At 42.5% G+C, this 72,089-nt stretch overlaps 2 protein-coding genes across 3 annotated transcripts; one reads left to right on the plus strand and one right to left on the minus strand.

Moving 5' to 3' along the window:
- The first annotated feature begins 15,437 nt into the window (after positions 1–15,437).
- Positions 15,438–36,460, plus strand: CUNH14orf180 (chromosome unknown C14orf180 homolog). Of its 2 annotated transcripts, XR_001921896.2 has the most exons (7): positions 15,438–15,553; positions 17,074–17,199; positions 25,181–25,281; positions 26,087–26,194; positions 29,925–30,048; positions 31,839–31,865; positions 34,619–36,460. XR_001921896.2 is itself a non-coding variant. In XM_018082255.2 (6 exons), exons 3-6 carry the CDS (start codon positions 26,177–26,179, stop codon positions 34,819–34,821), a joined length of 372 nt encoding a protein of 123 aa, XP_017937744.2. In that variant the 5' UTR covers positions 17,073–17,199; positions 25,181–25,281; positions 26,087–26,176; the 3' UTR covers positions 34,822–36,460. The 2 variants fall into 2 exon arrangements, 1 of the variants encoding a protein (XP_017937744.2); XM_018082255.2 differs by lacking the exon at positions 15,438–15,553 and having other exon boundaries at positions 17,073–17,199.
- A 9,244-nt stretch (positions 36,461–45,704) lies between these two features.
- Positions 45,705–54,451, minus strand: TMEM179 (transmembrane protein 179). The gene is made up of 4 exons (XM_008919505.4): positions 54,009–54,451; positions 50,186–50,323; positions 48,598–48,676; positions 45,705–47,636 (listed from the first exon to the last, which is right to left on the minus strand). Exons 1-4 carry the CDS (start codon positions 54,308–54,310, stop codon positions 47,457–47,459), a joined length of 699 nt encoding a protein of 232 aa, XP_008917753.3. The 5' UTR covers positions 54,311–54,451; the 3' UTR covers positions 45,705–47,456.
- Positions 54,452–72,089: the final 17,638 nt, after the last annotated feature.

The following is a 72,089-nucleotide window of genomic DNA, read 5'->3' on the forward strand; positions in this document are numbered from 1 at the left end:
GAAGAAATTCTTCACTCAGAGAGTGGTGAGGCACTGGCACAGGTTACTCAGAGAAGCTGTGGGTTCCCCATACCTGGAAGTGTTCCAAGGTCAGGTTGGATGGGGCTTTGAACAACCTGATGCTGTAGAAGGTGTCCAAATCCATGGTGGTGGGGGGGTTGGAACTGGGTGATCCTTAAGGGTCACCATCCCAAGCCATTCTGTGATCAGTGTAGGCTGAAATCCTGGCTATTATCCTGAATCCAGCAAGATGAAACAAAGCTAAGACAGCTGCTTTTATCTATATGTGATCATGCCTTTCCTCTCTGCACAGATATGTTTTAACTCTGTCATTTGCTTCATTCCCCAGACAGCACAGAAAAAAAATCTTTATTTATTGGTCTTGCCTCATAATGATTTGTTAATTATAAGGTTCAGCGTTTAGCTGCTATATGACGTTAATTTGTATGAATTGCGTAAAAATATTCTGCAGGAGAAAAGGAGAAAGAAAGGAATGAAAATGTCATTGTTTCAATCCTGCTGCATTTCTAATATGAGCAGTATTTTACCTGGTAAATGACTGTCTATTTTGAACTGCGCTGCATAAGTTTGTACTGTTAGTACCCGTTCAACAAATTAAATACCTTGCTGTGGGTTAAATGCAATGTCAGATCATGCTGTCTCTCAAAAGAAATATATAACTGGGTGGTTATTTCACTGGAAAAAAATGATGTGTGTTCCCAGGCCATTAGGGAAATACCAGTAAAAGTTATATGGTATAAAAAATATAAGAGCTGGGTTTGCAAGCCAGTGTTCAATCACTGTAGCCTTGAACAGCAGGTTAAAGTCAGAGAGGGCAGTAAATCCAGCCATGGCTCTTTAACCAGTAGAGCTAGAAGCATGGATCTTGTGCCAAGAAATAATGTAAAGGTAAGGAAAATCATTTCCAAAGCTTATTCAAAGATAAATAGAAGAAAAATCGACTACATGTAGAGGTTCCAACCCTCGCAGGTTGACAGCTATGAATGTGGCTCTGAACAGGCTCTGGGATCTGTGGGCGTGAAAGAGGACCCAGGCATTGTGCTCAGCATAGCTCTGACTTCTCACATTTGCATGATCCTGGGTAGACAGGCCATGGGAGAGAGAATTTTGGAAAGGGTACATTGCTCCCATTCCCAAAACAACATTTAGCTGAAGTGCATGAGAATAAGCAACAAAAAGGCTCCTTCTTCTGTAAATAAAACTTCTAAACTGAGTAAAAGAAGATCACTGGGAAAAAGAAGAGTAAAGCAAAATTTAGCCCATTAGAATAGCTGACCCACATGTATTCCAGAGCCTTTTGATGGAGGTAAAGAATTAAGTTAGCTCTTTCTCTATGTTTTTTGAGGAGGATTTGCACCTCCCTGTCCTATACAGCACAACACCATGGAGCTTCATTAAAAAAGACCCTTAATCTTAGCTGATCTTAAACTTCAGAACAAAAGTCCACCTTTGATCCCACTCCCATCTCACTTGCTCCTGCAAAGTGATGTACAGCCTGGGGAGCAATATAGGGGGGTAATAAAAGTGTATTTTCCCATAAAGAGCAAATCTAAAAACAAACACAGAAGAAAAGGAGCTGGATAACTGCTTTGCTATCACTGGATTACATATTTACCCCACAGACACCTTTGAAGACCATCCAGTCCAAGTCCCTTGATCAGAGCACAGTCAATGAGAGCAGGTCGCTCAGGGCCATCTAAAGTCAGGTTTTCAAAAACTCCAAGGATGGAGACTGCAACCTCTCTAATCTGAAGTTTGACCATCCTCTTAGGAGTACAATCCTGAAAATTACCTCCTGAATCACTGTATCTGGTGCCTACATCATATAAGATCCTTCATCAACTGGTACAAGCCCAGTTTGAATTTGTACAGCTCCATTTTTATTACCGATCTGTTCCACTTCTTCTGATGGCAAGAAATCTTGCTATTTCCAAGTTGAGTGTATTTTTAGCCCAGTTGTTCCTGTGCCAGCACTGCTGCTAGTTTAGGTAGTTCATCCTGCTCTCTGGCACTAAACTCCATTATGCTGCAGAGAGTTGCCATTTCCCTCCTCCATTCCCTCATGCCTGGCACCCCTTGCTGCCTCCCAGTCCTGGAGACTGCTGGCCTTAGAGCAGTTCCAAGTGGGCAAGTGTTGGTCTTCACATCTTTATATCCTGGCACACAGCCTTGTACCTCAGGGCTCTTGGTCACAGCAACACAAAATTGCCTCATCCAAGATCAGCGCGTGTGGTTTAGGCTTTACTTTCTCCTCATGCTCCCTCCTGCCTCCCAGGTGAGTATCACAATCTATGCAACCCTTGACCACAATGGCCTAAAGATTTTGTATGTAATTAAATCAACATTTTTGCAAGCCTGCTTAAGTTCAAGCATTGGTTGGGGTTTTTTCAATCTTCTTTTTTTAATGATATATTTCCCTTTTGCCCCCAGCAGCTATGGAGCTGCTGGAACTACTTTGCACTAAGTCTGAATGCAGGTGCTAAGTGTGACTGAAGGCCTTTAAGAAAAAAAATCTATTTATTTAGGTAAACCTCATCAAAAGAAGCAAGTTCAATTCCAGGTTCATAAGCATATACCCAGAAAATATAATTCTTTCTGTGGCATTACCTGGAAAATCCTGCAAACCTGCAGCTGGAAGCAGTGCACAATGAGAACAGACACAAAGCCAGGCTGCAATAGCCGCCAAACACCAGCAAGGGGAGATGAGGCTGCTCCAAAGCATTTTCCTACTGCTTTCCAACTACTGACGAGGTCAGGGTTTGCTTGCACTCCTCTCTGAAAAGAAAGCCTATGGTTTGCACAAAGACTCCCTCTTGCACAGGCATTTGACAGCACCTTAATTGTAGCTAATAAGCAGTGAGAGTTCAAGTTTTGTTTCCTGTATTTCTGGGATCCCGGTTCTCTCTCTCTAAGTGGGAAGAAAGCTTGTCAGACCTCATGTTCGGAGGGTGACCACAGGACAACGTCTCACCTCACATCCCCACCACCCCATGCAACTACAGAGGAGAGCTGCTGCTCCTCCTGCATGCTGGAAGCACTCCTAGTACACCCAGTGGGACAGTGGGTCCTATATCTTAAATTCTTCTCTCCAAATGATACAGGGCCTTGGAGGATGTGTACAGCCACACACAGCAGTGCAGGGCTGTGGCATTGAGACACTATCCCTCCACAGAAGCAGCTCCATTGGGAACCCGCAGGGACAGAGCAGACACAAATCCAGGCCCCGGCCTCATAATCCACAGCCTGACCAGGAATGCAGAAAAGGTGCAGCAGGTCGGTAATCCCTTCCCTCACCAGTGCAAAGCCCAGTCCTTCATACGCCTTGGCATGTGAATGAGACAAGCACAATAAGGCAAAGCAATACCCAATGAACCCTTTGTAACATGTCGCAGGCTTCCCTGGGTCAAGAAACACCAAAGATGTGACTGAGTTATTAGTCAGCTTGCACCCTGTGGCTGCACAGTGCTGAGCAAACCAGGTGTAAAGCATCACCTGCTAGTAATGCATCTTCTCATCATTTCTGGCTGAACTAAGGCACATAGGCCAAAACCTCTTACTGGTTCAACCTAGTCACAATCCACACTATTCTGTGTCATCCAACTCTGATACCACAAGAGTTGGATAAGCATAAACAAACCTGCTCTAGACAAGATTGTGACCCCTCCATAGAATTTAATTTGCAATAGTTGAGTAAGTCCTTCAGTATTTTCACCCTCTCTGATCACTTACAAGATCATGCAGGCACAGAGAGGTCTGAATGGCTTGAGGACAGCCATGCAGAAGGCTGGAAGAAGCATAAGTTCTTAAACACAGAGCCTTGACTTTTATGTGCTAATCAAAGGATCCAACTTTAGACCAATCCTTTATATCAAAATTGTGCTGCAAAAATATTGAATTCCATGGCAGCTTCCACAATCTTCGTTATTTGATCAGCACTGATTGTGTGCATTATTGCAAGACAAAAAAAAGCAATCAGTCAATGCTATATCTTTGTTCCCTTGCTCAGAATGGTATCACTTCATCTCCCTCTCAATGCTTTCAGCTCTCTCATAACAACAGCTTGTGAGCATCTCACAGTCTTTAATGTACATGTCTTACAACAGTCCAGTGGGGTGTGACAATATTATTATTGCCATTAGAAGACTAAGCACCAAGCAACAAAGCTTCATATTCACCAAAATTGTTAAAAGCCAGGTCAATGTTTGGGTCACCAAACCATCCTCTGAAAGCAAGGTTAGCAAAATGCTCCAGTGTGAGTGGGAGGAGAGGGTATATGGGACTTGCTATACTTCTGGTGACACACAGAGCTGGAGCAGCATGAACATTGCCAGTGATTTTAGTTAAAGGTGACAATTTCTTTTTGCCCAGTTAGCATTCCCACTTATGTGAAATTTTCAGGGAACAGAGAAAATTTCAGTATTGTCAGCATTTGCCACCACTATTTTAAAAAGTCTCTTCCCATTCTTCCCAGAGCCATACAGTGTCATGCAGCACTTGCCCCTCTTCTAAAGCCATTTGGTTTCAAATGTGAAGCAGTTGTCCAGACTGAACATCAGGCCAGGGTGACACAGGGGACAGGGAACGGGTTCAGCGGGTCAGACCTGAAACAGGAGTCTGGCTCCTTATTCCTATGAATGAAAGGCAGCAGAATGCCCATCTAATGGGACACCAGAGCTGCCTTATCCCCCAGGTAAGCACTGCTGTCATGGTTTGCATACAGTGGCATGGCAGAGCAGCCTGGTGTCTGTCTCAATTATTTGTATGGCATCCATTGCAACAGTAACTGAGAAGCCTCATGATCTTTCACGTATTTGTCCATATAGCAGCCAGGTAAAGAGGTTTTACTATGCCCCTTTTCACAGGAAGAAGTACCAAGGATAAATGAGATTAAAAATATGTCCTCAGCAACTGATTGATTCGATACACAAACAAGTTTGAATTTTCTAAATCAGACAATGATAACCATAATTTCAGGAGTGGGGTGTTTTATTTACTGAAAACCTACCCAGTACTCTAGGTGGAAAATACATTAAGATTTATGCTTGGATGTAATGCCAGTAATGCGAGAAGCATGGAAATACCTCAGTTGGATAGATGTTGGAAGAGTCTCCTTTCCAGCAGGCATGCGATTAGTACAGCCTGTACTGCTGCAGCCATCCAAAACAGGTTAAACCCATTTACACAACCCTAATCCACCTCTGGCTGAATGGAGACAGTAGCTTGCCCAGGATAGAAGCAAAAATTCCAATAAATTGGAGAATTGTTCTCAAGATTTCCAAAATACCTGGACACCTTCTGCACCTCAGCAGAACCAGACAAACTCCTATCCATTTCCAGTCGGAGATAAGTCCAAAAGTGTTGCATCAGGTTTTGAAATCTCCTTGCTGAATGAAGGTAGAATCTTAGTGATTAAATATTTACTAGTTGTCTCATCCAGATCACACATCTGGCCTGAACATTTCCCCTGAATATCACAAAAATACTTTGGTCTCCTTGGTTGAGCTATGTTGTTTAAGGTGATAAAATGAAAGCAAAAGATGCAATTAATGGGCTGATTGGTTACATATATATTCCTTTCTGAACTCTTATGGTGACATTTCTTCTCTTAATGCCTGAGTGATTTAGTTCAAGTAGATAAGTATTGTCTTATGAATTAATTTGAGGTTTGAGGTGGGAAAAGAAATATTAAAAAATGGAATAAATTTCCCATTTGGTCCAAAAAGCTTTCTGTAGCAGCATTACCTCCTCTCTGAGGACTCTACAATATGCTGAGAAAAAAACATTTTGTGGGAGTCTCTGGTTAAAATATAAGCAACACTCCACTGAGATTTAAAAAATTGTATGAGGAACAAAAAAAATTATAAATAGGTACAGCAAAGTTCTGGATGAATTTTCCAGGACTACAGCTAATCAATTCTGCACACATTAGATACAAGCAGTTCACCAAGTTGGTGCATGTATAGAATCCAACCCTAATTAACCGTGTGTGTGAATTTTGGATTGCTGAAAAAACATGTGTTGTTAATTTAATAAATCTTCATTAATGTGGCAGGTAGCAGCAACCACCACAAGAACCATTACAAATTGACCCTTCTCATATCCTCATAATCCTGCACTGGAGACATACACCTAATTGGGCTCATTAAAAGTAAACATTGATTGGCAGGACCACTGGGATCCTTAAAAGGGTTGTGCGGTCGAAAAGAATCACTGCCTTCCTGATCTCTGGAGCAGCATCCGCTTGTTTGTTGCTTCTGGTCCACAAAACCAGCTGGAAAACTGCTGGCAGCAAGTAGTGCATAAGGCAGCAAGGAAGGGGGTGGGGTTGCATTTGCAGATAAAAGGCCTTAAATATGGAACATTACCACAGCCAGGTCACGATAACCTCCACGTGACTGGTGGGGGATGTATACCACAAATAAATGTGGAGATTAGAGAATTAAGGACCTCTGAACTGAGATTTACTCTTGTTAAGACTTTGGGGCTGTTTCTCCAACATTTTATGTTTTGTAAATCATTAGCAACTGCAAAATGAGTGTAGGAAAACATGGGCAAATCAATAGTGTATTACATAGGCATCAGTAATTACATAGCAGTGGGGAATTGGGCCTTGGGACTTTTCAATTATTTTCTGTTGCAAATGATGTACAGGAACCATTTGGGAAATCATGTTTTGGTCAAACACTACATATTTGCTCAGTGTGAGTCAGTGTTATGGAGGTAATCAAATAATATTAATCTTTCTAGGCTTAAAAAAAAAAAATCTATCCATCTCTAAACCACCACTTCTGAGTCCAAGCCAAAAAAAATTTTTATTGGCTTATTATATAGCTTGAATGTCATTTGGCTGGAAAACTCATGTCACTGTGAATGCTCAGACATTGCCCTGGACATCTGATTCAATGCACCCTTTTTAGTGTGTAGTTTGCCTGCTTTTAAAATCAGTCTCCAACCTTTATTTCTATAAAGCACATAAATTAAATTAATATTTCTGTATTCTAGAGCTACAAGACATATACGCACTTCAATGGCATCTAAAAGCCCTACTGCACATCAGGGAAGTTCTGCTAGCAGCCCACAATATGTGTTCCTAACTTGCAAAGAAAGAACAATAGTGTGACCTAGTGTAGGTCTCTCAGAGCAGCATCAGAGGGAAGAGCGATATTTTACATGGGTAGATAGTGATAGCACAAGAGGGAACAGTTTTAAAGTAAAGGAGGAGAGATTTAGATTAGATGTCAGGATGAAATTCTTTACTGTGAGGGTGGTGAGACACTGGAACAGGTTGCTCAGAGAAACTGTGGCTGTCTCATCCGTGGAAGTGTTCAAGGGCAGGTTGGATGGGGTTTTGAATAATCTGGTCTAGTGGAAGGTGTCCCTGCCCATTGTAAGAGGGTTGGAACGAGATGATCTTTAAGGCCCCTTCCAAGCCAAACCATTCTGTGATTCTGTGATAACCTGAATTACCTTGCAGTCGCCACGATCAGAGAAAGCACATGAGCTCCAGTTTACTCTTGACCTGCTGATGTGCAGGCACTTGCTCAAGTGCCAGAGTTTCACAGCTTGTCTGAGACCTTTTCATCATCTTAGTTTCCTGCTCCAAAAATCTCTTGGGTGACTAGGAGCCACAGGAGGTTGTCCCAGTTTGTCCCATCACTGCTTCCGCTGGTGGCACACAGACAAAAGAAACCCAGATGCAGGGAATTCCCATGCAGGGGTGCAGCAGCTCTGCCTCCTCCAGGACATCAGGCAAACACTTCTGAGAAGGCTGAGGTGGAAGCCTGGGGTGGAAGCCTGGGAGGTACTTCATGTTTCATTGGAGCTTGACTGAAGTAAAGAAGTGAAAGTGTCAGAAAGGATTAGTGTGTCAGTGGTTAAAATGATTGTGGCATGAAGGGACTGAGGGCTGCCAAAACCAAAATAACAAGAAAGTGTCTCTGAAGGCACTTCTGTTGCATTACTTTGACAGATGTGAAGCTCCTCATTAGCTGTAAGAAACAGTGGAGAGCAGGCTCCTCTGCAACAAATTCCCTGGCCTGGGACCAGGAGAAGATTTGGGATGGATCACAGAGAAATTTTATTCAAAAAGAGGCTGACTTGGTCAGGTCAGAGACGGTTCTGCTGCTGTACCATTGCAAGCAAAAGGGATGGGGCTGAACATACAAATAACACATCTTTTGCAGCTTTAGACCTTTGCAGGACTCAGGCATGGTGGATATCAGCGACTCGGTGGCCTTCAGCATGAGAGTCCAGACTATCCTGCTGTTGGAGCGTCTGCATTCTCACTGGAATACATCGGGGCTGTCACAGATTGAAAATTTGGACACTTTTGTTAGGAGCTCAGAGACCCACCACAGACACTTGCTAGAGGCCAGTATTCCTTGACTCCCTTAGCTGATGAAGGAGAAAGAAGGATTTATCCAGAAGACACCCTCAATTCAATTCACCCTCTGAATTCAACCCTCTTTCCATGCTTGCATGGAGCACACCACAAGAAGAAATTTCCACCTTGAGCATGCAGAAATAGAATCATAGAATCAGCTGGGTTGGAAGGGACCTCTGAGATCATCAAGTCCAGCCCTTGATCCACTACCGCTGTGGTTACTAGGCCATGGCACTAAGTGCCACATCCAGTCTCTTTTTAAAAATCTCAGGCGACAGAGCAGAATCCACCAGCTTCCTGGGCACAGCGGGTAGTTGCCGAAGGATGTGGTTCTGATTACCCACCTCATCTGTAAAGAAATTCTTTCTAATATCTAACCTAAACCTCCCCTGGCACAACTTGAGACCATGCCCTCTTGTCTTGCTGACAGTTGCCTGGGAAAAGAGACCAACCCCCACCTGGCTACAATCTCCTGTCAGGGAGTTGTAGAGAGTGATGAGGTCTCCCCTGAGCCTCCTCTTCTGCAGGCTGAACAGCCCCAGCTCCCTCAGCCTCTCCTCACAGGACTTGTGCTTGAGTCCCTTCCCCAGCCTAGTTGCTCTTCTCTGGACCTGCTCCAGGACCTCAATGTCCTTCCTGAACTGAGGGGCCCAGAACTGGACACAGTACTCGAGGTGTGGCCTCACCAGTGCCGAGTACAGGGGAAGAATCACTTCCTTGGACCTGCTCATCCATTTCTGTTTTCTCCAGTTCACTGCCCTCACAAGGATCCTGCTTCCATTCAGCACCAGCTTTGACCCAGACTTACCTCTTTGTACTACTAAGTCAAACAGCTGTGTGACTGTGAGCTGCATTTCATAGGGGCATCTCTGCTGCATGTCTGATGTGTGCCATACATCCCTCTCCTGTTTTCCAAACCTTTCCCTGTCTGGGAGGTGGGTTCTGGACCACTCACCAAGAATGCCAGCTGGGGTTACTCACATCTCTCGGACAAGCACTTTGCAGGAATCACAAAAGGAAATAGTGAAAAAAAAATAAATTAAGGACAAAAAGATAAACGCAGTTTGTTATTATTGTCACTTGTGTTTCTGCCTGATTTCTTTGGAGCTGTTTTTCCTGATGAAAATGGAGTGAAACCATGATGTTATATGTGCAGCATAGCTTGTGCAGTGCTTGGACTACCTGCTGCTTCGCATTTATTAATCCTTGGGCAAATTGCCACTCGAGCCACAGTGTTGATAAATTCAGGAGCTGCCGGTACTCCAGCAGCATGCAAAGAAGCTGAACGAGACTGATTACAGTGTGCAGCTCTATCTGCAGAAGGTTGATTATATGGTTTGCTTCCTAATTAAATATCTAAGCATCCATTTACTGCGGAAAGTGAAATTGAGGAATCGCCATTTACGGCTGCCTTGTGTGGAATAAGAGAGCCAATGTGAAAATTCCTGGATCACACAGATATTGTATTGGCCAAGCCCTCTCCAAAAAGCTAGTTGGGGCACAAACGCAGTTTTGCATAATGAATATATCCTAAACCTTGTCACTCACAAGGGTGAGATGAAATTGCATGTGGAAGAAGCAGTAAAATCAGCTTCTGTTTCAGCTTCTGGTATGGGCTGGGACAGAGCAGTGATCATGAGCTAGAGTTGCCACAGCATCATGTCTGCTGGCACCATCACAGGGACTGCTAAGAAAGCAGCAGTGGGACTTCCTGAAATGATGCCTCAGTGGATCAAAAATCTCCATTCCAGTAATTACTCCTGAAGGATTGCGTGCAAGACGTTCACCGTTTACAGGAGGAGAGGCAAGGGGGAGGGAGGGAGAATGTCTTTAGTAATGTCTTTTCTCTTGTTCTCTCGCCACCTTGTCACTCCCTGATGCTGAATCAGACATTTACAAGCATACACAAACACAGAAATTACCATATGGGCTCAGCAGGATATCTGGGAATGATTTCCCTCGTCACAGCTACACATTAGGTCTCATCCTGATCTTTAGCACTTAACAGTATTATTTCTGATGTGCATAATTAAAAATTAAAGTAAAATGGCACTGCAGTTTCTTCTGTGGAGGAGTTGTGGAAGATAAAGGATATTGCCATGAGAATAAATTAGTATAAATTAGCCATCAATAACTTTAAACATGATGATTAGAAGACAAGAAAGTCTTCTGAAAAGTTTTCTGGATACTGAAAACTGAGAGATACTGTGTGAAGTCTGCTGCATTCAGAAATTTAGACTGCCTGTAACAAGGAACTCAGTTTAATGCCTATTGCATCTTTTTGCTTCTCAGTTCAGCATTTAGCAGCTCTCCACTTCTTCATTGCTGATTTTTAGCACTGTCATTTTGAGGCAATATAATCTCCATTAATGATGTTAATATCCTGTCTGGTCAAATGGTGCTGGGGAAAAAAAAAGGTCACTAAAAAGTTTGAAGACTGGAGCCAAATCAAGCTTTTATTTCATTTTCATTTCACTTGGGTGGACCTCTGCCTTGTTGTTGCTAGTTTTCAGCTCAGCTCAACCTGGTATAGTTGATGGAAATAGGGTGAGTGAAGGATTAAAGGAAAGAAAGACAAAGCAGGACCAACATCACTGATGGTGATCCCAAGTGTGATTATTCTCCTTTATGATTGTACTCAAGTAAGTACTCAAATTCATGCTTGGTCAAGTTGGGCTAAATCAGCACCTTTCCTTGTATTTAACAGAGCTACTTCCATTTGGAACTGAGGGCAGATGAGGACCTACTGATCTGCTTCTCTAAAATACACCTCTTATGTCAAATGTACAATCTAACCTCCATTTCTCATATAGCTCTTTGACAGAAAAAAGGCCCCCACATAAACACAGCCCATCAGTGCAGTGTTTCTGGTACAGAACATGGTATTTGCAAAATTAAGGGAACAATACAAGCACCAAATTGTTAGGAAAAGGCACAATCAATACATGGAAAATGCATGCAGTTTAGGTCCAGATTTAGGGGTGAGAAGAATATGTTGCACATAAGAGATGAAAAGAAACAACAAAGATAAACAAATTGCATAGTACTGAACTGTGAAATATTATTATCCTACCAGGAGCCCAAAGTAAGTAATATTAAGAGTTAACTATATGTGACTTTCTGTAAAAGAATAGCCTATGGTTTGAAGGAAACCATAGTCACTTAAAGCTATCAAGTTTATGTAAATAAAGAAAACAGATGCAATAAGAGCAAGTTTCTCTAAGAATAAAGTAGAGCCACAGAACCACAAATGGTTCAGTAATTCCCAAGGAGCTGGTTGGGGCTGATTGTGCTGTTTAAGTGATGTTTCTCATAGGTTACTAATGCGAGCAACAGTCTGCCTGCTGCATTTTAAATTACCAGCCACTGCCAGCCCGTTGTTTTATGTGATTCCCCCTCTGAATAGATATATTTATTCATAAATAGCTGGCTGTTCAGTGAGTCTCTGTCTGCTTTGTGGAACTCACTGAACAGTATATTTCTTTAGACAACTCTCACCAAACCTGCTCTGTATCAGCTGCTGTGACCATTCAGACGTACCAACAGTGGGTCACTATTTAGATGAGATTTCAGGAAGAAGTTCTTTACTCAGAGGGTGGTGAGGCAATGGAACAGGTTTCCCAGAGAAGCTGTGGATGCCCAGAGCCTGGAAGTGTTCAAGGCCAGGTTGGATGGGGCTTGGAGCAACCTTGAAGGTTGGTGGAAAGTGTCACTGCCCATGGCATTGAGGTTGGAACTAGATGGTCTTCAAGGTCCCTTCCAGTCCAAGCCTTTCTGTGATTCAGTGACCTGTGAAGCCTCAAATAGGGTCGATAATCAGTCACTAAACGATGCTGTTGGTCACCAGACCTCTGTCAAGAGCAGAAGGAATACACAGGGGCATCAGAAAAAGCAGAAGGGATAACACTCCTATGTGTTTACTGCAGGCTGTAAAATGCTGTTATCTGAGATAATTTCCTGCACTACAGGTCTCATTGACTTCATAAGGAAAAAAAAAAAAAAGGAGGCTTACAGCAAATGAACACTCCTGGTGAAGGAACAGATGTGTTGCAGAGGTGACTCGGTGGCTCTCCACAGACACCACCAGAGCTGAGCATATTTAATATTAATCATATTGAACATTACGAGCAAGTGACCCACACTGACACCCTCAGCCACGGGATCACACCAGGAGAAAAAGTTCAGATGAAAAACCTCACAGCCTGCACTGAAAAAAACAAGGGCTATCACAGGGCTGGTAAGACTAAGGATTAATTCCTATATTTATTCTCTTTTGCTTCCATCCTGTAGTTGAACAAGAGTTGAATGCTTTCTAAGATGTAGACTTGAACATACAGTGAATTTCTGAGCTGAGTTATTACCTCTGGTGCCTGGAGCAAAAGTGCCCCTTGGGATGTTTGACAGGATATAATGTCTGACTTGATGATGGAAACAAAAGAAGTCCTCTCCATGGCAGATTTAGTCTCTTGAATGTACTGATAATGCACTCTCCTCCAATAAATCAAAATTCCACTTCACCCACTCAGATGTTGGTTCTGTGCACTGCTGACATACATGGAAATGCAAACCTCCCATAAAAGTAAAAGAAAATGTAAGTTACATTCTGATAAACAGAGGGGCTTCAGAATGGGAGAAAGAGCCTGGTTTATGTTTAAAATTAACACTCTGAAACACAGTAACAGAGAGAAGTGTAAATAGGTGCTGGTGCAGGGCATGTACAGCTCACCTGCATATTTCTGCACTGAGGCTTCAACATGAGGGTCAGTTTTCCCTTTGGCAACCCCTCCCTGCCTTTCCCCTTGCAGCCCAACAAACTCACCATAGAGAACTGACATTCAGTTCAAGGTCATCCCAAAGAGATCTCCCTCTCCTCTGCCTCCCAGCAACAGGTACAAAAATGTCATTCTGGCCTTGAAGACATGAAATTTTCTCTGCCTTAGCATAGGGTAGGTGTGATCCTGCTGTCTGGGTGAAGACATGCATCAGATCCAGTCCTCTCAGCTATAGAGAGAGAAACAGGCACCTACAGGATAGGACTCACCTGCAGCTTATGTAGACATTTAAATTAGGGTGGATGAATTGCTCCTAAAAGCACTTGTTTATCTCCCTTGACAGTTGTGGGAGCCTGGGGTGATGTTCTCAGCTGTGCTCAGATGCAAGAGCAGCTGAATCCTGACTTTGCAGTTAGTGAAAGAAAGTATTTCCTGGAGTGGGAGAAATCCTAAATAGAGTGAAAGTGCTCATGCTTTTACTCCATTCAGATGAGCATGGATTTGCCAGTTGCTGACACAAAGAGGAGCTGAACCTTCTGATGTAACTTCGGTAAATTTTCTTCTTGCAGCTTTTCCAGTTTAGGCTGGTGAGCATGGGAAGGATCAGGAGCGAAAGGAAAGGGATCATGGTATGTCATGTGTGATAAGCATGGTGGGAAATAAACAGAAGTTCTGGCCCGTGCCTAGTTTTCAGAGCACTTGAACTCCCGAGCCAGCAGTTCCCAAAGCAGCTGAATACAATGTGCACCCAGCAATGAAACCACAGACACTGGCTCCTGCACTAACCCGTTCCCCCCCACCCAGTCCATGTGTCTTCTCAGCTATGTAAAACTCAGGTATCTGATCTAAAGTAGCCATCGTGGCTCCCTGGAGAAAGCAATTAGCTCCGTCCCATCCCCGGAGGGAGCTAGTTATCTCATCTGGTTTAGAGCTCTTAGAATGGGCTGAGGATGGGGCTCTTCCTGACTGCCTACACCTCTCTTGGCTGCTTATTCCGTTTACTAAGGAGGATAAATTCCTCGAAATGAAACTCAGCAAAATACTGAGAGCACTTTGAATACACCTAACTATACAAAACAGACTGAGGGCAAATTTAGCCTATCCACCCACAAGATGGCAATCCTTGCTTGAGGGGAAACCTTCTGTTCCTTCCTCTCATCCCAGACCTTGCAGGGATGAGAGGATGTGATAGGGATTTCCCAGCTCTCAGTGAAGGAAACAAGGCTATATTAATTCATCCTGGGGTCTCAGCTCTCCCTAAATCAGCAGTCTGTACAGCCAGCCACAGCCTGCCTCGATGTTCCTATGTATCAAACCTGAACAAAATATTGACAAAAGAGCTGAATTTCATTCACTAATTCAAGAAGCAGCCTGGGTGAAGAGATGTCAAATTAAAGTTTCTCCTTTCCTCCAGCTCCAGACTTCACCCAGCTCACCCATTCCAGTGGCAAACTGGTGCACAGTCAGCCTCCCATAACACAAGGCAGAGTGTGCAGAAGCTGGTGGTGACGTGTGGACTCAGGCTGCAAGCTGAGTGCAGCCAAAATGAAAAACCCTCCGTCCTCTCCATGCACCCACTTTGCACAGGCAAGGAGCTGTTCTGCGTGACAGATAAGAGCTGCAAAGCAGGCACGTCAGCACTGTGGTGAGGGTCAGTGCTATTTTGATATCTGGAGATGCTCTAATTATAGTGTTGGGAAGGCTGGAAGCTGCTAGATTTGATATGGGAATAATGTGACACAAGAGTTGAAGAGTAAAGACACTTGTTGTTTTGATCCTCATTTCTTAACTCAGGGAAAAAACCTTCGAGGAAAGAAAAGCAACTTTAAGGTTATAATTCGGTCCCAGGAATTCTGAATGTATATATATATAATTAGACACAGAAGAAAAATCAAGGCAGCCTTGTGTTTATTGCACTGGCTCCGTCTCCTGCGCTTTTGGCACTGTGTGTTTGCAGCTGAGCTTCAGCCAGTTGACTGGGCGGTTAAATATCCTTCACCAGGATAAACAGCTGAGGAAGCCTTGTAGCTCACTCACACACAATGCCTTTGGTGGGTGTTCAGGCAAGTACATGGCTTTATATATTGTGCTGTTCCTCTCTGCTACCTGCTCCATACTCTGCTCTGCCTCACTGTAAAACTTTCCCAGGGTTGCTCTTCAGCGTTACAGGATTTACAGCAGCATAAGTTTTATGCTCTGGTTATTTTTAGGGTGCTCTCCCTGGATAGTTGTGAGCTGCACAGCCTGCAGAAGCCTTTGCTTGAAGCATCTCAGAGCAGTCACCTGTCCCCGGTAGCAGGGAAATTTCAGGAGGTGGGATGAGCACTAAGTTGACTCCAGCACTCAGCTCTGCTGTTCCTTTTCCGACTGGCCTTGGGTGAGTCACTTTGCAACCTGGTGCCTCTGTTTACCATTCTGACAGACAGGAAAAGCAGTACAGAGCCAGCTGGGTGAAACATTCTTGGACACTTGGACAAACACAGAAATCAGAAAAGGGAAATAGATTCCTCGATATCACTTATGATCCATCTCCTGGGACTGCTGCCCACTTCTTGTCTGCACCACCTTTCCTAATGCCTTGCTCTTCCAGGGTCTCCCAGTTCCAGAGATCCTCATACTTCCATGGCACACCTCCACCCCTCCTGTGCTTCAGCAACCTCTCCTCCAACTATTTTTTTTCACAATCTCAGTGGAGCATATTGCCTCTATTTTCTTTTTCCTTTCCTCCAGAGATTCCCCCCCTCTCCCCCCTTAAATACTGGCTGCTCTTTTCAGTTTAGGCAGCCTGGCACTCTCCCTGTCCCCTCTCCCGTGCCCACCACAGCAGACAGGGCACTACCTGCTCCCCATGGGCAGCTCGGTCAGTGATTTCTCCCAGCTATTTCCACTTAGGAGAGAGGCTGTTTATTTCCATTTTTTTTCTTACTTATGAGAATATTTGCACCATGTACAGTCATGATTTTATTTATTTATTTGGTTTTAATTTGAGCAGTAGGAAAGAACTGGGAACCAGTATCTGGTGTAATGCCAGAGCAATGGAGAAGCAACAAGGACAAGTTTTGATCTGTTTACTTTGATACTATTCCTGAGGCAAGGATCAATCACCTAAAATCAGAGACACTGTAAACAATATACTGTAAATACAGCTAAAATCAAATACACTGATACCATTTCATTTTATCCAAGACTGGGTTTAGTCAAGTCTGGGCCAAAGTTATCCTAGGTGTAATTCCAGTAACAGCAGTAAACATTGGACCAGAGAGGAACTCAGTTCATTTGCCTTACCTTACTGACAAATGGTTTATGGAAACTGCAAAACTGCCAATGCAAGCACAAGTGTAAGGGAGGATGCAACTTCATAACAATCCCCTCTCAATGGTCACCATGGCTATTTGTGCTTTGTTCTACTCTATTTACAAATTATTAAACATATTGACCACAGCTTTGTGTTTTGAAATCAAAAAGGCAAAGAATCCATTTTTATTACTTTATTAACCTTTTTTATTTAACCTGGTAATAGAACTACTCAACTGTGTGGTAAAATCTCAATTAAAATTTGCCTTAGCTCCAGGAGCCACACAGGCAAATGCTCCAGTAGTTATCAAAGTTGGTTTCCCGGTAAAAGCTGTGCTCTGTTATCAGATTCTGTTATGCAGTACATGGATCTCTGCTATCCAGCCAGCAGCATTTCAGGAGGTGGTTTGAAAGCTTTCAGGCTCTCCCAATGATTGTTTCACTTTTCTTTCACAGCAATTACAGTCTCTTCATTTAATTTCAATGGAAACTTTAGCGTTTTAGACCTTGCCCATGTAGCTGAATGCTCATCTCTGGATCTTATTTCCAGTCCTCAGGAGGACTGGTTTTGATGACCTAGTCTGATTACAGCATCTTTGACAGCTTTAAAGGAATTTGCTCTGGGGAAGGAGACAGCTGCTGCTCTGATGAAGGATTTTTCTGAGCAGGCCTCCCAAGCTAGATATGTCAGCGTGAGATGCTGCCTACGTTTTTCACTGTGACCAACAGGTACGTCTAAAAAAGGTTGTGTGTTCTTGCCTGCATAGGCCAGTGTGCAGAAAGCCTCTGTCGTTAAACTGCCTAACCTGTTTCTCTCAAAATGCAGCAGCTTCTTGGCTTCTTTTCCCGTACGTTGTATATTCAGCCTCTCTGAAAACTGTGGGCCAAATCTTTTTTCTGGTGTAAAGTGGCATTGATCCTTCAGTTTATACAGACTTCAGGTCAGGAACAGTCTCTTTACCAGTATCTATAGTTCTTGTACAGCTCTGGTCTTAAACAAGACTTATGAATATGAGCACATTATTTATGAACTATAGTAACACTTATTAGGAGCTGCAATAAAATGTCTTAGCAGACTTTTTAGAATTGAATCAGTATAAAAGCAATATGATAACCTGTTTCCTTAGAGCCTGCTTGTCATGAATGTTGAAAGCAAGATAGACATTTCAATTCCCAAACAACCCTCTTTACCTCCAGAAATCAGGTCTGATCTGCTTAACACAGTGTGGATTAGGAAATCTCTATGTTCCTTTCCTAATGACATTCCTAAACTGGGAATTTAACTCCATTTTGCTCAGATAAGGCACCTAGAGTGAATGGGTCATTCAGACAGGAATATTTTGCAATAAAAGGTTTTGACAAGTGTCCGAATTTACAAAGTTCTTTATATTCATCCTGGAGCAGCTACTTTGTTTTTTGGGGAGCAAATAAAGCAAAGATTTCAGATGGGAGGGTCAGAACTACCACTGCATGGTAGTTGGACAGAGTCAAGATTTGGGAGATCTAATCCCTAAGACATCTTCAGCCTTGGTTTTGTAAAGCAGGTAGCTTGGAGGTCTGAGAGGTTTTTGGTGCACTGGAGTGATACACTGAACTGACAAGTAAAGGTGAAAACTACTGGTGCCACCTGCTCCAGATTCTCCAGATTCCTCCTTTGTATTGTTTATTTATGTTTCACATCCCCAGAGGAAAAAAAAAAAAGGAAAAAAAAGAAAAAAAAAGAGGGAAGTGGTGCCATTTTTCTGCCTTGCAGTTATTTGATTTGGATTTGGCAAAGACAAAGGAGCTGAAGGTGTCCTTTCTGAAATAACAATGGGAAGCACAGAACAGAGGGTGTATTGTGGCCATGCAAAGCCCCAGCTTTGATTAGTGGGGCACTTCTTGGTGTCCTTGTGTGAGCCACCATCAGTGTTACACAAGATCCTCCTGAAAGACGTGACAGAGTGGCTTCCTCTGGGTTAAAGAACTCCTCTCCCCTTCTAGTCTCAGATGTGCTTTTTCTACATGCTTTAGCCAAGGGACATGTTTTGCATCCAAGGAAAATTTGCAGGTTTCAAGAAATTGCGTCTTTCTTGATATACCCACCTATCTGAAACAGGAGTGGCACCCAACACCTGGATCACTCATCAGTCTGGTAGCAGGCTGCAGACAGGTCTTCAGCATTTGCTGCCACCATGACAAATGACAGGCAAAGCCACCCAGCACAGCCTGAGGCTGGAGGAACAGGTGAGGAGTAGGCTCGCTACTGGGCTTAGAAATGGGAACCAGGTGTTGTGCAGAGGTGGCTGAATATGAGGAAAGTTCGTGTAAAGAGAAGGTAGTGTGAAGTAGACAGATACTCTGCTTAAAGCACATGAGTGAAGAAAGTATATTACTCAGTAAATGATTATTCTGAGTATATTATTCAGAAGTGTCAGTGCATTAGGAGTGCCAGAAATGCTAGAAATTCACCACTTCTAATAAGCTAGTGATAGCAGTCCAGGCAGTGAGAATGTGACAGTGAATTTACTTGTCCTTTTGACAGAAGCCAGTAAAGCCATAGCTCAAGATAGAGTGCCAACCTTGCAGTCAGATTTTGCCCCTCACGGTCATGTTACTTTAAAGAGAGAAAAACAGAAATTATTGTTTTGGTCACAAGAAACTTGATATCTGTGTTTTGGGATCAACAATACTTTGTCTTTGTGCTTCCTATTGCTTTACTTAACAAAAGAAAAATGCCATTACACCTGGACTAACTAGTTTGCTGCAATATTCTGTCAGGGCTATAAGGAGAAAGACAGCTCAGTCAAGGTGTAGAGATAAGTTTTGCTCACTTAGTGGAGATCCATCAGTCTCATAGATGTGAGTGGCAGAGGTGAAATCCTGCCTGGGTTCCACATTTAAAGCTCTTCGTTAGAGTCAGTGACATCCCTGACTGTGGAGTGGGGAACAACCAGGTGTCCTATTACCTTTTTTTAGAAATGCTGCACAAAAAAAGACTTGAAAATATGACAGTCAAACAGAAGGCAACTTATCTGTAAAGAAGTCTTGTATCATCCCTTGCTAATAACCTTTTGATTTGGACTGTCAAATATACCATCAAAGAAGTTGGCACTATTTCGCAGCTTTGGCATATCCATGCATCAAACGACAAAGGCTGCCAGAAGCCGGAGTGTCAGTAAAAGGTGACACTCAGCAGCCTCAGAGGTGTCACAGAGGCAGGAGGGAACTTCTGGGGAGGAGGAATGGTGGCATCACCTTTCCATCATCTTCAGTTTAGAGCTGGAAAGAGCCTCTTGGCCCAGTATGCTCCAAAAAGGTTCTAATATTTTCTCAGCTTTCCAATACACAGGGAGAAATGCCAACACAAGGTAGGAAGTATAAGAACACTTCAATCTCAGTACTTCTCCAAGAAATGCTTGCTAGAATGGGTATAATGCACAAAAGAGAGAATGTAAGACATGAAACTAGCTCTCTGTACCCAAAAGTTTTGCCAGGGAACAGTCATGTAGTCAGAATCACAAATAGACTAAGAGCTCAGCTTTGATGCTCCTTCCTTGCTTTATTAATTCAGCATCTCCCCAGCTGTCCCATGAAGCTTTATTCCTTGCCTTTGCATTTGTCTGGCTTTAAAAGAAAAAGCAATATAATTTCCATTGTTTCACTGAAGAAACTGATTGAAAAGCTCATACATTTGAGATGATGAAAAATATGCTGATGAAAATGCTTCACATTGGAAAGAAATGCATTTGTTGAAGTAGAGTTGATTCTGACGAACTTATTAATTTAAGCTGAGAGGTTTCCTGGTCCCGGACCAAATTTCTGATAAGAATGAAGGAGAGAATGGAGGAGAAAGAGAAAGAGTTGAGCTGTTACAAGGCAGCTAATAACAAGCTGTATCCTAGGGGCATCGCATTTGAAGGATCTGATTCAAACCTGCCAGGGATCAGAGCTGGACCCTGGTTTCCCGCTCTAGTCTAAAAGCACATCCTGCTCTCGGATACCCCATTGTAAGACACAAATTGTCTTGGTGTGAGCAGGACCCTCCAACTCTGCTGCAGAAATGCCAAAGGATACTCTGCTTTGGAATGAAAGTACAACTTAAATTTTCAGCTTGCCTGTGCAAAACATAACTGGCTTTCAGCCTGACTTATCTGTATAGTCTGATGTTGACTAGTGTTCTTTGATGTTCTGTCTGAATTTACCCTTCTTATTTTCCTTGCCTCAGTTTAAATTCAGATGGAATTGAATATAGGCTCCAGAAGCACTCAGCCAGTTTTGGAAATTGTACCAATTACTCTTTGTTAAACTGACTTGTTTTACTCTGAAATCACCAGTCTCCAGGGCTTGGAGAGGTGGAGGAGAGAGACTTACATACTAATTACAAAAACAAATATCATCATTAAAAGACTTAATGTTAATGTAAAGTGGCTGCCAATGACAGAGGGATTTGCCACTTGCTTTTCAGAATCTTTATCATCCAATATCACCATGCAAACTCCTTCCAATTCATGCATTTTTTTGCGCATTTGGGATTTTCTTACACTTTAATCTGCTATTTTCTCCATTTTTCTGTTCTTCTTTCATGTCATTAATCTAATCTAATCCCCTTCCAAGGTGACACTGCAAATGGAGCTCAAGTGCATTCACATCAATGCCTTCAAATCATCTCATGTAGCAGTGCCTGTGTCTAGGTGCTTTGAGATTCCCTTGGCTTCTTCTCTTCCCATTGCTGTCAGTCCCACTTGCTGCCCTTCTCAGGGCCAGTTTGGCATTAATGGCTGCCAGGTTTCTAAAATCCTTTAAGGACAGACAGTGGCTCACAGAAGTCAATTGGAGTCTTTTGACATCTGGGATTTAGACAAAACCACTAATCTCCTTTTGAGGCTATATCCTGCAGTCATCCTAGCTGGATTTCTCTTCAGGTCAAAGTTCACCCAGGAAAATGGGCAGAAAACCCCAGTCAACACAACAGTAAACACAAAGTGATTACTGCTAAAATGGAACTCCTGAAAAATAATTCCACTTTTGCTGTTTCTAAAGGGATTTCTTTACTTGCCTTTTCTCTGTTATGCCCTCTGAGATGCCTGCCTTCTGGCAGTGGGTTCCTCCTTCTCATTTGTCTCATGGCTGATGGCAGCCCTGCCATCAGTAGCAGCCCAAATGCTTTAGGCAGAGGTTCCAGTTCCACTCCTTTTTGTTCCTAAAATATAATAAGCATGTGACAAAACCTAACTCAGAATGACCTCACTCACTGCAGCCCTGTCCATCTCCCACATTCCAAATCAACAGGACTGGCTGATTTGGACTCAGTGAACCAACAGCAGATATTAGCATTTGGTTACTTGGTAACTCTTATTTGATCAATACATGCTTTACATTTAAGATCCCAGTGACAGGATGGTCAGAACGAATTAGAAAACCTCAAGTGGAATAAACCTAATGGCTATGGGACATTTCTAAAATAAAAATGCATGTTGAATCACAAATAATAGCTTGGCTGCAATCTCAGGAGTCTAATTATGAAATGGATGGGGAATCATTCTGTAATTATTTAGAAAGTTCATTTCAGCAGCCAAAAATTCTCTCTATGTTTACTATACATCATCACAAGTCCTCTGCAGTTATTTGTAACATCTACCAGGAAAGACACACGAGTAAGAGAGGCAATTTTAAGAAATGGAGACAGATCTATGCCTTTTGTAAGTCAATGGATTCATGCCAGGGATGAATGGAGACCAGGTTCCTCAACAGAGTTAAATCATTTCCAGTCAGTCCAAAGAGAGCAGAGATTGCTGTGTCCTGCAGTGGGGATGTTCTCACCATATTGGAAAACCCTACAACTCTTCTGCTCAGTGCTTGTATCTTTGCCTCAGAAAAGAGCCCAGTTCAAAACCAGTACAAACCTGCGCACACTGTTGATTTGCAACTGGTGCCACAGCTCCAGGAAGACAATTATCACTCTGAAGGCCCTGCTATGTGGTCCCTCTGTACTCAGTACCGGTGAGGCCACACCTTGAATCCTGTGTTCAGTTTTGGGCCCTTCACTACAAGAAAGACATTGAGGTGCTGCAGTGTGTCCAGAGAAGGGGAGTGGAGCTGGGGAAAGGTCTGGAGCACAAGTCTGAGGAGCAGCTGAGGGAGCTGCTCCAGTTTAGACTGTAGAAAATGAGGCTCACTCTCTACAACTACCTGAAAAGATGTAGCCAGGTGGGGATTGGCCTATTCTCCCAAGTAACAAGCAATACAACTAGGGTAGAGGGCCTCAGGTAGCAGCAGGGGAGGTTTAGGTTGGATATTAGGAAAAATTTCTTCACAAGAAGGGTTATCAAGCATTGGACCAGACTGCTCAAGGAAGGGGTTGAGTCGCCGTCCCTGGAGGTATTTAAAAGACATGTAGATGTGGCACCTGGGGACATGGTTTAGTGGTGGGCTTGACAGTGCTGGGTTAACAGTTGGACTCACTGACCTTAAAGGTTTTTTTCAACCTATTGTATGGTTCTACATCCGCATATAAAGCCATGGCTCTGCCTTCAGAAATTAGTTCAGTTGTGATGGATCAGATGGCTGCATGTGATAATACCATCTCTAATCTAATTTTTGCAAAGATTAGCAATCCAGACCCACAGTTCCTGGATGAATGGCCTCAGGTCTGCCCACTTGCATCAAAGGGAACTTACAGATCTGTGTGATCATGACAACTTCCAGCACAGGGTAGTAATATCTAAAGGGCAGAGAGAAGGTCTCACTGAGGGGATAACCTTGTGGGTCCTCCACAGAGCACCACAGGGACTGTTGATGCTTCACTTTGTGCTGACCACAACTACCCTTCCTTGGGGAAAAATGCACCTGGATACACAGATCTCTGGGCATCACAGGAATTAATGGATCTATAGAAAAGAAAACTGATTGCTTTCAGCCAAGTGTTTTCAGAGCATCTTTCCATCAGTGCTCTGTCTCCATTATGCTTTGTTGTTAGTCTTTTTTTGCCCAACTACACCAAAACTCCCCATTTTGGAGTGACCACCAGAAAACAGATTAATCATGACCCTTCAGGGTGTGGAATAGAAACATGCAGTCCACAGAGCTGAATTTTGTCTTGAGGCTGGGATTTACATAGTGCTTTCTTTACTGGAAGGTTTAGGAGCAGAAATGGTGCCATGCAACACCTCATGAGTATCCCACAACTTTCAGCAGTAAATCTGTTTCTCCAGAGGCACAAAAAGGAAGAAGGCAGCAGCTAATTATACTCTGTGGGGCAATTTGCCTTTTTATTTCCCGATGTGCTTCCTGACTAGTGGAAAATCACTCTTGGCAAATACAAAACTTACCTTGCTTCCAAAAGGAGCATCTCTAAATTATTAATCAAGAGTACACAGGACCGCGAAAGGTGGAATATTGAACAAAGGCTCAATTGACACTCTGGAAGTTGAGGAAGATACGGAGGACTCCTCTCTAATTTATTTATTCCTTTTCTGTTCTGTTATCCTGATATGCTGCTTCCAGTTACCACTGCACCCCACACTGTATGGTATTACGTGATTTTGTTTTCAGATTGTTGGAGATAAAGTTACTTCATTATTAATATATAAGCACTGTGCATATCCATAAATATTGAATATATACGTGTGTGTAAACCTACTGGAAGTGTTAATAGTCAAGATAAACGAAGTCCATTATTGCAATGAGTGACTATTTCTATGACCCTATTTGCAATAAAACCAGATTCAATGATATGAGAAAATTGCTGGGTTTCAGAATAATTGAACCAGGCCAGACGAATCCTCACAAAGGCATCATTTACAAAGTACTTTACTTGTCTAAAATATTTATTCCCGTAGAAGGAAATGGAAAAATAGTTCATATGGTTACACAGCTATCCTGTGAGTGTAAAATGTTTTATCATGTTATGTCTATTTCCTAGATATCTTCCACTGGGGTATTGCAGAAAAAATACTGGCTATGCAGTTAATTCCTTTGTGTGGTCTGTTCATATTTATTCTCTGCGAAGTCAATCATGTTTTGTTCAGGCTTGTCTTGTTTTTCTGCTGAGCAAACACATAAGCAACCCCTTTCTTGTGAAAACTTATTTGCATATACAATATGCACCATTCAACATTGGTGCTACACAGAGAATTGAAATGTCTCTGCTTTCCCTCCTGTGTACCACGGGAAGTAGTGGAGTTCTTTCTGAAAATGTTCCTGTTGCTCTTTAACACTGCAGTATATTGTTCATGTTTAAGGACTGCATCAGTAGTTATAGATAATTTTAGTTTGTCTTGTATTGAAAGCCTGGATAGATTTTTACTAGGAATGTTCACAGCAAAATGCTTCCAAGCAATCTACAGACAAAGAATTACTCCCAGTAATTATCCACTGAATAAATCTGAATAATGAATACATTCACAAAAGTCACTATCTATTTGTGAACAATTAGCTGAAAGAAATAGAGGTGACACTCGCAAGCTAAATAATTCATTTATGAATTATTTGTCCAGCTTTGCTTCTCGCATATGTTGCATGAAATGAGATCAAAGTTTAGATGAAAAATTATTTTTAAAAGAAGGGCAATGTTAAAGGAAATTCTTCCAGCTTCCTATGCAGAAATCATCCTACTATCATAACTGTTATTTATTACTAGTAATTTTAGAGGCTAGTGAAGTTATTTTCCTGGAATCTTTTACTTTGTGCATTAAGCTGTGTTTTATTCCTAATATATAACCAATTTCAGGTTGTTAGACTGCAATCAAAAGCAGTTGGTAGGAATGGAGCTGTCCCTGTTATGAGATTTGAACTCCTGGCATCTTTATCCACTGGAACCTGAGTGCCCAGGTAACTACTAATTATTCAAGCATTTACAACTATTACTATCAATATAAATAACACATTGTGGAACAAAAATGAGAATGGGACTATGAAATGATCAATCCTGGCATTTAGATAACAATCTTTAATGAAAACATTTATGAGTTGCCCAGGTATTTTTCAGTCAAGTGAACAGAAAATTTGTTTATATTTAAGGGAAATCTAGAACTGAAAAGAAATGGTTTCTGGCATCAAAAATTATAAATGTTGTCTCCATATGTCCATTTCTTGAAAACAAGTACTCCCATCAACTATTCTGTCTGGGGTTTTTTGAGAAATTACCAAAAAGTTTTTGAGCAATTGCTTAGAAAACTGTGAGACTTTTCTTTTAACAAAACCAGATTCAGTGAAAAAGACAGGAACAAGATTTTTCATTCAGGTGTAAAAGTTTACTACCACTCTCTGCAGGAATAAGAGGCCACACAAGACCTTCTTATGTGCCTTACTGGGTGACACTAGTAAAAATAAGTGAGGCAATTCCCATGGAGAAAGTCAAAGCTAGATGAAGAATAGAATTTTACTTTCTTCTTCCCAACTTCATCAGATTTGCTGGCCAAAGCAGGCAGGTAAATTCCATTTTACATTAATTAGTAGCAAGTGATTATCACAATAAGAGGAAGGAGGAACCAGAGAAGAGGCCAGGGACCATGGTTTGGTAGGATTTGTCACTTTTCTGTCTAGGATCTACTATGAACAAAATTTTGAAGAATGTCTTTTCCCTGCTAAAAGCCAGCTTAGATATTCCAAAATAACTTCTGTGAAACATTTGCAGGACACACTAGAGAGGGAATTTTGACAGCATTTCACAAGTCCTGCAGCTGTGAGCCGGTTTCAGCATGAGGAAAAGCTCTCCATCATCCCAATGCACAGGAAAGAGAAGGTAAGGTAACTCTCTCCAGGTGGCTTTTAGATATGGTACATTCAGTGAAGAGTCCTAGACCAGCCAAGTCTATTCTTCTCCATGTTGATACTGATGCCACTGCTGGGAAGGGCACGGCTTGAGGACAGCAGATCCATGCAGAGGCTGAGCTGCAGGAGGGCAGCAAGGCTGGAAGGGTCTACTGACCCCACATCAGCCACAGATGCCTCCTTTACTATGCTGGCCCAGTTTTCTCCGGGGGAGGATCCCAACCCATTCCCCAGATTACTGAGAGAAGGTTAAAACAGTGAAGCCCACAGAGCTGCTGATTCCTACTGTCAACATGAACATCTTGCTAAACTGGGTAGGTGCAGAACAAGGGCCGGTCTGAGCATGCCCTGGGAGAATCTATCCAACCACCTGGAAAAAAACCAAACACCATAGTATTTTAGACATGCCACAGCAAATAAATAGCTCCAGGAAACAAACAACAAAAAAAGCACAAGCTTGTGCTTGCAGGGACAGTAAACCACCATATTTCAGCAGTCATGGCAGGGATTTCTGACTAAAAATTGTATATTTGATGATGACCAACCTTCAGCATTTGACAAGGGGCTGTTAAAGCCTCTTGAACAGTAAATCACCTCTTTTCCCATCAATAATTTTATTATGATATTTGTAGAAATGTAAAATGTTAAAATCCCACTTTATTGCTATAATAATGGATTTAATTTGAAAAACATATAAAGTGAGGCCATAACTGTACTGGAGGGATATATATATGTGATGCCACTACATCTATATAATTTCCTGATGTCTTTACCCACATATTTTGAATGGAAGAAGGAATAAAAGCAATTCTACTTGCAAGGTTTTTGAGATTGGGATTGGATTCTGAAAAGGAAAACAACATGATCACAGAAATGTAAAAATTATGATAAAAAACCAGCCTAAATTTCACATTTATGCAAAAAAAAAAAAAAAGAAAGAAAAAAAGAAAAAAACAACGTAGGTGTTTATCTGTGATTTGCTCCATTCAGGCCCTTCCCTGTTGCCAGGAAAGCCCTGTTTTCCAGCTGCACAATCAGTACTATCACTATGTGCTATTTTTGGCTACTGAGTACATTTCATGTAGCGTCATCCTTCCCACACCAACACTGGTATGAAGGGCGGAAACTCTTCTTTCCACTCCTCTGTCATTTGTTGCTGCTCCCATCTGCTCAGTGGCACTGCCTGCTCCATCCTCACTGTGGAGGGATCTCCAGGTGCTTTTCCCTGTTCCTTCTCATTTCCTCGAGCAAGTGGGTTTCCCTCCAAAGCTTCATGTGGGACACTTCATGGTGGCATCCAGAGTACATGTCCCAGATATGTCCAGTCCCACCTTCTGGTCCTAGTGCAGAGGAGCTGCCGGTAAGTAACCCTTTGATGGGCGATAGAGTCCTTGTGTCCAACTCCTGAAGCTTTTTACAAATGGGCTGTTTTTAAGGTCATATAATTTCCCAACTCTCACTTTGGTAGGTCTCCAACTCTTGTCAGGATATGTTAATGCCAGGTTTCTGTCTGAGGGGAGAATGCATTATTTCTTCTGACACTCTGTAGCTGTGATTTCCATAAGTTATTAAAGTCTAGTACATATCGTAAAGCTACTTCCTTTTCAAGGTCTCCCTTTCCTAGGTGCTACCCAACCAGCTAGTTGTTTACTATTTTTCTCTCCTGACGTGGTATCGCTGTTAAGTATTTGGAAAAGCTTAAATGGACAAAAGCTGCACTTGGAGTTATAAATCTTTTCAAATTTAAGGTTCAGTTTCCTCGGTTGTGCCACAGGAAGAGCCCTCATAGCTAAAGCTATAACCACCTCTAACCTGAGCTGGGCTATGTCTCCCTAAACCTGTTTAATTTTACACAGAATAATCAAATATTCATTATGTGAGTAAGTGTGTGTGTGTGTGTGGCTGCAGCAGAGTGATTAGGGTACTCACCTGGTAGATGAGAGACCCTGTTCCCAGTGACCGCTCCAATGAATATTTAAGTATTACATATTAAGTATTCATTGGAGCAAGGATAGGAGCAGACTTCTGCCACCCCCAAGGGAGCACCCAAACACCAGGCTGTAAAGTCACTCTTTCCTTCTTTAGCTCAATGAATATTTAATTATTCAAGGCCAAACAAGACGGCTTTAGTGGCAGAGACTGAGATTCCCTGCTCCCATATGCATACCGTAGCTCTGATGGTGAGAGCTTGTATACAGGAGATGTGGGTTTGTATTTCTTTGGACTTGGAACGAAGTTGAATCCAGGTTTCCCATACCCTGAATGGGGCTTCCAGCTTCCGAGCTGCTGAATGAAAAATACAGAGCTCCAACACACACTGTCCATGGTCATGAGACAGAGGTGTTATGACCCCAAGATCAGAGAAAGCATCCTTATCAGTGATAAGGGTGAGTTTATACATCTCTCAGGAGGAGGTAGCAAGCTGAAGATGTTCCTCATTCCATGGCAGTTCCAGCTGGCTATGCTATGTGCCTTTCTGAGGTTATTCAGAGAGTGATGCATAAGAAAATGTGCTCATCTTCTTTACTCCGGGGTCTGACACCCCCAGACTGTAGTTAATGGCACCTAATCCTGCTCCTGCAGCCCAAAGAGTGGATGTGTGAAAAGGTGACTTTGGGGAAAGCATCCAAAGAGAAAAGGTAAGGCAACGGTTTTTGAATCTAAAAAAGTATACAAGTAGAGAATTGAAGAGTAGGAAGATTAAAGCAAGAAGAAAAACATGGAGTAAGGAGCAAGCAATCCTTGAGTGGGGAAGTAACACACAAGAGGAAAAAAAAGGAGCAGGGACAGTGACCAGAAGGCACAAACAAATCATCTCAGAAATAATATCCTTTACCTAGCAGAGGAACAGAGGGAGTAGGGAGAAAGGGCTAGAGAAGATGACTTCAATCTTAAAAATAAAATGCAGAGAATCTCTACCACACACTTGATTCTTTGAAAAATAGAAAATTTGCTGTCAGCTCTCCAATTCCAGAGGATGGTGAAGATTCACTTTAGATTCGCTTTGGGGAGTTGATTCACTCTGGATTCATTTTGGGGAGTTGACTGTGGGAGCATTCCTATGCAGAAGAGTGACTTATTACTGTTATTGCAGTTCTGTTTCTTGTAATTTCAAAGAATCCACAGCATTACGATTCTCTTGTTAAAAACTGTGGCTTCCAAGCAAAAACCAGACCAACAACATAAATGCAATATAAGTGCATAAGTGCAAATAAATTACCTTTTTGTACCCATCAGGATTGTGTCCAAACCCAAGTCTGCTGCATAGTCCCAGTTGTTGAAATGGCAGCACTGCATTCCAAATGGAACTGCTGAGCTCGGAACATTTCAAAGGTTCTCCAAATGATATGGTTCATGTATTTCATATCACATTTTTTTCCATCTACCCCAAGGCTGTTGAGCAGCCACCTTCAGCCACTGTTCACTGCAATTTAGAGAAATGCTTTCTGAACACTTTACTGTCCATTACTTGAACTAACCTTTTCCCTGAGAATACAGTTTTAGAGTACTGAATATCTATAACAATGAAGGAATACCCCTATTGTCTTGCCATAAATAACACAGTGGTCTGACTATAAATATCCAAGCAGATGTGTTACGTACCTATAGCCACAACATAGCCATAGAAGCTCAGAGCTTCACCCAGACACATTAACCCTGTTTCAATGGCCATGTGTTTTGTGTTTTGATCAACTCTTTAGGCAGATGACAGTAGCTATCCTCCTTCAATACTGAGGAAAAGGCAACCTGTGGATCAAGCTGTGGGGGAAAAGCGGAAAGTAGAGAGAAGGGTTCGATTTCGTGAGCCAGAAGTCATTGAACATGGTATGCTCAAGCTATTAAGCCTTTTGGCATGACCTTTCTAGCTTTTAACATCCACCCTGTCTGTCCACATCAGCTTCCTCCTCTGAGAATGTTATTTGTGATTTTCAGCTCCACGTGGAGCAGAGGATGTACAGTTTTTACTCTGTGCTCTGCAGAATTGTATCTGGCTGATTTGCCTGCCTGCCCTGGGAGGAGACAGGCTCCTGCACCCTCAGCTGTTCTCACAGTGGCCTCCTGAGTCAATCCCCACAGGGATCATTGTAGACCATGGGTTTGGCTGAGCCCCAGGGCTACCCCAGAACAATGTATCCGCTCATAAAAAGGGTCTCAGACAAATTTTAAACATGTTTATGTCATTCTGGGTACCTAGGAAGCAATGGGAAGGCGGGAGCCAGCCCTGTCGTGGTTTTGAGCAGCATGCATGCCACAGAATACAATAGCAGAGGTCTAAGCCTAGCAGCCAGGATGTAATAATTTCTGCCAATGAAGGCACCCAAGGAATGACACAGCTAACAAAACCTCTGGTCATTTCAGACATGAGCCAAAATAGCAGCTTACAGATAGGTCAGCTGGGAGTGACCATAAGCAGAGGTCTGGCACAATGATCCAATTTGCACTTCTGCATGTGCTATATGCAATACTAAATAAGAACTATTCTTGTTACATTCTGACTCTCTCCAATTCGACCCAAGTAAGAAAATTGTATTTATTGGTAGAGAACTAAAATTGTATGGGTTTGATACGTCAGTCAGTAAAAGCACAGGTGACAGAATGGTAACATTTATATTCCAGCCACCTGTTTGGACTGCTACAGCTTCTGAAAACAAGGCTCGGCATCTACTGATGTGTCTGTAAACAGAACTCTCATTTGTTTGGCAACACATTATTTGGGATGCCTCCTGACGCAGGAGGGGAAAGCTATTTCTTGATAAGGTTGTTGCCATGGCCTGGGCTTTCCCATCAAAAGTGAACTCCTGGAAACGCTCAGTGAGTCAGTCCTAAATTTGCCCAGGCTCATCTGACTGCTCAAGAGGATTTTGATGGGAGTTAATAACTCCCTCAGCTCTCTGCCAGGGTCCCTGCCACAGTGCTGGTAATCCTGCAGTCAGTCCAGCCCAGGGGGACCAGGTTGGTCTCCCACTGGCTCTGATTCCAGCACAGCCATGCTGGAACTCCAGGGAGCTGCAAGGATGGAGAAGACGTTTCCACGAAGACATGAGAAACATTCCAACCCATAATTAGTATTCTGTGATTTAAATTATTTACTGTTTGTCCACACATTATTAACATTAAGGCTGGTAAGATGAACATTTCTGGCACCAGTGAAAATTTTCCATTCTATGGACTTTTCATCCTGGATTGTGTCTGGGCCCCGGCTGCCAAGCAGAGGGATTTCCAGGATATTGTTGGATGAAAGTAATCTGAGAGTGGGCCTTGCCTACTTAACTTTCATACTTCTGATCTATCTCCTTTCCTTTCTAAAAATTATTTGGAATAGGCAGGTTTTCTTCGCAGGAGCTGATTACTGACTGCCCTGCAACAGCAGTAAACTCTGCCTCTGAACTCTTCCATACAACAATTTTTCTCACTTTCCTGAAGTGCACCTGCATCTGCATGTTTGCATGGAGTGGCTAGATCCTCATCCAGAACCAAAAGTGTTGTAAGAGGAGGCTCAGCATCTATAAAGTGACAGGCAATTTCAGAGACACCACTTGGTGCTTGCTTTTATGTTCACCTGCTGCCAAGAGACCTTTCCAGGCGTGTAAGAACATTTTCATTCTGTTTTCTAGCCATTTCCTGCTGTGACTACGTAGTGGGTAAGTTGAATTTTCACATTATAACTGTGAGCCATCCATAGCATTAACCTGAGTTTGCTTTTGTGGCTGCTGGGATGCACTGTGCAAATACACCCTCCGTGTACACAGCATTTCGTGCTGTCAGTGGTTGTTGCTTTTTCTTCTCAGCATAAGCAGCACAAGGTGCTGATGAGGTCTGGTGCAATTTTAAACAAGACGTCTAGTGAGACAAATAGTGGAAACAAAAATGAAATCCCTGAAGCTATTTTTAATTTAAATATAATTAATATATTTTATGGCAATAGAATAGGTACAGGTTTTTCACTAAGATACGCAAGGAAAGCACCCCAAGCAAAACAATAGTTCTCCCTGCTGAGTTTTGTGTGTGAGGAAGAGACAATTCATTTATATGCTGGCAGCAGGGTAGAAATAATAAAAATAATGTGTTTTTTCATTTTTTATTTTTTTTTTTGTTTGAGGCCAGGCAGCCTTACAGACCCTGAAGCAAATGTGTGTATATGGATTTCTTATGAGGGTGATAATTTCTAGAGGCCCTGACCAAAATCCAGCCCCTGCTATATGCAATGCAGTGAGAGGAGAGGGGTACATGTATATATACACACACAGATCCATAGTGTTGGGAGGCCAAAAAACCTCCCAGACAGATATCCCCATATCCCCTAGCTATTGCTGTTGTCCAGGAAAATGGTTAGTGTGCTCATGACAATGGAAGCATCAGCTAAGGCAGCTATTGAGCTAGAAAGAGGATGCTATAGGCAGGAGAGAGACAGGTGGGAAAGCAAAGATCAAATATTCTTCAGGGGACAGTGGAACTGTGTGTCCAAGACAGAAACTGAAACAAAACTTCCTGTGCCTGGGTCCAGTGCTTTTCTCAGATGAGTTGCCATGAGACTGGGCACACGCCTGTGGCTGTGCGTGCTCTTCCAACAGGCAATTTAACAAACAAATTTAAGCATTAAATTTCTACTTGTAATCTAGAAAACCAAATTTAAATTTCAGCCCATAACTGTAGTGACGTACTGAAGCTGTTGTGAGCATAGCTTATCTCTATTCTGTGCATGGAAATATTTTTGCACATTACCTTTTTTTCTGTTCATGGACTGAATATACGTCCTAATTTTGCAGATTGGAAAACTCAAGTTTGCATTCGAGGTCACCCAGAAATAACTTTTGCAAGGTTGAAAAAGGTTATAAGAAATTCATAGAAAAGGGCTGATGTGAAAAACTGCTCAGCTTTCACAGAAAGGTTTCACTGCTCCTATGTGTGCTCATCAGCCAAGTCCTTCACTGTGAAAGGCAGGTGGGCACCCAGTGGAGAACTGTAGCCTATGGTGTGAGAAATCACACAAGGGAAAAGAACTTCCAGCTCACAAATCTCTGCAAATGCAGAAAGTGGCGAGCAATTCCCTGGTTAAACACCTTCATATCAACCATTCATAGAATAATGCCAAATAAACAAATTTATAAAAACGGAATTCTGCTTGTGGATAATTTGCAAACAGAAAGAAGGGCTAAATTCAAATTAATAAATTATTTGCTCCAAATAATTCACTCAGATCTATTATGGGACATTGATTTGGTTTCTGTTTAGCTGTAAAATGACTGCCTATTAACATTTTACCTTTTCCCCATGCACTTTTTGATACATTATTATGTGTTTCCTGCTTGGTTTTATGACTTTTACCTTCCTCTCTGTACATCTGTATGACAGTTTAATTGACTGGTGTGTATTCCAGGGCTCGGAGTAGAAGCTAATTTAAATATGTTACAGCTAATGTTGGCCCTTTACCCATAATAATACACTCCACATTTTTATCTCCTTATTGATTATGTGCATATGGCAGGAAAATAGCCGTGCACTATGGGTTTTATTCAGGCATGAATTTGGCTTTATACTGCATGTTTAATACCCTAAGTGCTTTATAAAATAGTACAGACTGTGGAATGGCCATGAAGTCAAACAGAGCATCCAGATCTGAATCACACTGGATCCCCGAGGAACACGGATGGATAAACACGTGCAAGGATTGGGGCACAGATGTCAGCAAGCTAAATGTAGCCCTCTGATTTCCACATGTGTGCTGTACCTGACCCAGGGTGCTTTAAACAAACTTGAACTGTATTTTGAAGACAAGAAAAACGTTTACAGGTTGTTCCTGCCTTAGAGCAAGTGCAGAGGATGTTCCAGTGTAATTAGCACACGTAGCACTTAGAGAGTGGTTAAAACTGCCAGAGCTTTCTAAACATTTTCTAACCCCTTGGTTAATGGAGCCACGTTTCAGTTCTTACCATATTTAGCAGGAGTCCCAAACAACCTGAGTTACCAGGGAAAAGGATGGAAATCTACATCTTGTCTCTTTTATGGAGCATTTGTGATCATTAAATATTGGATGAAGTAGCTTCATATTCTCCTAGTATTCAACTTAACATATAGTGTAAAAGTTTAAAACTAATTGCTGGAGGGCTACTTGAGGTCACACATTAACTATGGTAATCCTGTTCCTATTTATGTAATTAAACCCTTTAAATGCTCCATTAGATGATATATTTTATAGTCACCACCCTCCATCAGCAGGTGTGACTCACTATTGCTTAACTGATGTGTATGGAAGTGCTCACAACCAGAGCCCTGTGTACCCTGCTGTTCCCAGAAAACTGGTACAAATGCATCAGCAGGGGACCAAATTTGGGAAGTGTTTAAGATGACACTAAAATAACGCTGCTTTCTTTTTTTTCTCCTCATCACCATTCAGTAGATGACAGGTCATCATCTGGATTGCCTATGCTCCTGTGGCTCTCATTTTGTGCAGTGCTGATCCTTGCTGTGAGTCTCTACTACAGCAGCATGAAGCAAGATGTCAAAGTCCTGGAGGAATTTCAATCCCGACTTGTTATCTTCTTTCTTCATATAAGACACGTTGCTCAGAGATGTTGGACTTGGTTTGTGAAGCAGTAGCAATGTCCTTCAGCCTGACACTGTTAAGCAGCATGAGTCAGTGCAAAACTCCCAGTTTACTCCAGCCACATGCAAGGAAACACATGATCATCCACCCCAAAGAGCAAGAAAATCACCCCTGTTGTGCATCATCCAGCAGCCACTTCTTTCTTCTTCTTTGTTTGTTTTTCCACATCAACGAACAGTCATTACCAGTGCCTTGAGTTCTCACCAAACTCATGCTCCATCACCCTGAACAGCAAACAAGTATCTCAGTTTTATCCCCCATAGTTTATGAACTGCTGATATGAGGAGCAAAAAGTAGAGAGAGAAACAGATTGGTCTGTGCAGGCAGCAGCAAGCTCTGAGTCTCAGGTCAAGGCTTTAGATATCAAATCACCTTTCTCCTTAAGTCTCCTAAGAGCTATTCTGCAAAAGTTAAAATAAAGCAGAACTATTGCACCAACACTTCTCTGGTGGCCAAAGGCTTGACAAGCTGCTATATTTATACACCTGAAATGTTTATTAGTAAAATCCCAGCAAATGGCTTTCTCGTTTCCCTTCATGCATTTTTTTTTTACTCCATGGGCAAAAGCTGTTTCTTACTGATTCACTTAACTCCCAGGAGTGAAAAACAACACGAAAACTCATTTAAACAGAAAATAGTTTATTTGCCTAACATAAAAAATAGCTGCATTGAAACTCAGGCTAATCATCAGATCGGTAGTTTAATCCTCTGGGTTTGATTCAGTCCATAAACTCTGTGAGCTGACTTAAAAGATTTATGATAATGCTTGTATTCAGCCAGAGGTTATACTTTTTATGCCCTAGTATTTGGGGCCTTATATCACAGCAATATGGACTGGTTATGAAGGAGTGGGAGGCCAAGTCCCTTTACCCCTCCACTGCCCCCCATACTATGCAGGTCTCTGAAGAGAATCCTATTAATGGAGATCATGTGAAATGGTGCTCTGGGTATCTGAGAGGAGAGTAAATTAGTGCAAGCTTGTGAGCTTCAAAGAACCAGCACAGACAGCTTTTTAGGCCTTAGATTCTTCACAAGTAGTACCTGATATGTGCTTGGAGTTATTTGGTATGATAAAATTGACATCAGAACCTGTAAAAGCTGAAGAAAATGAAGCAGGAAAAAAAGGGGGAAAGAAAACACTGCAGAGAAGATTAAGTGATACCTGCAAGACCTTGGCTGGAATTCCCCTGCCAAGACAACCACCAAAAAGAAAAAAATGGTGCTTTATTTTTAATAGAATTTTTTAAGAGGGCCATACCTCTGCCCCAGCAATCTTCTCCCAAGTAGCCCAAGGACTTTAACCAGGAGATGATAAACAGAAATGCAATATGCAGCCTTCTCTCAAGAGGAGAGTAGGCAGCAACTTGATTGAGAACAAGTCAAAAAAATTGCTGCCCAGGATAGAAAGAAGTGACTTCAGTGGCTGTTCTCATACTCCTCCTAAGCTGTCAAAGCCACAGGCATTGCATTTGACATGTGCTGGTCTGGGAAGCAGAAGTTGCTGCAGGAGGAGTATTTGGCTCAGGGGCTCTGTGTGCAAACCACTCAGGTACCCCAGCTCAGAGGGTAAGTTTCACACTGCTTCCCTCCCCTCTCCACTGTCTCAGCCCTGCTGTTTAGGTAATAAAAAAGAAAGGTTTTAAACTTGTGTGCTGGTGAATGTCTGATGAAAAGGTTTAGATTGGTACCTGCACAGGGCAAGGGGGTCATTGCAACTTCTATTTGCATCTTTTAATGTTTATGATCTTTTTCATGGTCATGTTGAAACTCTTTGGCAAGCCAGTGGTGTTCCTTTTTGGCTCTGGACTGACATGTCCTCCCAGCATGTAGCAATTAGGCCCCTCCAAACAGGAGCCTGTTTGAAGGGACAGTTCCCTCACTCCAAGTCATGGCAAATTGCAACAAAAATGCAAAGGTTGAGCTAGAGGTTCACTCTACCACTCAAAGCAAGAGTGGTAGAGTGAACCCTTCCAGTATGTTAGCAACCTGGTTTCAGTAACTTTAAAAAAGCTGATGGTTAAGGTAAAACAGGAACTCCTCTTAGGACTGTGAGGAAAAATGTGGAGGTGGTGTGAAGATCATATCTGTGCCCACCTTCCTGCACAGCTCCCCAGGAGATGGACATAGGACCACCTTTCCACTGGATCTGCTTTAAATGGAAAATGTCCATGTTCCTCTTGCTGGGGCCCAATTTTATCAGTGTGAGTGAGAATAGATATCACATCTGGGCTGTCAGGAACATTAAGCAGAGGAATGGCTATTCTTGGCTTCTGTGTCGGCTCTGGTTGGGACGGTTTTGGGCATGGGCAAAGGCAGCACTTGAGTTATCTGTTGAGGTCTCACCATGGCTTTAGAAGGTCTCCCAGGTCAGGATTGTTTACTGTGGTCGGTCAGATATGTTGCAGGCTGCAAAAGGCCAAACTAAATTTGCCTCAAAGGCAGAAGATTTGAAATAAATAAAAGTTAAATTACGTTCCAAGGAGAGTGATGGCATTTCACAGGTGAAGAAACTGAAGTTAAGAAAGCCAATGCATCTGTGGGAGTGAATGAAGTAGGTCAATAACAAGTCTGGGAATAGGAGGAAAAATTCCAGCTCCCAGGCCTGCATTTGTTTACTGCTGCACAACTTCACTGTGGACTTACCTGTTTTATTTCCTTCTCACACAGAAGCTCTTTTCCCATTCACCCATCCTGCTTAAACACCCCCCCACACACACACACACACGCACTCACCCACCCACACCCTTTTCCCTCTCTGCCCCTTCATTCAGTTCTTTATTCATCACAGCTTTATCCTACTGCTGTGAGCTAGATCTGATTTCTTCGTGTTCAATGTTTTTCTGTGTGATACTTTTGTAAGTTTGGAGCCCTAAATTTACAAAAATGAGCTATGTTGGATAATAATCCCCTTGCTGGCCATGCTGGGTAATATCTCCCTTCAGTACAACTCCTGAGAATTTCCCAAAAGAGATAAAAAGGAGAGGGAGTAAAAAATTTATTGCAAGTGGTGGAGATGCTCACCTGAATTCGTGCTGGTGCCAGCTTGGTGAATTGCCTTAGAAGACAAGAATCCTGTAGCTAACCACCTCTGAGCAATTATTTAATCCAGCTTGGAAATGGTCATGTTTTAGATATAAAGGCCTGAAAGAGGAAGTGATGCAGGACAGGACTCTTGCAGCAATTTTTGAAGCAGACAGTGGGTAGATGTGGGCTTCCCAGGAGCAATGTCTGGGGTGGCAGGAGTCAAAGGGCCAGAGGAGAGTACAAAGAAGTCTGAATGTGAATGACAATAGACTAACGGCAGGGCCTAAGGGTAGAAGTGCTGCCTAATATCCCTTATGCAGTGAGCATGTAGTTAATGCACAAGAGAAATCAGCAGACCACAGCAGAAGGGTAAGTGTTGTTTTGACAGTGTTCGGTACATTCCTGCAGTGTGAACGGATGGAGGGCAGCTGCCAACACCCTCTTCAGGCAGGGCCACCACATCAACAGCACCTGATTGAACTAGCAGGTGTATCCATACCCATATGATTAGAGGAGATAGAAAAGGACAGTGAGATGACACTAGATGTTTTTACATTAACCTTTTGATGCACTCAGCATTAGTGATGGTAAAATGTAGTCCCAAAGACTGCTTCTAGTCCCGCTCCCTCCCTTCATCCATCTAACCCTGACAGTCTGAAAACAAGTTAATGGAGCAGGAGAAGCCCATAGCAGCAGTTGTAATTGTCACTTCTGCCTTTTGCCACTTTGAAGCAAGAAGAAGGGCTGGCAGCTTGTGACTATAAAAAGGGTGTTACCAGCTGCCCTCAAGCAATAACTCAGGAGCCTCTAAGATAATAGCGTGGACTTGTTTATTATTAATTCCTTGCTCCAGGATAGCTGTTGGGAACCTTTAGGCCCACCTCTGAAGAGAAAGACTGATGCTACATGAATAAAATTAAACAGCTGGCATTTAGAAAATCAGCCTGCTCATGCAGCCTGTGGTCCACCTTTATATTTGCTAACAATCTGCCTTTCAGCTGCATGCTGACACAGGACTATCTTCTCCTTGCCTCCTCTGGCATTAGGGTTCACTGCTGGAACACAGTACGAAAAGGGCTCAGGCAGTTTAGGATTGTTGGGCATAATCCTTGACTATACAAGCTGTGGCATGGAGATACTGGGAATGAGTACATGAACTAAGACACTGCCACTGACTTTGAGAACAATTTTTTATCTTACACTGTAACAATTTAAATTCACCTTCAAAGAACAGGCACAGGCACAGAAATATTGAATTTTCAAATAATTTATTTTTATATATCACCAAATCATAAAAAGCCAATGCACTGTCCAGCAAAAAGCGTCAATATATAAAACACATTAGCTCGTTATCAGTAATGCTAGAGTGTGTCACTTACACTGAACCCAGTCCAGCTCCTACTAAAGCCAAAGGAAACTGTCAGTGACTCCACTAGCAGAAGGATTGGACTCAGCTACTTGTTTACAAAGGGCTGTATTAAAATGCTAGTAAAAATTTTCCTTTTGAGGCTGTATCAAAACAATAATAAACCTCACTCCCTTTCTGCTTTTGTCAAATACATGCAATTAAAGCTCCAAATCAGCAGTCATTACACTGCAAAAGACCATACAAATCAGGAGAGAGAATATTCAAAACAGGCAAGGCTCTACCCTCAGTTTGTGTGGACTGGCATGGCTGCTTACAGGCTAATCTATATACACCATCCAGGGATCTGCCCCTCTGCTGCTTTCGGTGGTTAAACAAATCATGAAAAAGCGTTCAGTTTTCTCCCCCAAATGCCCATTATTCAGGGATCTCTTTGGCAGCATAACAAAATAGCTCATCTAGACTCTTAGAAAGCTTTTTCCCACTCGGCTATAAGATGAGACAGTAGCTCATGAATACACACATCACAGGACATACATTTCAGAGGCTGAAATGCTTTCAGGCTCTGCATTGACTCACAAGCAAGAGACATCTGCTTCAGATCTTTGCAGGTGGTACCACACAAAAACCCTGAAACTTTTAAAACTATGGGTGCTAATGAGCTACTTTTAAAAATGGCAAGTCTACAGCTATTTGGGAACAGTGTTTCCTTCCCCACACAAGTCATGAGCTACACAGGGCAAAGGGCCAACATGGAAAGAAGAGCTTTCCAAAGAAGCTCCTCCAAATCAGGTGACACTGTCAGCACCTTTACACCAGATACATGCACAGGTGGCTCTCTCCAGAAGCTAACTTTAGGTTAGCACGTGCCTCAAGGGGATGCTCTGCAGTTTGTGAAGCCACAAGAGCAGGTAGGGGCTGAGCAGGCCAAGCAAAGGCTGAAATGGATGTCAATGCTGCCAGCACAGGCACTGCCACTCAGATCCCTCATGTCACAGCCTAAAAGCCAAAATCCCTCACAGGAAACGCACCAGTGGTTCTCCTCTCTACCTGTTGCTGTTTGGATTGATGCTACTGTCCTGCATGCCTCAGCTGTCCTTGTCCCTGGTAGGGAGAGATGTGAGAAATAAGGCCTAATCAGCTCGATAGCAATAAAACCCTCTGTGAAGTTTGCAGGAATGTTCTTGAATATTAAAGGATCCAGGGGGAGGAGATGTCAGTGGAACTGTTGGGCTTTTTTGTTGTCGTTTCATCATGTTTTGTTTATAACCTTCGAAAACTTCTCAGGAGTGTACTTCAGATCACAATATATTGATTTCTCAGTTGTGTAGCTTGGGCTGTTTTAATCAGAGAATACTTGACCAGAATTGCTCTGATACAGTCAGTCTGCACCAGCTGGGGACCTCAGTGCAGTGGTCCTCCCCCTGGAAGGATTCTGTTCAGTACAGAGCTTCTCAGCATCATTTAGCAAAGGGACTGCTCACTACTCTAAAAGACTGTGGTTTAGTAAGAACACTGCCAGCACCTTGTGAAGTCAAATGCTGGACACTATTTTTAAAATGATGGTTAAAACTGCTGCAACAACTCAGAAAGTGGTTAACTGATGCAATCTGGAGCCAGTGTGTTGCAGAAAGATGTGCTGTATTTCAGACACAAATTATTTCATTTCACAGTGTTAACATGGAAAAATAATTCCCTCTGCTGCGGGAGGGTGAAGAGTTCTGGACTGTGTTATGTGTGATACCATGACAGACAGTTTTCAAACATTTCCTTGCCTTAAAATCTATAGTTTAACATAGTACTCATCTAACTCCACCAGGTTCCTTGAGAGACTACTGGCAATAGCCTTGAAGACCACCCAGAGTAACCTAGTCCCAAATCAGGACTGCCTTATATAAAGGGAAGGGTTTAATGTCAGTCCCCAGGGAGCCTGAATAAAACCAGGGAAAATCCGTGACTGTTTGTCTTACTTTCGGACAAAAGTTCGCCACAGAGACTGCAATTTTTCTCACATTCATAAATACCCTTCAGAACTGTATACAGACTGGAGTCAAACTTGTTCAAATCTGGGGGAAACAAGGGGAAAGTAAGGAGGAGATTAAGAGTACTTTTGTCACAGGACTGTTTACTCACTTGTGTGAGAAATCACCCAAGATGTCAACAGTAATTACAAATCATCATTCTCGCCTCCTGGCAGGTTGTCTCAACCCTCCCTTTACAACACAGTCAAGTGGAAAGGGAGAACAAAAACTTCTCACATTGGGTTTCCACCACATACAAACAATTCAAGCTATTTCAGTGAGCAGCTCTTGCTGCCAAGTACCTTATCTCCTTGATAAACACCAGAACCACAAGGCTAAAACATTGTTGTTTAGGAATTTCAAGCCAAATAGAAGAGCTCCAACAGGGGGATTTGAGGGGGATCCAGGATAACCTTTCATGTCTAACAAATCACAGTTGTTGGCTTTTTATTTCAGTGAAAAAAAATAAATTAAAAACTCCCAAACCAAAATAAAATCATTATTTGACCAACGCCAAGGGCTATTCACACCACCCCTCTTGGGTGCCTATGCCCATTTTTTGGGAATGAGGATCTGACAGGAAGCTAATAAGCATTAAATCCTAAATCCTTCAGCTATCTATGGAAATAGGATTTAAAGTCTCATATGGATTCAGTTCTTTTTACTGTTGTGTGCAATAACAGTTCAAGCAGTTATAGTAGCAATGAGAGGTAGAGAAGTTGAAGCACTCAGGTGAATACATTCAAGTTAATCTATGCTTGCAGTAGCAGTTCAATTACACTCTTTGGCACAGATAAAATAAACTAAAGAGAAAGCATTGCTATGTAAATACTCTTCCCAACAACAGAATGGAAAGACTGTATCCTTTATGTGCCTGCACTGAAATAAGTAGTACTTGCAATATATTAAGTAAATTCTATACTAACCTCTCAGAAGCAAATGTTAAGTTTTCTGCGAGAGTGCAGCTCCCTTCTATGTCAGGAGAGCATCAAAGTGCTGTCTTCTGTGCAGTTGTTATCTTCATAAATTACTGATTGGAATTTTGTCGTTTCAAAAAAACCAAACATTTAAAAAACCATCTAGGTGTGTATCTCATCCTACATACAACTCAGGATAGTCTTCCTCTTTCTTACAGAGGACAAAAAAAAACAAACATGCACATCAAGGCATTAGTTCTAAAATAATTTCTGTGTTTATGAAGCTATATGAGCATTTTGTCACTGCAGGTAAAACCTTCCTCTCTTCCCAGACTGATGAGCAGAAGGAAAGGACATTTGTGGTCTCCAAAGCAAACATTCCAATGAGATAAAAATGGGCTATTTCCATGAGCAAAGGAAATGGTTTGAGGCACAAATTTAGGATCTAGACACAGGCAGGATTCGCATTAGCTCAAGGATATTCACACTCAGGCCATTGACATGGAAGAAAAGACAAAAGGTTTCTCAGAATCCAGATTAGTGTCATAAATTACTGTAAGTGTTGCCAGTATAAATTACTATCTGGATTTCCTTAAAGTTATAATTTAAATGGTAAAAGTGATTTCACATGCAATATGTTTGGGAGGGCTTTCGAGAATGCAAATTAGAAAAGTCACATTCACCCAATGCCAGGTTTGTGTGTATTTTGCAGCTGGCATCCATTTTAAATTTGCTCATTTGATATTGTGTTTTCTGAGACCCACCACAGATCAATGTTGAAGCTGTGCAGAAATCCCATTTCCCAAATAAAGCCCACACAGTGGCCTGTGGCTCACGCTTCCTCAGCAAGGTGACCCCATGTTCTGCACCCAGATCGGCCTGAAGAGACTGCTATGCACATCCCCCATTTCTGAGAGATGGTCTCCAACCATCAGCCCAAGGACTAAGCTGTGTGAGGTGCTGACAAATAAGGTTGGACCAACAGGTAGCCCAGGCTAACATCAGGACATTACCCAGATATAGAGGAGGAGTTAAAACACCTGCAAACCCTCATTAGAAACCCATTTCAGCGCTTTGGACGTTGTTCACTGGCCAGTGCTTTCCTATTCCGCTCACATTGCGTCCACTTCTAGGTATCATAACCCATGTATTATTGCACAAGTCCCAGTACTAAGTAAGTAAAATGAAGTGTAGAAAGTTAAGGAATCCTAACAACTACTCCAGCCTAAGCTGCGAGTTAAAGAGGAACCTATATGCACATCACAGAAGAACAGTGGAATTAATTCTGGCATTTATCTGCGTACATTGTACTAACACACATACATCCACTCCCTGATACTGAATTGAAGGCCTGTACACTAAGTCATCCATCATCACTGGTTATTATAACACCCCCTTTTTTTAAGAGACCATATAATCGCTGCCATAGCATGTCTTTCAGTTTTTACAGTAAATCATCATGCTCTTATTTTTGTGATTCCTACTGAAAGTTCCCAGCTGGGAGATGCCTCATGAATTACTAGGATTAGACGTTATGAGCGTTCATGCCCTCATGAGGAAATTCTTTTCCAAAAAAATGGCTTCAGTTGCTACTCTATTATAAAAATAGTAATAAACAGCATTGATCTAAAAGCTCATATGACACTTGTTAGCTTAGATTTTTCTAGCCCAATGTGGACTGCTGGTAAGGAATTGGTGGGGAAATTAACCACAGATGGTAGCCAGGGAATATATCTGATACAACAGAATAATTGTGTGGCAACACCCCGGTGCCTCAGAAAGCAGCATCCAGCTGTATTCAAGGACGTGAAGCTCTCCCTGGGTTACTAGCAATTTTCACAGGCCAAAATAAAGACCTTTTAACTGTGGTTTTGGCATCACAGGGAACACAGTGACTAAACAGCTGCACTGCACATTCTCCACCAGAACAGGTCACATCTTTTCAAAGGACAGCAGCAGGAGGGGCCACACTGGCAAAGGCCACAAAGCTTTTTCCCTTTCCACCATGTGACAATAAAGAAACACAAGTATAAGCACCATGCAGGGTTCTAGTTCTTTGAACACGGCTCTTGCTAGAGTGTTCCCAGAGGCCTGCTTCTGGAGACGGCAAATTGAAGGTATTGAAATATCACAGAAATGCAGCATTCGACTCAGAGAAACTCCTACTGCAGCCACACACTGTGCAGGTTGGCAATGGATCACTAAAAGCACAGGTCAGAAATGTACAACAGAGAGAGGTGTGTGAGAAAGAGCACAGGTATGTAGGTATGTGTGTATAAATTATATCACAACTTTAACACATTTTCAGCCTGGCATCACCAAGTTGGCCTGAGTGTCCAAGCTTTAGGAGAAGAGGTTGCAGGAAAGTAAGTACAAATAAAAAAGCCCAAGTGGGTTCAATTACGGGGAGTTGCAGGATACCCTTTCTCCCCTTGAGTCAGCTAGAGAGTTTCTCACTACATGTTCTGCCTTCTGACTGAGGCAGGGGCTTCCATCGAAAACAGATTTGCTTTTAAGCATCACTGATTCTTGAAAACTGGGTGCCAGCCTCACCTCACCTGGTCTAGTGAAGAAAGCTGGGGAAAACAGGCTGAGATTCACAAGGGACTCAAAGAACAGCCTCAGCTTTTTTCAGTTTGCATGGCAGTTCTAATCCCAGGACCAGTGTTAGCTGCTTCTCATGGAACTGGAAAGGAGGAAAAAGGCTTTCAGATGGGAGAGATAGAAGAGACTATGAGCTTCAGACAACCTCACTTACGAGCAACATCATCTGCCTCAGAACCAGACAAGGCTTGAGTCCTGCTAGGACTCAGAGCAAGGATGATGAGGAGACACTCGCTGTCTTCTGCCTCCTGGTTCTTAAAAACCTCAGACTAGACCAGGAGCAGTGGTACCAAACCACATGTTACTTCAGCCTAAGTCTAGTTTGGCACGTACATAAAATACATTATACAAAACAGCAGCATGGTTCCACATGAGGATTAAGGCATGCACAGAAGTAATCTGTGGGAAGAAACACCACTGCTGAATCAAAGTGAGACTCTCTAGCTGGAGAAATAACTGGGGTAGCATAGGAAACAGACTAAATTTCAAGACCCAAGCTCTTCTTCAGGATATGAAGAGGAGGGTCATTCCCTGGCAATGGGCTTAGGTGCTTCCAAGAGTGTGTCCCTTACTAGAATCATAGAACTGTTTAGGCTGGAAAAGACCTCTAAAATCATCCAATTCAACCACTAATCCAGCACTGCCAAGGTCACCAATAAGCCCTCACTAAGTGCCACATTTACATGTCTTTTAAACACCTCCAGGGATGGTGACTCAACCACTTTCCTGGACAGCCTGTTCCAACGTTTGACAACCCTTTCAGTGAAGACATTCTTTTCTAATATCCAGTCTATCAGATCGAATGACTAAAAAAGGCACTCCAACAATCCTGATGCCTGAATTTTAAATAGCTGTTAACTAACTTGATCTCTGATTCCCTCTTCATGAACTCCTCCTCTGATGTCAATACACAACTACAAAAAAGCCACCTCTGTAAAGCTTTCAAAGGAACTGCATTCCCTTCTGGGTAGAAATCATGCTGAAAAACAATACCTCTCTATATAGAGCTGTGGCCAGCTGGGGCTATAAGGGATGTTCACAGGGCTGGCTCACTCCTTAGAGCCTCTGGAGCTTTTTTTTTCTAAACCTATGAGAACATTTTGATGATTAAATACAATGTCAGATTTTATGCCCTAAAATGCTTACTAATTCAGGGATTTGTTTTGACATCAAATTCTGTTTCAATCAAATGCTTAAGATGGTGCTTAGCTAAGCATCAGAGTCCCCAGAAGACAACAGTAAATCTGCATGGTTGTGCTAACCCCAGGCTTGTGCTCTGATGTGGTAGAAGCCTATCTTCTCTCCTCTCTTTCCAATTTACCAGGTCCTATAATGGTGTATGATTTGCACTTCTGTTGTAATAAATTCAGTCTCAGTACAAACACAGATGTCACAGACAGTGTCAGTGTACTCCCAAAAAAACCTTATTCGATCCAGACTTAGCTGTTTGTTTTTCTGCTGACTTGGATAAATGCTTAGTTCTAGGACAACTTCTCTGCCATACAAATCTCACACTCCTCTGAGTGACTCTTCTTAATTCTTGGATCTACCTCTCATCTCAACCATCAACCATCCACTTTATTTATTGGAGCACTGGCCAATCAAAACTGAAAGCAACTACACAGTCACTAGTGAGCTTTGTGCAAATAACAATTCTTTTTCCATTTCACAGCAAAATTCATCTGCCCTGGAACTCCTGCCCATAAGTGGGGAGAATGGATTCATTCAGCACTGAACTACTCAAAAAATAGCTGTTTGAACTCCTTGCTATGTGTATAGATATATAGAATACCTACAATGCAAATGCTTACAGTAATTTTGCATACCCTTTACGAAATAAATATCACAAATAAATTCTAATACTCAAAAAAGAATAGTATACAGAGTTAGGAACCAAGTTACATTTATAAATGCACAAGCATTAATACTACCTATTCAGCTTAATTTCTTAGTATGCAAGCTTCAGCAATTGCTAGCTACACTTCACTTCAAAAGTCATAATAAATGCTGGTCATGCCAAAATCTAAGAAGAAACAAAACCACAAAAGTTCTACACCATCCCTCCAAATTATACACAGTTTTTTGACAGACACTGTAATACTAAAGCAGTTTCATGGAATTCATTAACACTGTCCAATATTAAATATCAAGTCTGGAACACAGGTCTCTATGTTCAAAACAGAATCAGAGCAGGAGCATCGTTTGTCAGCACTGTGTCCATACATAGCAAAAGCAGAGACAGCAAGAGTCTGTACCCAGACCAGAGCTGCAATTACCAGAATAAAGAGAGAACAGGGGCAGCTTTACTGGCAAAAGGGAGGAGAGAGAGAGAGAAGAGCTGTTTGAAGAAATAGCCTTAATGCTGTAGCCTGGTCTTGCCAGCTCAGTCCTCAAAAATGGCCCCTGTCCCAAAAGCCAGTAATGACATGTAGAAGCTCTGTTAGCAAGAGCAGGTTACAGATTGTGCCTGCATAGGACAGAAAGTTTGCTGTGCCAAAGGCACACAGGGCAGTTCATTCTCTGTATCCTAATACAAGTATTTCTACCAAAAAATTCTCATGGAGGAAGTGGGTGATTCACAAGTGCATCTCTTTTCAGGAAAGAAAAGATCTCACACACTCAACACCCTGACTCAACTTCAGCTTACCCTACTGAATAATAAAATCTAGATCCTGCCCTAGAAATCTGCTTACACTTTAGATCATGCCACTTTTCTCATCTTGCAAAGAGGATCGTGAAGCAGATCTTCCTAGCAACAGCTCCTTCTCATGGATCAGGCTATCTAGCAGGTCCTCCTGTCTGTAGTTGTGATAAACCTTCAGGAAAGCCAGAACGGTAATTGCCAGCCAAGTCAGCCAGGCAGCCCAGAGACCAAACTAGAGAAAACAAAAATCATAAAGAGGTCAGTACTGTATTCTAAAAACAAAGTCAACTCTCCAGATGAATATCAAAACCTCAGCTGGACCAAAACACATGGAGTCACGCCAAGTTGAACTCAGTGAGGTCCTGGATTCTTCATATAAAGGAGTCACTTTTATGGCATATTTCTGTTTTAAGTGCAGATATGCCTGAGCTGGGCATCTAGATGCCAGTGCTGGCAATGAAGACACAAAACGAGCTTGTGTCCAAGAGGCATTGCTACCTTCAGGGAACGCCCCAGGCAGACTAATGCCTCTTTCCATGTGGGAAAATACAAGAAGCCTGTGAAAGGGTGCAGACCTGCAGGGATGGGACTCTTGTCTCTGCAGAATTAGTCCATGCACAAGTGCTCAGTTCCCAGTGTTGACTGACTTTATCATTGACTTAGAGCTAGAATGGTCAATAGAAAGGACTGACAGCCTTAGATGTCTAATTCTCATGGATTCATCAGAAAACATCCCTATTTACATTACATTAATCTTTCATTATTTTCAATGGTCTGATATTTACATAGCTCAGGTGATGTCAGACAAACTCATGGAAGGCAAAATTAGTAGCCCCATGATCTGGTGCAGGTCAGACATTATTCTGAACAGCAATGAAGAGCTCCAGGATACCAAAGTGTTGCAACTTTTGCAAACCTGATCCTTTAGATAAACAATGAATTTTCTGAAATGATTAACAAGATCAGTGGTAGGGTGAGGTTTTGACATGTCTGCATTCAAAACTATCTATTTTGAATTTACAATGCAAATGTGCCCATCACTATCATCCTGATTCAGCACTTACTGAAGTCAGTGGAAACTGATTTCAAATTCCCATTGATTTCTGAGGAATGGTGGTTCAGCTCCAGCAATACCTGATCAATAAGCAAATGGCAAATGAACTGAAATAGAATCATGGCCTAGTCTGACCTACCTGTGCAATAGCAAACTGGTCATAGAAAGCAGAGTTTTCCAAGTTCAGTTCAAGATCTATATCCTGCAATTCTTCACAGCTAACCAGAAAGGCATTTGGAAGGAAAAAAAGAAGAAAATTATTTCAGAGATTGCAGGTAAACTAAATAGAAAATGAAGCAACATCTTAAATGTATTTCGAACAGTCATAAGCGCATGTTTTATCAAAAGATATTTAAGTTATGGCAATTACCAGGTTGCTTTCCAATCTTCTTTAAAACTAAGCTGGAAAAGGCATGTAATTATTTTCTTAAAAAAAAAATAAATGTATAATTATGTAAGTGATAACACCAATCTTCCACAAGTGGAATTGCAATGGTTAACATGAAAAGAGTGTCCTTAAGCCCCTCTTTCCCACTACCACCTCACCTCCCACAGATATGCCTCTGGCATCACCCCAGGTTGGTTGCTTCACCCCTCAATGAAACAAAGTGTATGAGCCTCTGTTACCTTTTGACTTCATCAGGAAAAGCCTCAGAAGAAGGAATTGTGTTTTTGTTTCGGATGCTCCAGCAAGGAGACGATACTCTGATGGTAAGATAGAGGCTGCCTACAGATTTTACAAATAACTTGATCTTTATTGGTGTGAAAAAAATCCCAGGATACTGAGGTTGTCATTCTATCTCTTGGTTGATTTCTGCAGCCTCTTCTCTCTCCTTTTCAGTGCTGTCGGTCATCTCGGGTTCTTACCCGAATATTCGATTAGATGTTTTTTGTAATCGAATTTTTAACCGAATATTCGAATAATTCGATTAATCGTTGCAGCCCTAAACAGAACATTTACTATGGCATTTTACAACATATGACAATGTGCAACATAAATGTATGCTTTAAGTAGTACATTTATTCAATATCATATGACATAAAATGTCACCTTTTCCTCTCTCTTCATTGTTATTTGTTTGATAGGAAAAAGTCTTCCTCAACTTTTAAACACTGTGGAATACAGTAGACCATTTTAGAAGCTGCACATTTTGTGCACTATAAGAAAGCATCAACCACCTCTACTTTGCATTTAAAAAGTACTTTCCATTCTGTGGCTCTTGGGGTGTCCACATCACCGTTGCAAGGCCAGGATCTCTACGCCAAAGTTTTTGGTTGATGGTGCATTGTGACACAGGCATGATGAGTGACTTGCCCACTGTCACACAGAGCCAGGACAGAGAACCAGGAGCCCTGACCCCCAGTCCCCTGCCTTGCTCACAAGACCACACTCCCTCCATTCTTAGAAAACTTCCAAATCTAGCTTTCCTTCAGAAATAAACATTTTTAAAACAATGGATTTCTTTTGCATAAGATAATGGCTCAAAGGGACCATGAAACACCATGGAAACACATTTTCCTCTGTGAGCTTCTAAATAAACAAATAAACAAAAACATTTGATTAGATTTTTTTTTGTTCCAGATGAAAAAAATCTGGATTTTCACACTATAGATGCCTTCTCCGCCTTGCTCACCTTGCATGTAATAACTACAGTTTGTAACACCACTGTTCAATTGTGCATATATGAAAAAAAAAAAGGGAAGAAAATGTATTCTTCAATACTAACCTATTTGGCATGCTTCCTTTCTCGGTAATTGCATCACACCACATGTTAAATCCTACACTCACTATAGTGCTAGCAATAAATGTGATGAACACCACAAAGGCGCTGATCAGCAGATTCAGGAAGGCGTAAAAGAAAGAGCTGTAATAAAAGGGAAGAAAAATGTAACTCATAAACAGCTGAAACACAACATCAGCAGTCTCTGTAAGCAGCATACACTGGGCACAAAGATATCAGTTTGCATTTGAAATACATCTGCTTTAATTAAGGACACCTAATACATTGAAACACTATGGATTATGATTTTGAGTCATATTATCTTCATTTGCAAGTGCTTTTGCTTTTGGTCTTTTTTTTTTTCACCGTAAGAGAATGGAGCTTTAAATATAAGTACTGAGGGGAGATTGTTCATACACTGCATGGTTTTCATTAGCTGTAATGATGAAAATCAGCATTGTTAAAATAAATGTCATTAACTCAAATTATGTAGTAACTGGAGCTAAAATTATTTCATGATTAAAGTGATAATTGGGACAAAAATTGCTTAGGAGAGGGAAACTAAAAATAAAAACACAGTACTGATAGCCATAATCATTTTAAGCAATGTAACACAAGGTACTGCCACCACAGGACACGAATCCCGGCTTTATGGGCAATTTGCAGAGCAGGCCAGCTTCTCCTGGGACTTCTCTGGCTTTGGTGTCAGTATGTTATTTCTGCCAGCTGAATATCCATTTACCTCAGTCCCATTAAGTCTGTCCAACCCAGGCCAGCCGTTGGCACATGCTGTGTTTGGAGTGGGATGGGGTGGGATGCCTGCAGTGGTCCCATAAGGCCGTGGAATCATTCACTCATTTTCCAACCTCACTGTTTAACTCCTCCCCTTAATCTAGCCACTAGGAAGTTTCTAATCCTCTTTTCATTCATTTGACCAAGTCCTTCACAAGTTGAAACTGCTCTAAGTGGTTGTTTAGAATAGGACATCTTGGAATGTCACATTATCTAAAAACTGGATATCTACTCTAGGTTGTAGAAAGACTGGTAACTCCAGGAAGAAAATCATCCTATTCAGGTTATGTGGTAAAGTTGAATATGACAAAATTCCCACCAGTGCCACCCATTATGCTGGGGATAGAAGGATTCTACTCACCCCAGAGACCACAAAACCCCCAGTCATTTCTTTTCCCTGGTTGCTCATTAATTGAAAAGCTAAGTGGCTTTTGAGTGAGTGTTTGAATCCTGAAAGGTTCTGGGCTGGACAATCCTAGTTTCTACAGGTTTTGCATGGTGATACATATGTGGCCTCAGGGGGAATTCTTTAAATAAGATGAGGAAGTAATTATCAGCAGGACTATGATGTTTTTTCCTGGGTTGATGTGGCTTTAGAGGGGTTGTTTAGGCTCTCTCCAAAGTGATGGTTGTCTCATCTCAAATCTGATAGAAAAGAAGTGAAATAAACCACCTTCCAGAAATGCCCTTACAGACTGTGGTGGGAGCTGGATGGTAGGACACCTGACTTCTAGATGAACAATAAGCTGAATCCTACTCTTTGGCTTAGCTGGACTTGGTGAACCAGATCTGCTCACCTCCACTGAACTCTGGGGTCACTTGCACAGAGGGAGCTGATATGAACCATGGTTTTCCATGTTCTCTGCCACACCCTGATTTCAAATCTAGCCTGGATTTCATCCCAAGTGTTGCTAAAGCCATATCCACTGTGTGCACCTTAGCGTGGTATGCTGGCCTGAGAGGCAGAAAAGACTTGAGCTCTTCACAGAATAAAACAGAGTTGATACCACAATTAGTAACAGCTCTAGAAAGGGAACAGTTACCAGGAGTATTTAGTGGGTCATCAACCGTGTAATGGTAAATGCTTACAACTCAAAGCTGCTTTGCAATCCTGGTAGTGAAGTGTCTGAGTTGTATTCAGTTGTATTCAGCTGAGCTGAATAGTTCCAAGCCCCTGAGGTAAGGGGTGATGAGACACTTTTAAGAAGGTATTTTAGCGGTCATAACTATCTGATAGCAATCATTGAAATCCACTGCACACAAAGGATGCACAGGATGTTAACTAACCCTGACTTCCTCAGCTGGCTCACCCTGGAGCTGGTCCAGTAGCACTGATCCTCGTCAACAGGATCATCAGTGATGACATTCTGGTTCTTCCTCAACTGCCTCTGATCAGAAAAGACAATTATCGTTTATGGCAAGGAGCTTGCATTTATCTCTACATCCAAACAGAAATGTTTTCACGCCCATTTGAAGCACTAACAAATGTCTGTCTAAAATCAGAACAGCGTGTGTCCTGCCCTCTTTTCATACTGACAGTGGCAGACATGGTACAGAACAGACCTTCCTTCTTTTTAGGAAACTGCTGATCCCAAGCAGCTTCTCTCTCATCCTGTTTTACCCTTCTGTGATCTTCCATGGTTATCTCATCATCCCAACTTGCTCCATCTTTGCTCTCCACAACCCCACCTTTCTTGCCTGGAGCAACTATGAACAGTGTTATACAACTGATGATGCTCAGCCCAAAGGAGCCTGAAAGCAACTCCTAAAGGGGTAATTTTCAGGGGCCTAACCAACAGTTTTGAAGTAAATAGCCACATTTGAAAGTGGGCCAAACATCTGATTGAAATTTCACTATAACAAGGTCTTTACTACTGGTTTCCTCTCAAAAGTTAGCTAGCTCTGAAGTGCAAAGCATCTAGATTAAATTAATCCTCTATAGGTATTGGATCACCTGAGGAAGCTGGATTCAAAGGTATTGAGAAGTATGTGGTTGTATTTAGTTTTAATACGGAAATAAGTTTCCGGTCTATACTTACTACAGCATGTTTTAGTATTAGGCAGCTTGAGAGTGGCTGGAAAGAGCCAAGGAGACAACACTGTTACACAGCTCCTAGTATTACCAAGCCCAGACGTGAGTAACAGCTCTAGTCCAAACGGATCTGGAAAGGAGTGATTTACCCTTGGAATGGTCCCTAAATCATAAGCAAATTACTTTCCTGGTCTAGACAGATGCCAGGGTCATCCTCCAGTCCTGGCCCTGTAGCACCCAGAGGCTGCATTACCTGTGCCAGGAGCTCTGGCCTCTCATGCCACCAGAGAGGCAAGGACAGAACACAGAGCTCCTGAGCCTGGTCCACCAAGCCTCTCGTTACACCTGCTGGAGTCAGATGCCCCTTGGTTTGTCTGAGCACAGGAACCAGCTGCCAGTGCAGCCCTGAGCTGCTGCAGGGAGTGCTCAGCGTTGCTCTCATGTCGTAACCAAGCAATAGTTGTTGCCTGCAGTAGTTGCCATGTCCACAACAAAAGCAGGATAGAAAATGGAGGGGAGTCACCAACTTCTCTCTTCTGTCCCCCCCACACACACAGCTGTGTTGTTTCAAGGTTTTTCACACACCTGGTGTACACCTGGGGAAGGCCTTTCTTTGCGTGGACATGTAGTGGGACCGTGGCCAAGAAGTACCTGTGAGCTCCAGCCTCCAGCATCACCCCATGGCCCCCAACACCCTCCATGCCCACTGCAGCTGAGCTGTCCACATGCTGCTCCCAGAGTGCCAAAGGTAGCAGGTGCACAGCAGTGGATCTTGGCCCCCACTCCAAACCTCTGCAGGGAGTACCCTCCAAAGAGGGCCCTGGACACAGATAGGGGAGTATGTGGTGTGTCTGCAGACAGCCATGGGCAGTACACCACCTCACCCCAAACCCCTCTGGGGAGAAGGATGACCTGGATGGTGCAAAGCCCAATGCTTCACCCCCAGACTGCTCCCACGTGCCCCAGCCTGTGGGAGGGATGGGCTTGTCCCCAGGGGATACTTACTCCTCGTGCCCTTTGCAGAGGAAGAAGAGGGTCCTCCAGGCCTGCACTGTGGCCAGCAGCAGGGAGAGGAGCCCGGTGAAGATGCTGAAGCGGCAGGCGGCCTCGGGCCCCCACTCTGCACGGTGAAGCGCCTGCCGCTCCACTGTCAGGTTGGCGTTGAGCCACATGCCCTCGGTGAAGAGCAGGCACCGGCCGTGGAAGTCGTTGCCATTCTCGGAGAGAGGCACCACCACGATGAAGCTGAAGAGGAAGGCCAGGAAGTAGCAGATGCACTGAGCGAAGAGGAAATTGCTGAGCGCCATGTCCGCGGCTCTGCGCCGGGAGAGGGAGGGAAGGAGGGAGGGGAGGAGGGAGGGATGCAGGAGGGACGGATGCAGAAGGGAAGGATGCAGGAGGGAGGGATGCAGGAGGGAGAGACGCAGGGGGCGCGATGCAGGGTGGGAGGGGGAGAGGATGAAGGGATGGAGGGAGAAAGGCTGCAGCAGTAGGCGGTGGGGAGGGAGGGAGGATGCGCAGTGCAACGCAGTGCCATGGAATGCAATGCAAATGACTCCTCCGGACAAGGTGTTGCCTCTCCCGCCGCCCGAGCTGCTCCTGCTGATCGCTTCAGGACTTGTGGGTGAAACGGGGAGCGGAGGGGAAGAGCCGTTGTGGGGGATCCCTCTTCTTCGGGAAAATCTGGCCGCTACTACACCCTGGCGTCCAGGGGTTAAATCAGTCCGTGTGTCTCCAGCAGGGCCGGGTACCACCGTTCAGTGGGGGAACCCTCTAATGACACAGGACACTGATGACACCCCTGTTGATGGTCATGACACACGGCCCCTCCACCACCACAAAAACAAACAAACAAACAAACAAACAAACAAACAAAAAAAAAAAGACCATACAAAAAAAACACCCATCAAACTGGCTTCTTCCTGTCTGCTGGATCCCAGCAAGTTTTGACCCGAGTTTCTAAAAATCTGGCCACCAACCTCAGACGGTGCGCAGCCACCCCAGGACCTGCAGATCCACGTTCTGTTCCTAGATCAAATGGTCACACCCCTACCAAGACATTTCAAGGACAGCAAGGGCTCATCAGAAGTCGAATAACTTTTGTTGAGCCTTGCTGTCATTTAGGGGCTGCACGGTGTTGGGATCAGCTGCATTATCCCCTGGCTGGCAGACGGACCAGGGGTGAAAGAAAATAACCCTAAACAAGCTCCTGGTGGATTTTAAGCTGAGAACAGATCAGCACAGCAATGGTGCTGCATGGCAGGAACAGGTGGCATTTGACTCCCAGAGGTGAACATCCACCCTGCTCTGCACTGCCAGTGAGCAGCTCCCTGCCCCACACAATGCCTGCTTGGAAAGACAGCAGGGCATTCCCTCAATTGTAGGGCCCAAAACTGCATTTCAAGAAAGCAAAAGGCACCAGAGAAAGGAATGTGCCTTGTGCTCAGATCCCCCCAGCACAAAAAATCCACATTAAACTGACCCCAAGTTATAGTTTCCCGTCAATCCCAATTTCATTTTTCCATCTAAACATGAATCCTCTTTCCAATACAAGACAGTACAATTAATCTCCAGTTCCAGGTAAAGTAATTTCTAATCCAATTTCCTGACCATATCCAGTATGAGATCAGCTGCAGGTCTGAAATCACTTCTTAATCCCAGGGCTCTTTCCGCTCATTTTATCACTGTGCCACTTCCTGGGCAGTGTTTAGAGAAGTAGATGAGGGACAAGGACCCCAAATATAGCATACATGGGATTTCAGGCTTGTGTTTCCATGGGGCAAGTAAACAATTATTTTTCCACACTGTTAAGAGCTTACAGATGAGGTTACAGATGTTAAGAGGTTACAGATGCAGTTCTGAGGCAGGCACTGGGGGCATTCTCAGAGAAGACATTAATTCATCTTCATTGCAAATCATTTGCAATGCATGCTGCCTTGAAATCTTGCTCTGTCTGTACAGGGGAAGTATTTCTTGAAGTAAAACTTTTTTTATATGTGAAATGTGTCAGGCCAGTTTTCTGATCCTTACCAAGCTCTGATCATCAAAAATTGTATTTCAGTTTTGCAAGATGAGCGCTGACCTGACCCTGTGGGGATAGACATATGCTCCTAACAGAAAGGATTTTGCTGATATTTCAGTCTATCAGTAAGGAGGAAAGTTTATTGCTCTTAACCTTGCTTCCAAGAAGTGCTCGTTTCCCAATGGGCTTTGTCCTTTATCTGGAAAGAAATCAGACCTGGACTGAGCTGGAAAACTCTTTTCTTTGAAACCTGACACATAAGATTTGCCAGATAATGTTTTCTGAAGTTGACTTGGGAGGTCAACATCAACATAAAAGCCCAGTTATTGCTTACACTGGAGCCCACAGAAGGGGCCAGCAGATGCCAAGGGCGCTTTGCCTCAGGCAAGCCCCATACTCAGATCTTACCACCAGCAAGCACAGGAGGGTTATTGCAGAAGTGAACACGGGGGTCACTTGTAGAGCAGATAAAGTTGTCTTTGCTGATGAACTAACTCAAGCAAGCATTTATTGGAGAGTTTCAGAAAATACATCTAGGCATTTACAAGTGTGAACAGGCATGTAAAACAGCTACACTTAGCATACTGACAGCTACTGAAGCACAGGGCTTGGTCAGATGGAGTGACCACACACTAAAGTGAGCAAAGGGGTAGAAATAAAGCCTGTCAGCCACCTCTTTGGCGGTTGCCTGGATTTCTCATACTCTTCCCTCGTGTAAATCCTAAAAAAAAAAAAAATTGTGCTAGGCTGGAACTTGGTCTCTGAAACATACAGTTGTTTCAGCGGAGTAAATTTGATAGTGTTTTATAAAGAAGACTCTAATAGGCTTACTTTTCTCAACATGGTGACACTGGAGGAGAAAGGCAAGGTGAATGATTATTCATTCGTTCTTATATCACAGGAAATGGAGGACATCAAATATACAGGTCAGGCAGAAACTTTGAAACAGAGGAAAAGATGCACATATTTCACAGAGCACGTAATTATTCTGTGGCACACTGCAGGGGCCAAAAAGAAATGCTGGCGGCAAAAGATATTAGAAAAATTAATGGAAAAAAGAGCCCAGCAGGGACTGCAAAATACAGAGCTGGGGAAGTAACCTTCAGCTCAGGAAGTCCCTGACAGCAGGTTGCTGGGAAGGTAGAGTCAAAATTATCATTCTCCATTTGCCAGAACGCTCTGTTCTTCTCTGAACTAAGCATCTGCTCCTGGTTGTCCTTGGAGATAGGATACCTGGCAAGATGATCATTCGGTCTGACCAGCTTTGGCCACTTCAGGTTCTCACTACAACAGCTGGCAGTACTGGCCTGCTGTCTCAGCTTTCCCATCCCTTGGGAGACTTGTTCCTCCAAAGCATCCCCCATAATTTGGCTTCTGTGACTGTCTTTAGGACAGAGTTACCACTGGAGCAGACACAAGGTCATTTTGTCCCTTTTGCACTGTGGAGGAAGCCAGTGGGATAGTTCTTGCAACTGCACAGCACAGAGAGAAGAGGAGATGTGTGAGGAGAGAAGGCTGCACATTCCCCCAGCTCTGGTGGTTCCATCACAAGAAGCATAGTTCAGATGTCTTCCTACTGTAGCCCCACCATGACCAAAATCACCCTGAGCATGACATCCCAGGCCTCCTGCCCACAGCACAGGCGGGTCTCACCTACTCCAGGTCACCCACTCAGGCTTGCTGTACCAGAATTGAACCCATCTCCTGTGAGGAAGGAACCCCAAGGGGACCACGTGCTGACATGGGACTGAAGATGGCTTGCTCAGCATCAGGGAGGGTGAAGTTCAAAGTTTGTAAATTCTGTTTGTCTGGGAAAAAAAAAAAAAAAACGCACAAAAATAAAGCTGGCTTCACTATCAACTGCCATTGCACCTCAGTGATAAACAGAAAAACCAACCTGGATAAATCAAGGTTAGATATACAGTATTTGCCTGTATTCCCTTCAGCCCCATATCTCCTTCTAGCTGCTTGGCTAATCCTCTGTAGATCAAGTAACACGTATGAGTTGGTCTGATGTGGAATGACTGATGGGGACTGTGGTTCTGGCTGTGCTGCTCCAAGCTCCCTCTCAAGTCATTAATTATGGCATCTGACATGAGCAGTGCTCTCAAGTTGATATTTGTGAGGTAAGTGATGAATTTGCTCTCCTCCTGATAGCTCATTAGGACATGTTTTATTATGAGAAAATTTGCTGAGGAATTAATTATTCAGAAAAAAAAAAAAAAACATTTTTGGGAGCAACTTTATTTGGTTTTATGTTTAATTTACCTTGGATATATCATTTCTGTGATCCAAGAAAAATAATGGCTGCATGTCTAGAAGGTGGCTACCATCTTGCTACCAGTATTGCACTGCTTATTTCTGGAGATGAGTCACAGTCACAGCAGTACTTCTGCAGAAGGATGCCCAGGGAGCAATATGTCTGTATTCTAGGCAGAGAAAACCAGTCCAAATGGCAGTTTTTGAGCCAGCCCTTCAGTCACCCTAAGGCAACTTCTCCCTGATTTGCTTTAGCTCAAACAGCTGCCTCAGCCCATTTTACCAAATTGTTTAGCAAATACAGTATGCCCCAGGCTTTGGAGTCTATTTTATTCAGACTCTGGTCTATTTTATTCAGACTTTTTGGTCTGTTTTACTATTATATTAATACATTATTATTATCTTGACCTATTATATTTGTCCTCTGAAACCAATGGAAAGGATCCAGGCATGTCACCTATCATCTTATGATGGCTGCTGCAAATAACACTTTTTGGGAGAGGTTTCTCATGGTAATCACTATATTTAAGAAAGTGTCTGCCACTAGTTCAGAAGGATTATAGACAAAGTACCAAACTGTCAGCCACCTGTCACATCGGCATTTCTTCACAGCTACCACTGCATCATGAATCTCTCTGGACATCTCATCTGGGAACATCCTGCTGACATTTTGCTTTTTTTTTTTTTAAATATCTCCCTTCTGCTAGGAAAGCTGTCTTGTCTGTGAGGAGGATATGAGCAGAGAAGATGCCATGCTGACAGACACTAATGGAGCAGTTATCAGGAAGCAACTGAATATCATTAATGTGTACAGAGAGAATAACCTCTCTATTTTGATATTCAAAGAAAAATGAACATACTCAAATATATTCACATTCTGAACTTACCAAGTCCAGGCTGTGGTTAAAATATAAATTATTAAAAAAAAAAAAAAAAAAAAAAAAGATGCTTGAGCTTTTCAGAGCATCATTAACCCTAAGCTCTGAGTGACTTATACGTGTCAGACTCCAGAGCACTTTACAGCCTGTAAGCTGTAACAGCTGGCAGGGACATGGTCCCAAAATGGCACATTATTTGCTCAACTGCCTCTCCTGTCCTTTCTTAAGGAGGATAGAGGTAATGACAAGGGTAGGATGAACTCTAGCAAGGTTCTGATCCCAGGTTCTGCCCAAGTGAAGAGTGCATCAGAAAAACAGGCTTCAGGAGTGAATGCATATTTTCTTCTGGCACCAAAGAGATGCTAGAAGAGCATGGGAGAGTTGGAGACTGCTTAAAAGAGTAAAAGGAATGAAAGGGAGGAAAAAAGGTGCCAGAAGAGAGATCAGCAAATTAGGAACCCACAGAGTCCGAACAATCAAAACCCAGCCTGAGGATAAATATAACACTGCCCTGCTTTAGATTAAATGGGGTCATTACATATTACATCAGTATCTTACATCTGAGGTTAACCCATGGCTGCCAAAGACTGGGTTAATATCACCAGATCCAGAAGTCAAGCAGTCACTGAGGTCTTGTGTATCTGAACAGCCCTGCTTAAATCTGCTTAAAACTCTTTGCCTCAGAGCTTGTGCTTTCTGTACCTACAGACATTCACAGCCAAAAGCCCCTTGTTGAATGCATGTAGCAAAGTTTGTCACAGTGTTCTGCTCCATTCGAACTGCTTTTTTCTACCTCTACAGTTATTGGAAGGCACTATTTCCCTTGATAAAATATTTGTCCTCTGAGGCTGTGCCTCACCAGCCACACAGCAGCAAAGTCCATTGTGTTGTCTGCACCCCCTTCTCTGTTTCTACCACTTGCAGAAAAGTGTGTTTAACCAGGTTAATTCTTAAGACATGCAGAAATCTAGCAGCATTTTTGAGGAAGACCTCCAAACTGTTTTATCCTGAGGCTTTTACTGGTGATGGACACTTTGCAGAAAGAAATCTGTTGTAGGGGGTGCCCAGCACTTGCAACACTGCTAAACGAACTCTGGACCTGATGAAAATGATGCTAAGGTTTTGTTGTTGTTTTTTTTTCCTGAAGATTACTCAAACACTTCCCAGCCCTACTATGACTTTGAAAATGAACTTCAGCCTTTACTGGTTTTGGTTTTCTTTGTAAATCCATTTTTATGTGCAGCCACTAATTTGTATCTTAAGATCAAGTCATTTCCTTGGGAAATTTTCAAAGTCAGTAATCAAGGATCCACCACAAAGACAACTGAAAAGCAGAAAAAAAAATCCCTCTGTAAACCACATCATGTTTTTAAATGAGCTATTGTGATAAAAAGGGTTTAGGTTGCAGGGGAAGACATACCACAGACTATCTCTGCTGTTCATTCTAATTAAAGGTAGGAAAAAAACCCAACTCAAACCCTTATCCAAGTAACTAGGTGCTGTGAATCAGGATATCTCAATTAGTTCCAGCACTGCTGCACTGCTTTATACCAAAAGAGATTCTGACCCACCTGCCTTCACCAGTTTCTGTTCCCCTCACAGAGGCACATAGTAAGAGCAGCTAATGGGTAGCGTGCCAATTAATAACATGGAGTTGCTTTATGTCTGACATATTGTACCATGCATTGATTTTTAATCTGCTCATACTAGCATTTGTCATGCAGGGTGAAAGTCTGATGTGAGAAATAGCCTCTTCATTTTCCCTGACAACTATTAACACTGAGCCAGTCTTCAGTGCTCGTGCCGCGGGCAACTGCTCCTGCCAAAAATAAACGCAAAGGCCGAGGAGAGAGAAGCTTTGCAAAATTAAAGTCTGTCTCAAAAGTGAATAAATCAGGACAGAGAGGCACATCCTTAATTCCTGGAGACGGAAGAAACTTCACAGTGACGGTTTACCTCTGATGAGGCAGTGGGCAAAGAACTCAAAGCATTAAGACGTGGCTGTGCTACTGCCTGTGGATGGGGCAGTGCAGCTCTAATGGGGGAAAATAGGCTTAAACTGATTCTGGAGCCATAGATATAGGGTAAATTACAAGGATCTTCTGGCTTCTCCATCACACAATCATGTCAGAGCCCGCACTCATCATCCTGAATACTGTCAACTTCAGTAAAGTTCACCAAAGTTTACCATCAAAATGCACATGGGGCAGGTAGGCGTGAAAGCTGAGAGCCAGCCCCAGTAAAACACAAGATACAAAGACTTGGAGGGAAATTAGATGACTGTGGCTCTCAAATAGCTGCACTGGGTATTGTGGCCTCATTAGTTGCATTGCTCATACATGAGATAAGACAGATGTTCCTCAACTCAGCTCCTCAGCTGAAGGCACTGGCACTAACCTAATTGCTGCCAGCAGGAGGTCTGACCTGATACATCGTCTCTCAAGGCTATTGAGAAAGAAGTAGAAATAAATAAGACGAAAAGGGCCCCAGATCATCATATTCCCGGCCGGGTGCAGTTTACAACCCAGCAGATAAAAGAGCATAATCCGGGTCGTTTTGCAGAGATCAGTTTCCATATTTCAGTCCAAGCCCAAAGTACCTGCCAGCTAATCCACACAAGGTGACCAAAGAGCATCCCACACTTGGATGTGGAGTATGGAGCAGTTGTTGTGACTGGACATAGTTATTAGCAGTCAACAGAAAATTGGATAGATCTATTTGTTTTGAAAGCAATAAATACATGGGCTTTCCAAAGGTCAGAGGGCTCTCAACTGCCTTGTGTCGTTATTGCTTTCTTGTCATTAGCCTCCCTTGTAATGTTATGAGCTGTTTGCAAAATGTGGACCCCCTGAGCCTTTAGAAACATTAAAGGTTCAACTATTTATTCCCCTTCTCATTAGGGTATTAGTTGTCTGTAATGTACAAAATTATGTGATGGCCTTCTCATTTAAAGCTCTGTACAGGGAGGAAAACACCCACTACTTGGGTAAATCCTGAGAACTCCAGAAGTTGCTCAAAGATTACGTAGGATGGTAGAAAAAAAAAAGAAGAAGAAAAAAGGGTAAATAAAAATAGAGTAAAGAAATTATGAGTAAATCAGAGATCCACATGAGATCTCAAAATTAACTACTTTGTAGGTTCAAACAGATCTTACCTTGTGTGAGGGGCACATGCATTTTACACTGATCAAAGCAGAGCTTTGAATACTTGACATGGGAGATGAAATACAAATCTGTGATTTGCCAAGTAAAAAGACAACAACAACAATAATGAGACATCAAAATAGATGTGAATGTCACGCTCCTGGGTGCAACCATAGTGATACCTTATCTTGTGGCAGAGATGAAAAGGCAGGGAATTCAAGCTCATTATTGTAGCAATTACTTTAATAAGCATGTAAAAATGGAATTTGGTGGGGGTTTTGCTGTTTGTTGTCATATTTGATATTCATTTTCCTTGTGATTTTTCAAAAATTGATAAATAATGTCTTTTATTAAAATGCACAATATGAGCAAGGTTTCCAGAGGTGCCTTGTGATGTTTGGACATTTCACTTACGCTGCCTCTGCACAGAAATAGACAGAACCATTTGACTGTCTACACTCTGAACTCATCATAACTATGACCAATTTAGCTAATATTTTCATTTGGCAGTCTCCTGCTAGGACATACTAGTCAGGACACATTGTTATATGGCCTGCAGAGCAGAGACAGACTGTGTCCAGCCTACTTGACAGGGGGATTCATGTCTATCTGCATCCTTCTCTGCTGCTATATCTTAATGCCTACACCCCAGAATGGGCAACTGAACAGTCTCCAAAAATTACCCCCTGTAGTAAACTCAGATTGAGAATGGAAAAATGTAACATGCCAAATATCAGTAACATTGGCCCAAAAGATTTCTCTCCTTCAGAAGCTACCATCTCAACTCTTGTAGGAGCTCCGATCCCTACCTCTCCCCAAATGTGCATGTCACAGTAGAAATGACAAAACAGTGAAAGAAAATAAACAAACAGAGCAACTGTTAGTGATGGGGCTGAAGGTGGTCTAAATAAATCACTTAACATCAATTTCTCCTGCTATGAAGGAGACAACAACAGCTGACAACAGCTGGCTGAACTCATGGGGCTGTTCTTTTCCTGTCCGACTCCCAAGCAAATATTTGTTGTTTAAGAAAATTCTCTGTACTTGTAATAAGTATAAAATTCGTCTCTTAATTAGGAAGTTTCTGCATTCTGAAGCAAAATGCTTTATAAACGTGAAATATTTTTATTAACATTTAATGGAGAAATGAATTTAATGGAATGGACTGTATTATTTTTATACTGTGATATGCAAATATACTCATTGTTATTGCAGATTAGGAGATCGAATTTGCTAATGTTTTTTAATAATGTTTATTATATTTCTCTGACAAAAATACCCATTAAAATACCACTTAAAGAGCATGAAGACTGCAGACATCTGAAATTAATTCTGATTTTTTTTTAAAAAGGCAAGTTTTAAGAATTCAAATCTGCATTATTCTGTTTTTACAAATAGCCCACCAAATCAATATTTCATCAGAGTGAATCAATATTTCAGAACACTGTGATATAAAGTAAAAAAAAATTGGTCTATTAACATCTTTTTATTAGCGTGTCAATTGCAGTGCACAAAATTTGCACATATGGGTAAAGAAATTGTTTCCTGAAAATGTGCAAATTGCTACTTCACTGAATGTAAATGAAGTGCTAATTGCTCTTTGCAAACAATATTTATGCAAATTATGCCCTACTATTACATTGCAGTGTGGAGTTTACATTTATATTTGATGCATTTTTTTTCTCTATCCACTTGACAGTGCCTGGACAACAGGACTTGGGATATTATTCACTTTCTTTTCAAGACATTTTATGGAGACGTGAATGGGTGAAGAATGAGAAAGGACCTGCAGGCAGTAATACATCATGACCTAGAGGGGCAGAAGATCTAAATCTGTTCTGTTATTCTGGTTCATCATTCACTAAGCAAAGTATTTGGAACAAATGATTTATACAAAATTTACCTTTTATTCTGCTTGCCTTTTGACCTATGATACATTTGGAAATTCTCTAGAAAAGCCATTTAAATAAAAATGTCTGCTCTTTAAAACAGAATGTAACTTAATGCCATCAGACCAAATATTGAATTCAAAAGGGATGTGTTTGACCATTGGGGATTTTTTATTGATGTTAACCTAATTTTAATTTTTGTTCATTTCTCTTTTTTTCTCCCATTAATATATTGTTAATTTGGAGAATTCAACACATCTTGTCTATAATTTCCCAGTCACAAGCAAGAAAAGCCTTGAATCACTTGAAGAACATCTATTTCATAATATTCATGAACATCAACTGGAAATTTTCATGTTGAAACCTTTGAAAAAACGCTGTACCCTTGCTAATATTGTATTTCCTGAGGTGAAATCCTTGTGCTTGATATTATTATTATTTTTCACATCAGTTTCATAGAATCATAGAATAGCTTAAGTTGGAAAAGACCTCTGAGTTCATGGAGTCCAATCATTAACCCAGCACTGCCAAGCCCATCTGTGGGGTTCAGGTTAGTCTCTCATAATTTGGTTTCCTAAAATTCTTCTCTGAACTAAACCATATTTGTTTCTTTTTATGGAGGTGATTGTGACAGAAAGGGTTATTGTCTACCAGAACTTCAAGATCTCAAGGTTACTGCTCCCAAAAACGGAAGGCAAAAGTTCGGTGTAAGGGGTTGGTTTTGGTTTCTTTTCAGGTTGAACGAATGGGACACACCACCATAGCACTGAGGAGTCAGACACAATGCAATTTTAAAATAAATATTTCTGGAGAGAGGGAACAAATATGCGTAGGTGACCTGTCCAGGACTCTCACACATGATGGGAATCAGCTCTTCTTGCTCTCTGGAAGCAGGCAAGCTGTCTTCCCAGGAACTGTCCAGCAGCCTGGCTTTCCCTTTCTAGGTCCACTGATTTTCCTGGTTCTGAAAGTGGCCATACCACTCATGTCCATAGGATGAAGTGTCGAGTCCTTCCTCCTTCGGTAGCTGTGATGGGTTGTGTTGCTTCTCATGAGGCCCAGCCCAGCCCTCAGGATCCACTCTCCCAGAAATGGGTTTTCAGTGAGATTGACCTTTCTGTGCCAAGGGCAAAGGAAACCAGTAGCACATCATGAAACCCTGTCTCACGGGGACAGAAGGGAAAAAAGAAGCAGAAAAAACAATGTAAAACTCCAAAGCCAGCCTGCAGTCTGCTGTTAATTTTGGGAGAGCTCTTTGAAGCAGGGAGGATGTGTAAGGCACAACTCAACATAAGTGGTAGGGTGCAGGCTTTTTGTTTCGGAGCATCTCTGAAGGTTCCTCACTTTGAAAAACCTTCCCACTGTGAGTACTTTCCCACCCAGTCACTTCTTTCTTGCGGGACAGATGGGAAACAGGAAACTTCTTTCTTTTTCACAGAGCTTTTCATGATGGGTTACTTGAACTTCCCTAAGGAAATACTGTGTCTCTCTACTGTTAGTAAAGCAAGGCTGTGGAATACAGCTCTTTAAGAGATACATAAAACCTCTTCCCCCAGCCTCAGAGGTTGCTTCTCTGTCTCCTGAGCTATCCAGTCCCCAGGTGCTTTCCAGGGAAATTCTTAAACATCCCTCAAATTTAGCTCTAGTTCAGCAAGGAGAATTTCTTAGGGCTTGGATACATGACTGAGTTCCTCTGGCTCAGTGAGCTGCCTCACCAAGCTGAGCTGCAGCAGCCACTTCTGCTCACACCACAAAATGTCTTAATTCAAACCCCCTGAAGTGTTTGAATTCAAACGTTCTGGAGAGTGCTTTAAGCTAATATGGTTTACACCAAACACGTCTCCTTTCTTCTTCCTGGTGTCATCCTTACCAATGCTGAATGTAAACTGCTGCACTGTTACCTGCACTTGGGACCCCAGGTAGTTGCTTGCCTCTTAAGCACTGCCTTGACTTCAATTTTCCCCCTGTAACAACATTCTACCTTCAGTGAGTCAGACTCTGTTTATGATCACATTTTTAATTACTCCAGGGAACATATGTTAATGCTCATTCATCTTCAGATTGAGGAACGTTGCGAGAGTTGGGAGCCATATGGCTCCCACCTACAGAGAGGGAAAAGGTGTGTCAAATTCCTCACTCCATTAGCTCCCAACAAAATTAAATTTACATATAAGGCTGGGCACAGATTCGGTGCCAGCAAGATGAGGGCTGAGACCTGCAGCCAGGACAGCCTGTGCATCCCTCAGAGCTGCAGGGTTCTCCAAGTATGGATCCCAGCCACAGGGCACTGCAAGCCCACTCTGCCACCTCCAGGGCATCAAGAACAACCTGGATGCCTGCAGGACCTGTTTCAATAAACAATTAAATTTTAGCATGTTCTGTGTCAAATGCTCATCAGCTGCTTAAGCACTCTGTGTAATCAGGGGGGTTAGTTGGTTTTCTGCTCTGAGTATGTCCTTTTTGGAGCCAGGAAAGTGGTGTGAGGAAAGAGTTGCAGCCTGAGGGAGAGTCACTGGAGTTTAAATTCCTCAGGTTTAAAGCCACAGATTAGAGGCTTCAGAGTTAGTTTCCTCTACTCCCTGGACCTAAAAGATGCTTGTTGGGGACAGAAACTTTGGCATTTTTCAGTCCAGGTGCATTGAAGTGCACGACTTGTCCCTAAGAAAAAATCAGCACCTTCTTAACAGGTGAATAACACTGATGCAGTATAACATCTAGTAACAGTGAGGTAATGCCCCGTGTAATCACACCCCCATACCTTTCATTTTGAAAGTAATTGTTTTACTCTTGATTTTCTTTTGCTGCTGAGGAAGACATAATACACGGAGCAATCTGGGTCCAGCCCTTTCTCAGGCACCCAGGACAGAAATGCTGGCAGGATTCCAAATGATGGCTGATCACTGGCAGATAAAATGGTTGTAGACATGTCACCAAGGGCACACTTTGATCTTCAGGTTTTTATTACTGGTGATGATATGTGAGAAGAGAAGGATGTTGTTCGCTCTTGGACCTGAGATTGAATTTCTAGTGCTGGCAGTTAGGAAGGAATAAACTCAAACAAATCCTTGGGAACACACAGCATCTCATCTGGCAATCAGAGGAATACAAAGGCATATTGCTATTTTAAAGTCAGATTTTCCGAGAACAACTGCAGTTTAAAATACATGTATAAATAGCAATCCCTAGAGCCTGCTAATGCCAGTCTCCTCCTGAATCAACAGCTTCCAAATAGTTTGTAGAAGGCATCAGATTCCCTAACACCTCTCACACTGGTGCAAAAACAGTCTCACACACACATACACAGACAAAGCAACTACTTGGGATTTGCACCTCCATCACTGAGAACAAGCTCTGACCCACAGTGCCCAAGTGTGAGGGAAATACATGTCTCTCAAACACATGAATATTTTATTGTCCCATGACAAGGCCTCCACTCTCATCACCCTGGAGCAAGGGGGATGCTGCCAGCTCCACTCTCAGAGCTGGCCGTCAGTCTTCCAACATATGCCAGCTCTCAACATCATCATCTCACTGCTACAAACCTCCAGTATGAAGACAGGAAAGTCTTAAGAGATGGCAAGCATATTTGATGGTGCTTCACAGTTAGGATCCCCTAATTCACTCTGTCTTTGCTCTCTGGGAGCTACCTGGGTAAGGGTGCTTTCCCCGCATAAATTGCCATCTGCTCGCTCCAGTGCAGCAGGAAAGCAGCTTCAAAACAAAGTAGCCTCATATTCTTTTCTTGTTTTGTTAAAGTGATTCAAGATTTCACGTTATCCATAACTTTTTAAAAAGAAATAAAGAGAAGGAACTAAGGAAGCCGTGTTACAGTGATCCAGGCATTGTTAGGGAGGTGTCAGATGCCAAGCCAGCAGTGGGATTACCTACTTACAGAAGAGCCCATGCTCCCTCTGAGGAGGGAGTAATGGGACGTCTGAAGGCTGAGAGCATGGAGTGAGAAGCTGTTTGAACGAATGAAAGCACCCTGCATTTTGTTGCTGTTGCCTTAATTCCTGACCACTGGGAGAAGAATTACCTGGTGTGGTAAAAACCTCCCGCCTCCCTGATGGCATTTGTTCTTAATGGACAATGTGAGTACTGCAGAGGCTGTTCCCATTGCCTTTCTTCCCCTGTCAGGCTGTAATTTTACTGCTTTATTTGACTTTGCAACAGAAATTATTAACAAAAACCTGATGCCAGTAGTGCTGCTTTGCTGATGTGACTCAGGGTCTTCAATTTATTGATATCTTCTCCAGTGTAGGTTATAATTTGGAGGCCAACCCTGTCAAAACCCAGTGCAAAAAATTCCAAGACATTGTGTAATTAATGTAATTTCTTAAAATGACACATTAGACTGTAGGGTTTTATTTATTCCAGTAAAGTCTGCCTCTTTTCTCCATTTCCATTTCTAAGCTGTAATCCTGGAGATGTTTTAAAACAAATATATAACCTATTCATCACTGTTGGCAAACATCCACCAAAATCCAAAGTTAGCCTTGATTTTAGTCCTAGAGCAAACATAAAAATAACCCATTCCCAAAGGATGGTGTAGTTTTAATTAACCTCAGCTTCTAATATTTTACTGGACATTATTTTCCAAAAGCCACTGTCTCCCTTTTAACCTTTAAATTTCCAGGTGGTTCATAGGCTCATAGGCTCAGCTCAAGCTTCATAGGCTATAACCCATTTGCCTAAGCTCAGAAACTTTGTCTTTTCCCCAGCATATCCAGTGAAGCTTGGAGGGGGGGTCCCATTTTTTTCCTTTAGAGAAGAGTTTGTTCTTCTCTTCCAAGCACTTCCAGGAGAGGTTTGCTGTGACTGGAAAGGGCCAGTAAAGCATCTCTTCCCAGAGTAGTTCCTTGGCCATCAAACCACCTCCACTACAACACTCTCTTCCAGCATCTCAGGTGTTATCTTCTCAACTAAACTTTTCAGAGGTCACTTTTTTGTCTTCCATAGAGGGGAAGAAAGTGGAAGGAGGGAAACATACATAAGCTACAAGGACTCTCAATGGCTGAGGACCAACTCGTTGAGACGTGCGATAGAAAATTTACCTCATAAAATCATATTGGCCCTAGACAGAAACTATAAAACATTGCTAGTCTTCTCCCAGCATCCTGCCTGACTGTGTGTTTTTATTTTCCCTGTAACAGTACCTAGCTGCACTTCACCCCCACATATGGAACATTTAAAACAATTTCAGTGATGATTTCTGTTGGCTGAGCTTGATGTTGTATAAGTTTTTTAATCTCTGTAATCAACTGCTTGTGGAAGAGACCACATTAGTCAAATCACAATGATGTATTCAGTTTAAAGTATTCCCAACTGACACATCTGGGGGTTTTGTTTGTTTCATGTCAGGTAATCCAGGCAAGTAGATATCAATCAGTCGTCTGTGTTCTGTGCTCAAGAGTTCCAGTCTATTTAATTGTTTTTCTACCCAACTCTTTTTGTATATATCTTCCTCGCTCCAAATGCTGCAGGGCACAAATATAAAACCTTTCATGCAAAGACAGCCTTGAAGCTTGTTTCCACCCCAGATTCCCCAGCAGTGTGGCAGTAAAAAACCCCTTTCAGAGAGACAGAGAAAAGGAAGATATATGAACAAGAGCTTGGCATTTCCAAAATCTCTCCCACCTCCCTCGTTTTCAATGAAAACTTCAGGGACTTTGGTTGCTCACTGTTTCAGAATAGAAATGTCATTAATGAGAGCAAGTACTCTTTTCCAACCTGCTCTAATAAGCAGCTGTGAGGTAACTACCTTTGCTAGTCAGGGACTGAATTCCTAAAGTCTCTTCTCATACTCCTGGCAAAGCAACAATTTTGCTGTCATTGTTCCTGTAGCAGAGTTCATATAAAAAATGCTCAGCAAGCTTTCTCAGGGTGAATTGTATTTTGTACTTTTTATAATGCCGAGCGTCTGCATTTCAAATAAAAAAACATTTTAGCTGAAGCCATGGAACTGTTCTTTGTGTCCAGAAAACATAATGCTACAGCGCTTTCTTTGGCTCTAAATGTACACCTATAAACACCTTAACCAGGCACTCAGCACATGCTATTTTTCCTCCCACAGCAGCAGAAACTGCCTTAGATTTGAACCTTGGAAGCAAGGGAAATGTGAAGTGGATACAGAAAGGGAGCATATTTCTCTCCAGTTGACAACCCAAGGTTATTTCAGAAGTAAATAACTTGTTGCTAAAGAGATTTCTTTCTCTTTTCTGATAATAAAGTTGCAACATGCTGGATTTGACTGCTTCTCATTACAGCAGAGCTGAACAGGTCAGACAGTGGGCAGGTTCAATTTGTTGTTTTGGTGTGCAAGTGCCAAAGAGCTTTCTTTCTGTTATGCTGAGGGAGTTAAACCTTCGATCTTCATAAGCACAAACCACACTGGGCAAGATTTAGCAGAAGGCAGGCAATTTCTCCAGGCTCAGGCTTCCCTTCATGCAAAATATCTCCTTATTTTAGTGGGTCATAAAAGTTAGAGAAAGGACTGAAGATCAAAATTTCACAACCCTAAGAGCCTTTACAACTTTAAAGGACAAAGAGGAGCACTCATTGGAGCACTTATCTCTGATACAACAGGACAGCTGTGACAGACTGCTCAAGCATAGCAGCGAACAGCTGAAGACCCCAGGTCCTGTTTCGAGCAGCTGGGCAACATCTGACTGACATATGTCATTTGCTGATGTCCAGAGCTACAGAACAATTTTTCTTTTGCACCTTACAGGCTTTTCCTGTAAAAGGAGGAGTATGTAACGCTTCAGGTTGTGGTGTCATGCCACCACCTTCACAGCAAAGAGTACCAGGAAGGAACTAAAGGTGAATATTTATCTGAGATCATTCAGTAGCGGCACAGATGGGCAGCTTTAGTGGTTCACTGCCTTGGGAAGGGATAGTCCTGCTCTTTCCTCCCCATCGCTTCTTTCCCACCATTCTCCTGCTGCCTGAGATGTTCTGGTCCTCAGAGGATCCTCAGAGAATCTCTTGCTGATCTATCACAACCGACAGAAAGTTAAGGTGTTAAAAAGTAAATTAATTTATAGATATATATTTATAACTGGGGGGGTTCCAGATGACTGGGTCAAATTGGCTCTGTGAAGAGTGAGAGAAGCACTCAATCTCACACAAGGAAGGAGGCAAGGCCACAACACTAAGCCTGTGGGTAGGGGCAGTGAAGTAGGACTGGGTCTGCCAGGAACAGCAGCAGCAAGCCCTCCTGGCAACGCACAGCAAGTTCAGCCCTCCTGGCAACGCACACAGAAAAGGTTCTTCATTAAGTAAGCTAAGGGAGACAGGAATAAACGGCAAGAAAAACAGGTCCACAAGAATGGGAGTTGATACCCTTCTGGCAGGCAGCTGCTCCACAGGTCTTCACCCACCCCACACCAACAGCCTGGCACCACGATGTGGCTCACGCAGCAAAGTCTGGTGCTAACCCCAGTCTGGGGGCTGGAGCCCTGAAATGGGGTAACTGCACCCAATTTCCACACCAGAGGAAATGGCAGAATTGCCCTCTTCTGGGAAAGCAAGGCGATTTTCTGTGTAATGCAGGGGTGATGTCTCATCTGGGAGTCACCATGTGGGAGAAGAGGGACAGAGAACAGCAGCCATGAGGTCACCACAGCCCCACTTTGTGGATGCTGCTACAGCCCTGTCCAGAGGTCAGAGTCACCAAGACAGGCTTCTGTCATCTGGGCTTCCCTTCCTGCGAGTCCCAGTCCTTAGCTCCAGCACTGGAGGGGGGGAAGGACTTTGCCATTAGTAAAAGGTCAAATCAGGAATGACTATCAAATTTATGGATAACAATGAAATGAAGAAAGGCAGGATCACTAGAGGTCAAAGATGTGGAATGAGCAATTCCTTACTGAATTTTTTTAGAGCGTTCCTAGGTT

This window comes from Manacus vitellinus, unplaced genomic scaffold, assembly GCF_001715985.3.
Source record: "Manacus vitellinus isolate BGI_N305 unplaced genomic scaffold, ASM171598v3 scaffold_6_pilon, whole genome shotgun sequence".
NCBI lineage: Eukaryota > Metazoa > Chordata > Aves > Passeriformes > Pipridae > Manacus > Manacus vitellinus.

Coding starts and splice junctions, on each gene's coding strand:
- CUNH14orf180 (XM_018082255.2), top strand. Junction 30,049..31,838: donor GCCAGAAGTCATTGAACATG/GTATGCTCAAGC, acceptor TCTGTTTTCTAG/CCATTTCCTGCTGTGACTAC. Junction 31,866..34,618: donor CTGCTGTGACTACGTAGTGG/GTAAGTTGAATT, acceptor ATCACCATTCAG/TAGATGACAGGTCATCATCT.
- TMEM179 (XM_008919505.4), bottom strand. CDS start 54,310: ATGGCGCTCAGCAATTTCCTCTTCGCTCAGTGCATCTGCTACTTCCTG. Junction 50,324..54,008: donor CTCTGCAAAGGGCACGAGGA/GTAAGTATCCCC, acceptor CTTTTATTACAG/CTCTTTCTTTTACGCCTTCC. Junction 48,677..50,185: donor AAAGGAAGCATGCCAAATAG/GTTAGTATTGAA, acceptor CTTTCTGGTTAG/CTGTGAAGAATTGCAGGATA.